Source organism: Alosa pseudoharengus, unplaced genomic scaffold (assembly GCF_046254945.1).
Source record: "Alosa pseudoharengus isolate Yale_2024_CS ecotype anadromous, Long Island Sound unplaced genomic scaffold, YU_APseudo_1.1 YU_APseudo_1.1_scf_4, whole genome shotgun sequence".
Classification (NCBI taxonomy): domain Eukaryota; kingdom Metazoa; phylum Chordata; class Actinopteri; order Clupeiformes; family Clupeidae; genus Alosa; species Alosa pseudoharengus.
This window is the reverse complement of record NW_027468774.1, coordinates 32398884-32459831: the sequence shown is the minus strand read 5'-3', so window position 1 is coordinate 32459831 and position 60948 is coordinate 32398884. Positions and strand designations below refer to the sequence as shown.

General features: G+C 42.0%; 1 protein-coding gene and 1 long non-coding RNA gene across 2 annotated transcripts in view; one reads left to right on the top strand and one right to left on the bottom strand.

The window, feature by feature from the left end:
• Positions 1-492: 492 nt before the first annotated feature.
• mgat3a (beta-1,4-mannosyl-glycoprotein 4-beta-N-acetylglucosaminyltransferase a) lies at positions 493-56425 on the bottom strand. The gene is made up of 3 exons (XM_076265905.1): positions 56239-56425; positions 21170-21443; positions 493-3219 (listed from the first exon to the last, which is right to left on the bottom strand). The coding sequence occupies exons 1-3, from the start codon at positions 56262-56264 to the stop codon at positions 1903-1905; spliced, it is 1617 nt and encodes a 538-aa protein (XP_076122020.1). The 5' UTR covers positions 56265-56425; the 3' UTR covers positions 493-1902.
• Positions 56426-59890: 3465 nt separating this feature from the next.
• LOC143103190 (uncharacterized) overlaps positions 59891-60948 on the top strand; it is a 1590-nt gene continuing 532 nt past the window's right edge. The window contains exons 1-2 of the long non-coding RNA XR_012982745.1: positions 59891-60375; positions 60889-60948. The exon at positions 60889-60948 is cut by the window's right edge and continues 532 nt beyond it. This is a non-coding gene — a long non-coding RNA (uncharacterized LOC143103190). The remainder of the gene's footprint in view (positions 60376-60888) is intronic.

The window sequence follows — 60948 nt, the reverse complement described above, 5'->3', positions numbered from 1 at the left end:
ATAACCTGTATTTGTCTCTACGTCTGTCCATCCCTCTATGTGCTTTGTAGTGCTGTAAACACTGTACACGTCAACGTTCATACACTGCCCTGTTAAAAGGAAATGACAAGTGGGTCATGGCCTTTAATGGCCCCCAACCATAAAATAGCACAGATGAAGCTCACCACTTTGCATTGAAATTATTGCTTTTGCCAGTACCTGCTCACCTGTAAGCATATACACACACATAAGCATTATGCATTCACCAGGCCTACCCATCTACCTTAATAGTTTGCACAATGACATCAAAAGTCAGGACAACCTTGAGCTCCAACCACAGCTCCTTAAGTCCAGTGTTTCTAGTTACCAGAGAAGGCCAGTCCAGCAGTACTTGGCAATAAGGGGCAGTGTGGGAAATGAGCATGGGTATGTGGGGCAGGGGTGAAGATGGGGCTGGGGGTGAGGACGGTGTGTGTGTGTGTGTGTGTGTGTGTGTGGGGGGGGGGGGGGCACCCAATTCCCTTTGTGTGTGTGTGTGTGTGTGTGTGTGTGGGGGGTATTCCCTATAGGCTCCTTCTCCTCACTCACTTAGTCCCTGTATTTCTCTGATTGGGTTTCCCTGATTGGATTTCAAAGCCGTTTCTATCAGACTATCTCTGGTATCATAGCACTACAGGAACACTGTTGTGCTGGGGATTGAGTCAGGGCCAGCATGGCCCTTTGAGGTTGGCTGCTAGCCATGATTCTCAATTGGCTGCCTGAAAAGGCCAAAAAAAATCGGGCACAGTGGCTAGAGGTGAAAGACCACACTGGTGGAATGGTGCAGCTCAGAAAGCTGCCAATTGATCTCCAGATGCTGGGCCAATCGGTTACTAAGAAACAGGTCTCGGATTCAGGCCTCTTTGATTCCAGTCTGGGCCTCCTGGCCCCGAAATTGTCAGAGTTGTCAGGACAGGACCCAAGCGCTTTCAAGCCTCTTTCAGGCAGAAATGCAAGTAAAAGCAAACCTTCGGTGTTGCAACCTTTATTGCGACCACAAACTCACAAACTCACTCTGACGTGACAAAAAACTGACAAAGGACAGAGGAACAGAGGGGTGTAGATATACACAGACTTAACTTAAGAGACTGACAGATGACTGGATGAGACCAAGAAGACAATAAATGGGGAACAGTTGAGAGCAGAAACAGAAGGAAATTAGCAAGGCAGGGAGTACAGAGACTTTCTAATGAGGAGACACAGCACTCAAAAAATCCTGCATAGAAATGCATGGGGTTAGTTTGTAACGCCAATATGGCAGTTGTCTACACATATCCCACCCCTTCCGTGGCAAAAATGTCGACATGTAAATACATTGTGCCAATCATGTGTTGTGTTGTGAATACATCATGCGCATGTGCATTTCTGCCGAAAAAAATGCCTGATAAGTGCCCAAAAAGCGTTACAATATGGCCGCTGAGTGGAGGGACTTGACTAAAAGGACTTTGATACAGACCAAATAAGGGGAGGGGCGGAGACAGTCACATGACAACAGACAGGTAAACAGAGAGCGCATGGGAAACAGCAACAAGCACATGAACACAGATGGCACAAAGGCAGTCAGTCCAGGTAGGATCCTGACAGAAATGGACACAGCGTTCTGGACAACCCCTTGCTGTTGTTGTGGTGTTGTTATTTTCCAGCCTCCATTTTGACTGATTTAGAGTTTAGGCCCTCCAAAAAAAAAGCTAATTACTAAACTACATTCTGCATAATTATGTGGACCAACCTGAGAGAATCCTTTTCACAACAGCATAGGTTGATCCTTCATTGACTAAGCTGCAAACCAATTTAGAAAAATAAAGAATATTGATACAGGCAGTCAAATCATTCCCTAAATTCCAAAGGCACACTGCATAATCTGACTGCCTGCTCAGTCACTCACTATTCAGTGACTGTTAAGGACTGTTCAGTCTTTGTGTAGATGTTCCTAAGCAAGTACTCATACTGGTCATAATTGTCCAAAAAGTATTTGGGAGCATACATGTGTTCTTTGGGGTCTGTGGGTGGGTAGTGTCCCACTGACCCATCGAACCAGCCTCCAGTTCTTATCAACCCGCGGATGTAGCTGAGCTTGCGTTTATCCTCGAAGTCGCCCCACCGCGGGAAGTCACCATTTTGCGCTGAGACAAGCTTGTAGTAGATGCCCTCAGGCTTGAAGCACCAGGAGCAGTGCCAGCCAGCATAGTGAATCGGACTCCCGATCGACCAGGGTACCAAAATACGGCCTGTGTTGTTTTCGTAAGTGCGGAAACCGGGCATGGAGTAGTAATCACGCCGTCGTAAATAGATCCCGTTGCCTTTATAAACATCAAAGAGCATCCTGACAGTGCAGCCGGACAACACATCCAAGGTGCCCAGCTGCTTCCAGAAGAACCCGTAGATGGACTTACGCAGGTGCAGCCCGAACGGTTCTGTCCAGCCATCGAAGAGCTTGAGGAAGACAATGCCTTCCCACACTGGGATCTCGTCTGCGTCGTTGATGATGAAGACGTCGTCCGGCCGCGCGCCACTCATCCGGGACAGGCCATTTTTCGAGAGAAACGTGCGCAGGTAATCATCGGCGATCCAGCCGTTTTGCTTGCCGCCCTTGGGGAAATGGTCCAGGAAGATGTAGAGTATCTTGTGCCGCACGTAGTCAAAGGTTCCGTTCATCAGTTGCTTGAAGAACAGCAGCTTCCGGGGAGTGCCGTATGCAGTGAAGTTGGACTCACAGACCATGAAGAGGTCCACCACATCAACCAGCTCATGGAAGCGGGCGTGGAGCAGATCAATCTCGTGGTTGATGTTGATGGCGTTGATGATTCGACGGGGCACTTCCCGCGGCACCAGTCTGCTCTTGGTGGGCAGGTTCGAATGCTGAACTACAGTTGGGATTCCACAGTGGTCGCCATGCCAACCTTGAAGACATCTGCACTTCACTAACCTCTTAACAGCAGATGAATTCTGTGCGGGGCCGGAGCTCATATTTTTTGATTGGACGCTGAGAAGTGCTCGCTGGTTTGTATTGATTTCCTTGGGTTGGTTCTCTACTAAACTTTCCTTGGTGGATAGTTTTGTTCCTCTCCGGAAGCACTTTCCCCCAGATCTGGTCCTCACAAAGTAACTTGTGGTGTCATCTTGGAGTTGGAAAATGTGAAGGTGAAGCTCACCCATGGGCCCTGGTGGTTTTGGAGGAAATGGTTTATACATCCCCACATCCTGTTAAAAGTAAGAGAGATAAGAGTTCATTCACATGTGACCATTTTCAGCTAAACACAGCCATATGTTTTGTAGGCTGTGCCATAAAGATGACCTTCATGGACTGTCACAGAAATGGAGTCATAAAGATAACTGATTGTGGGATATGGTTAACTATTTACAAAGATCCAACTACTAATCACCATGGCGACCACACCTGTTGTCGTCCCACAGTAACTTATTTCATTTAAAATCAAATTTCCCAGTAACTGTGGTCTCAGTAACACCTGTACATAATCTAAAATTGAAAATAAATAAATAAATAAATAAATATGGTGACCAAATTTGGTTTATGTTTTCGGATAGAGCTGTGACAATAACTAAATGACCGCAACACTTTGTATAAGTATAAGTAGGGGAGAACCGGCACAATTGTAACACTTTTTTATTTTTCCAATTCAAACTCGATTTACACAAAGACGATAGACTTGAGAGCTGTGAAATTTGACCAGAACAGAGTCGTACATGTCTACTCCATGAAAGTTGAAACAGAATTTAAAAAAGATGTTATAGTTTGTCAATAATTTAACTTAACCGCAACATGTACCTTTGTTACAACCTTGACGCAGCCATAAAAAAGTGCGGTACAGTTGTAACAGTATAGCGTCATGAATGTAACAGTGCTAAAATCGTGAATCCTATAACATATTTTAACACAAAACAGTGCTGGGTTAAACAAAGAGCATCTGTTTTCATATAAAATCAAGAAAAAAAGTTTTGTAGCCTTGTACCATGTTTTTTACTTGATATGCAATTAACCATGATTAATAAAACATACACTGGAATTAGTATCAGAAATAATGTGATCCTTATATTTGTTTGCAACATGTTGTTCTTTCTTCAGGCCTGGAGTCTATGAGGGCATATCCTGAAAAGGATTATACAGTATATTGAAATGATGGTAAGACTGTGCAACTATGCAAGCTACAGTAGATGGGGCAAGACAACATCGGCTCCTTTCCCAGTTACCAATGTGGTTAGACAAGGTGAAATATTGTCATCTGTTCTTTTTCATTTGTACATGGACTTAAGACATTAGAAGAGTGTAGAACTGGATGTATGGAGCACAGGCGTATTAATCATCTGATTTATGTCTACATATAGTACTGGCCTACAGAAACTGCTTAGAGTATGCTCAAACTATGGAGTACAATATGAGATCAAATTTTATGCAAAAAAAGTGTTAAAATAGTAGTAACGTAGTAACTAAAACAAAATACCTGGGCCACATCATCGGGGATAATTCCTGTGATGAAGATGACATACAGCGCCAGTATATGGATAAGCAAATATGCTGGCATGCAAATTTTATATGTGCATATAAAAAGGCAAAACATCTCGGACACACAATTCCACACAACTTCTTGTACAGGCCATGGTTATCTCCAAGCTGGACTATTGTAATTCACTGTTAGCTGGCCTACCTGCTTACCAACTGTTTACTGTTAAATTGAACTATTGTACAGTATTGTTGTTATTTGTATGTCCCTTTGGACAAAAGCATCTGCAAAATACCAAAACCATACCCATACTGTAACTCTGGAAACACTGGAACAATGTTCCAATGTTTTCTCAGTTAGCCTTTTAAAATGATATCAGATTAGTAAACACAACGTGCCTTTGGAACATTGGATGAATGGTTGCTGATAATGGGCATCTGTATACTTATGTAGACATTGCATTAAAGATCAGCCATTTTTTCTACAGCAGTCATCTATAACATTAATGATGAAAACAAGGACATTTCTAAGTGACTCCAAACTTTTGAATGGTATACTGTGGGAATGGAAATCACGCAGCAATGAACACAGCTTTTATGACTGCTGCCATAAAGATGACCTTCATGGACTGTCACAGAAATGGAGTCATAAAGATAACTGATTGTGGGATATGGTTAACTATTTACAAAGATCCAACTACTAATCACCATGGCGACCACACCTGTTGTCGTCCCACAGTAACTTATTTCATTTAAAATCAAATTTCCCAGTAACTGTGGTCTCAGTAACACCTGTACATAATCTAAAATTGAAAATAAATAAATAAATAAATAAATATGGTGACCAGATTTGGTTTATGTTTTCGGATAGAGCTGTGACAATAACTAAATGACCGCAACACTATGTATAAGTATAAGTAGGCTACCGTATTTTCCGGACTATAAGTCGCTCCTGAGTATAAGTCGCATTAGTCAAAAAATGCATCATGAACAGGAAAAAAACATATATAAGTCGCACTGGACTATAAGTCGCATTTATTTAGAAATGTATTTCACAAAATCCAAAACCAAAAACAGAGACTATGTAACTGGATTATTGAGGCCAAAAAGATTAATGTTAATGAAGACGAAGGAGTGAAGGCAGCCAAGAGGAGGGCAGGAAGGTCATTGCAAAGCAAAAGATTCACTGAAAGAAAATACCATGTGGTACACCAAAATGTATCTAAAATGTGGAGAATACAATGCAATCAAGCATTTTGGGCGATGTGGAGTCACAGGCTGGCAGCAGATTAAATGCTCACAAGAGAGAAAAAGATGCAGTTTTAGATGTGACTGAAGCAAGCCAGGCGATAGGCCTATAGGCCCGACGGTAATTGTAAAGCAATTTACAAAAGATTCACTGAACAAAAATGCTGATATGATACATGAAAATTTTGCTAAAAATGTGGAGAATGCAATGCAATCAAGCATTTTGGGCGATGTGGAGTCACAAGCTGGCAGCAGATTAAATGCTCACGATAGAGAAAAAGACGGTTTTAAAAGGACGTGACCGAAGCTGAGGCAAGCCAGGCAATAGGCATATAGGCCCGACGGTAATTGTAAAGCAATTTACAAAAGATTCACTGAACAAAAATGCTTATATGGTACATGAAAATTTAGCTAAAAATGTGGAGAATGCAATGCAATCAGCATTTTGGACGATGTGGAGAGACAAGCCGGCAGCAGATTAAATGCTCGAGAGAGAAAAATATGCGGTTTTAAAAGGACGTGCAGACCGAAGCTGCAGCAAGCAGGTGATATTTAGAAATTTATTTCACAAAATCCAAGACTAAGAACAGACAGACTATGTAACTGAACACATTGAGGCCAAAAATATTGAGAATTCTACAGTGAATCTTGAAGACGAAGGAGTGAATAGTGGCAAGAGGCAAGCCGAAGGCTGCTGACAAGTGCCCGATTGCTATTGTAAAGCAATTTACAAAAGATTCACTGAACAAAAATGCTGATGTGGTACATGAAATTTTAGCTAAAAATTTGGAGAATGCAATGCAATCAAGCATTTTGGACGATATAGCGTATTGGCACAAGCTGGCAGCAGAACAAATGCTCGCCGAGAGAGCGAGAGAAAAAAAGATGCACATTTAAAACCAGGGCCTAAATTTCAGCGCGGGATTGCGCATAAATTATTACTAAGTATTGAGCATACTAATAAAAGTCCCGCAATGCTAGCCATCATAATGCGAGAAATTCCCACACATTTTACAGCGCTGTCTGACGTTAATCTAATAATGGAGTGGCCTGAAAGCGGACCAACTCTGACTTCAATTGAACCCCATGCAGAGACACACACACACGCGCGCAGGACCACTTTGGGGGTGCCTCTCTCTCTTTGCTCTCTCTCTCTCTTAGCAGGATTTGTCACCGCTAAAGTCAAATTATTATAGCCTATTACGTGCTTCTACATCAACCGCTATCGACAGGAAAGGAAAACAAACGTTTAGCGATCAGGAACCGCAGAAGCATGACAGCCTATAATATAACGCGAGAGAACATGGATGTGTTCTCCATTTGAGGAACGTTATAATCGACTGCGGACGTGAACAGACAGCTACAGACACTGAACGCATAGTAGGCCTACTTTCACTTTCTGTGCGTATTCACGTGAAAGATAATTAGTAGCAAAACAGCGATCAAATATTACGTGGCAGTGAGATTTGTTTTCAAATGTTTTCATGCATGTCCAGATAACGGGTGAGGAATGTTTAGGGGACAGACTATCGTGATTCCTGAATTTATGGCTGGGCAAAGCACAGCACCTTCATCTGGACCATGGCTTGTAGCCTATTCGAGTCAGCTAGGCCTTCATTTCTTGCGTTTTACTGTGAGACATAGGCCTATACTTTTCGTTTGGAGCAGCATACCGGTAGGCTATCAATGGCATTGGGTCACTATTAAGTTTCATGTATGAAAGAGTGTCGGGATGTCCATCCGATTATTGCGAGATAAGGCATCCGCTTTCATTCATTCATTCATTCATTCATGGAACGTGGGCTGTGCTGCAAGGGAAACCTTATTCCGTATAGCCAAAGAGGTCTAAGATAGCCTAAATTTAGTTATTTTTTAAATTATGCATGATTTACTTTTTTATAAAATTCGTAGGCTGATGCCTGGCAGCAACAATTGTGTTTAAATGTAGGTTAACCTGGGCTGCGTGCTACTGGTAGCTTGAGAGCAATGTGTTGGAGACTCATGGTGTAGGACAATGACTTCGTTGGCAACAATATTAAACCAACCAACAATATAATCTATTAAGAAGAGCTATTTTATGAGTTAAATTGAAACAAAATTGTACTGGCTTTTATTTGTCTGAATCTGAGGCCCAGCTATAAATAGAATCCCGGCAGTAATTTGCAGGATTTAAGTATGCACGTGTGTTTCACGACTTATAGTCCGGAAAATACGGTATAAGTATAATTATATATACTCTTTTGTGAGTGAAATTTGGTCTCTGCATTTATCCAAATCTGTGAATTAGTGAAACACACTCAGCACACAGTGAAAGCACACACTAATCCCGGCACAGTGAGCTGCCTGCTACAACAGCGGCGCTCGGGGAGCAGTGAGGGGTTAGGTGTCTTGCTCAAGGGCACTTCAGCCGTGCCTATTGGTCGGGGTTCGAACCGGCAACCCTCCGGTAACAAGTCCGAAGCGCTAACCAGTAGGCCACGGCTGCCCCCTATGGTCATGTGATGGACTACCATTTGACTCATTGCTATCATCACAGCAATATTTTGTATTTTTTTATTTTAGCTGTTGAACGTCACAAGGTTGCACACATCAATCATTGATTAGTCTTCCTCCCTTGTTCAACCCAAAGACTTCTGGAGAAACAACTTTTCAGTAGCTGGATGGGGAGGAAGACTCTGGAAGATACAGGAAGACCTGTATCTAATTATTGTTTTATCTTGGCTTGATATTTGCAGATACTGGTAAATTGAATACCTACTCCTACAATACAGACTTAAAAACACAAGCATAATGTGAACAGTTGTAGTTATGTTTTAATTGCAGTTGCTTAAGTAAACACACTTCTCTTATGTCCTAATGCCTATATAGTAGACACTAGCTGCTAGCTTGTTGATATTATTATTCAACAATATTGCCAATTTGGGCACATTCTGGCTTTGTGTTACATCAGCCTTCAATGCAGTAGCATAGTCTTTTACATACACATTAATGCACTGAAGCAGTTACTCTTGGTCTAGAATTCACCAAGGTCAGAAAATCCACGGCCTACAAAGGCCTTCTTTCTGATATGACTGGCTGTTTTGCTGAAATAACAACAACTTTTCACCAGAATCACATACCGTTCCTCAACACTGACTGAGACAGCTTTACCCATAGTGGCACATACACATGTGTATCAAGACTTCTAGCAAAAATCTGTGAGAACAAAACTCCAAGAACTCCAAAGAGAGTGTCTCAAATAAGAAATCTTAAATGATTGAAAAGGGCATGACCCCAAATCTTGGACAATTCAGTCACACCTTTTTGGGTCCCAAAAAGAGGACATATCTGGGGGAAAAACAGGATATCTGGTCATCCTGACTTCAAGGTCACTGATGGGCTCTCTGTGTGTGTAAATGCCGGCCATTGAGTATGGCAGCAGATTGTACTGTATCAGTTGTGTCCACAACTGGACTGTATTTGGTTATCAATCTCAAAACGTGTGCAAGCAGATTGTGGCAATGTACTTTTGGTATTGTTTTCACTGCCTTCTGTTTTGTGTTCTTATTCTTTAATGTTTGTTCATTAGCATAACAATACACTACACATTATAGAAACACTTTCTGGAACTAACGTTGAACCATTTTCATCGACAACACTGGTTGGTAGATTTATTCAATTAAATTACTGTCCCAAATTCAAGACATTCCCCCCCTTTACTTGTTGCGTCCTACAAGCCAATTGTGATAGTTAGAAGATAGTTAGTTAGATAGTTAGTTAGATAGAAACACGCCAACTCAGTGAGAGGTGTAGATATTTTGCACAGTTTTATCAAGTGGAGTGGAAGAAAGCACTGCATTTCAGTTAAGCAGCTATTTTTTCTAAACAAAAACAGCCTTGAAAATACTGTGAAATATTCAAGTTCTTATGAGGTATGGGTCACTTCGAACAAATCCCCACAAAACTCTTAAAATAAGGATGGCCTCATTTAAACGTTAATGGTATTTTGATTTCAAATGGTGGTAAAACCAACTATTTATGGTATTCTTGGGATTTCAATATAATTTTTTAACGTATATGAATACTTTTTTGCATGCATATATTTTCTATGAACTACGGGCTGCTGCAGAAGATCAAATAGCATCAGTGCTTGAACTATTGGTTTCTGCCTAGCATCAGCCTAGAAAATGTTTCATTTTCTGTTAGTCTTATTACACTTTCTAACTTGAGAGGAGACAAGTTTTAAATAGGAAAATTACCGGAAATCTTAGTCACTTTTAAGCGTGATGCTAGCAGGCAAGATGCTAATGTTCTAATCTGATTCAATGATCTATGCTAGGTGTTAAAAAGGCCACATAGTGGAGTTCTGTTACCAGACCTTATATGGTATTAAAATGGGTCATGTGACTTGTGTCACGTAGTTACGTTCTTTTCAGTCTAAGCACCACGAGTATGGGGATGGAGTAGCAGCTTAGGAGGTTGTCTTCTAGTTTGTGTGTGCGTCCATTATTCAGAAGGTAACCCTTTGCATTCATAATTGTACCTTTGTTTCATGCTTGTAATGATGATGTTGATTTACTTTAATAATGAAGCTGCATTAAACCGTTTGTAAATCAGCTTAGCTCGCTTTGCTAATGCACAGTATAATGTAAGTTTGCTAAGTTCGTTTGAACTTTATTTTGCTATTATACAGGGCTACTGTATGTCTTTCTTGTATTGAGACAGTACCATGTTATTATGGCTACTACAAAGGTATTATTGTTATGGTTATAAGTGTAGGATAACAGACATACCGTTGTATGTTGGTCAGCTTGAATACACGTGTGAATCACGTTTCTTAGGCACGGTGATATGCCGTCTTTTTTGGCCTCAAGAGGGCGCTTGTACACTGTATAATTTAATATGTATTGGAAACATTACATAGTATGTTAATGGATACGATTTTCTGTGTGCTTAACTTACAGAAGCACACACAATAATTATGCAATGTAAGTGCCTTGTGCTGCCAACAATTTAATACAAGAATAAGAAGAAACTGGCTGTCTGGACCTTCATTCTTTTTTCATTCTAATCGGATGACCCTTAGTGTTCACACCCATCCCGAACTATCTTTTCTACAATTTTTGGTGCCGAAACCCGGGATCGGTGATTACTGAGGAACAAGATGTTTGGAGGCCAAGACCAGCTTGACCCTGAGTCATCGATACACCGCCGCATCATCCGCCCACCGGCTCACCTGGATGAATTTGAAGTTGAATATACTGCTCATCGTCGTCTGTTCGGTGATCAGTTATCAGTGGAAGCAGATGATGCTCAGGATGCGGAGCATGCAACAACGCAAGGCCAGGCCACTGAACCTACACCTGGAGGAGTAGCTGGCAGGGCCAACAGAAATACTGTGTATACTCCCTTAGAATCTGCACCTACTCTTTCAGGTGCAGACGCACACAGCACGATCCGAGCTTTGAGTGAGCAGAACAGGATCCTTATGGAGGCAGTTAAGGCCCTGACCGACAAGATGAAGAATGAGCCAGCAGCTGGTGCTACTCCACGCCAGCATCTTTCATTCACATCTCAAGCAGCATATCAGAGCTTGCCTTCCTATCCAGTGAGGCATAATGCATCTGCCCCCAGCCCACCCTCGCCAGTCTATAGCCCGCTCAATGTCCATCATACGCAGCCACCAAGGTATCAGCATCCTGCCCGTGCCATGTGGTACCAAGGTCCACCACCACCCGCTCCAGTCAATCAGACAGCAGAACCATGTGTGTTTGATTATCTCACAGAGGGTGTGGAACACCTGAACTTACATGCTCCACATCCACCTCCACCACGCCAGCGGCAAGACAGGTCTGGCGCTCATGATGAATGTTCATATAGGCCTGTACAGCACAGCAGGACACATTACTCACCGCAACAGCCACGTTCTCCACCCTCCAGCATTAGTAGCCATTCTCGCTCCCCTTCTCCACCCAAGACAGAGAAAATATACAGAGGCCCTAAGCCATCCATACCACAGTTTACCAGCGATGATCCCCGTCTATTTACAAGACTGAAGCTGGCCCTAGAGAATCTACTACCAGAAGATGCCACAGAGCGTTTTAAATATCAGGTCCTGGTGGACCACTTGAAATTTGAGGATGCTTTGCTAATAGCTGATTCATACTGCAACTCAGACCACCCTTATAGTGACACTATGCGCTCACTGATAGAGCACTATGGTCAGCCCCATAAGTTGTCACTCAGGAGGATAGCTGAGGTAATGGATGGGCCAGATATCCGCACTGGAGATCTCACATCATTCCGCAGATTTGCACTGAGAGTACGTGCCCTGGTGGGAATGCTGGCTCAGATGGGTGATGAGGGAGCAACTGAACTCCATTGTGGCTCTCATGTTGCCAGGCTCCTATCTAAGCTACCACATGATTTGCGCAGCAATTTCAAGAGGCATATCCACCCAAAGAGGCGACCTGTGCCTACATTGTTGGACTTTGCTGACTGGCTTGAATTCGAACTGGACGTACAAGGTACAGAGATCAAGACAGGCCGTGCAGACAGTGGTGAAGCAGCCAGAAAGGGGAACGATAAGAAGGCTCTAAGTCGGCGGTACATACCACCACAGTTTTAACCCTTAGAACCCGATTGACGCAAAGTGCGTCAAAAAACACAGCCTTTCTTCTCTGTTACATTGCTCCGCGACTGTTCATCACAACGAGATAAAATTTTATTTTATGACAGAGAAGAAGTGGGGCTTTCCAAAGAGACTACGCACCTGTCCGACCAAGTATGAAAATTAAAAAAAATCATGAAATTAAATCAAATTTCATCATATTTACAGTCTATACTTCTCTGCGTTCACCTGCGCACCCATTACTCTTGTTCGAATTACTCGCGAACCCGTGATCGCATAGATATGGCAAGCATATCAGATGAAAGAGGAGAAACAGGGCTATCCATTGGTACCATGGATATCGATCTTTCTGGCTTATAAAAACAGACGAAGTGACTGCAAAATATTAACGTCATGTACACAAACCAACGCTGCACACCCATTACTCTCGGAGTACTTACTCACGGACCCGTGATCGGATATATATGCCACGTATGTTAGATGAAAGAGGAGACACAGAGCTATCATTTGATACCAAATACATCCTTCTGGGTTATAAAACAGACGAAGTGACAGCAAAATAACAACTTCATATAGCTGGACTTACCCCACGTTTTTGTCTGTTTTTGTGGCAAAGCATGTTTATAATCCAACGCTATCGTGTGTTTCTCTATGGCAAAACATGTTTGTAATCCGGTTTTGAGATCCTAGCAAATTCCTGCATGGCATCCAATTCAAGGCTCACATTGCATCCCAATTTGTTCAACAAAGAAACACCTTTTTTGCCTTTACTTTGTTCATGGCAATGCAGTAAAAAGTTGAGAATCATCATGATTCCATAGTCACACATGCTAACAGGCAAACTTGGGTCAAGTCAGGTCAGATCAGTTCGTGTCACAGATATGGAGCGCAGAATGGTCATTTTTCATCGCTAAATAAAAAATGGCATTTATTTCCGTAAATCACACACCACATATTTCTGTAAATTGCTCAGCCCCAGAGTATCCCTCCAACATGGCAATTATATTGCCTGTTTCAGGACAGTCTGCCCTACACATACATGAAATGCATGTAGAGCTATGAGCTTGCTGTGGTGAGATACAGGTCAAAATATAAGAATTTTTATAATATGATTTTTATATTTTAATTCTTTAAAAATCAAAATAAAATCAATGCTAGTACTAATACATGAAATGATGGCAGATCTGGATAGCCTAAAAAACAATATATAATATATGTGTGTGGCACTTACAATGACCAGAATAAATCCTTATGAATAAAGGTAGTGAAAATGCCCTAAAAACAGTTTAGGGTTCTAAGGGATTAATGGGAGCCCAATCCCCTCCAAGCACGCCACAGTCCACCAATGCACCCACTGCAAAGTCTCCAGACTCAGTGAAGATCTACTGCCCCTATTGTGAGAATGACTGCCACTATCTCAACCAGTGCAGCAACTTCCAGATGCTAGCAAGTGATCAGAAGACAGCCTGGATTAATTACAGGACCAATTACAGGTGTTGGAGATGCGGTCGTAAACACCAGGCAGCTAAGTGCCGTCTGAAGGCCACATGTCAAACCTGCAAGGGCAAACACCTGTCTGTGCTTCATGATGTTAATGCTAGACCTCAGAGTGAAGGTGAGAAACCACAAGCAGTGGCAAAGCCATCTACAGGAACACTCTACCTAGACAGGCCAGACCACAGTAATACTGTTCTGTTGAAGGTAGTCAAAGTACTCCAGTATAATGGTCCATGCACATTAACAACTTATGCTATTCTGGATGATGGATCTGAAAGGACCATACCAGCCGGAGACAGCCAGAGGACCTCTCACTCAGGACAGTGAAGTATGATGCACAGGTCATAACAGGAGCGAATATCACCTTCACGCTTTCACCCACCTCACAGCCGCAGAGGAAGTTCAAGATAACGGGTGCGTTTACTGCTGAACAGCTAGGGCTTGCCAGTCACAGCCATCCAGTAGCCAAGCTTTGCGATAAGTACCATCACCTTCGAGACCTCCCACTCCAGCCCCTCGACAATGTTCAGCCACTGCTGTTGATAGGATCAGACTACCCCCACTTGATCACACCATTAGAGCCAGTACGGTTGGGACCACCAGGGGGACCAGCTGCCATTAAGACCAGGCTGGGCTGGACACTCCAAGGACCCACGAAACTGCTCCAACACCGCTTGTCTCCACAGCAGTGCTTGTTCACAGCTATGACGTCGCCCTCTATAGAGCTGCGTGAGCACATCGAGAAGCTGTGGCAACTTGACATATTGCCTTATGTAGAGAAAGAGGTGACCCATTTCCAGAAGTGATCAAGAGGCGGTAGAGCTGCTGCAGTCCAGGACAGTCAGAGTGGATGTCGATGGTATCCTCAGATATGCAACACCGCTACTGAGGAAAATAACCAAAATACAGTTAAAGGCTCCCCCTCAAGCGGTTCTGCCACAGTTACGAGGGACTGAAAAGCGCCTGAACAAGAATCCAGAGCTGGCTAAGGTGTATAATGAAGAGATCCGCAAACTGGAGGAGTCTGGCTATGTCACCAGACTGCCAGCCGACATGGTGGACCAGTCCCCTGAGTCATGGTACATACCACATCATCTAGTTTGCCACAACGGGAAACATCGGGTAGTTTTTAACTGCTCCTTCCAGTACCAAGGTTGCAACCTTAACGAGTGTCTGTTGGCAGGGCCTACTCTTGGTGCAAGTCTCCTTGGTGTGTTGCTTCGCTTCAGGGAGCACACGGTTGCCTTTGCTAGTGACATCAAGGGGATGTTCCACCAGGTGCGCCTGCTGCCTGAAGACAAACCCCTCCTCCGGTTCCTTTGGCGAGACACAGTCCGTGAAGCCCCAGTGACCATTTACCAGTGGAATGTTCTTCCGTTTGGCACCACGTGCAGCCCGTGTTGTGCAACATTTGCCCTTCAAAAGCATGTCATTGACCACAGTGACCCACATGAGGATGTTCGCAACGCAGTGGAGCACCATTTTTATGTGGACAACTGGCTGCAGAGCTGTGCCACCATGGAGGACGCCAAGAGTTTGGCTGACAAACTCAGAGTTCTACTGGCAGAGGGGGGCTTCTCTTTGCGACAGTGGGCCAGCAATGACCCACGGGTCATCAGTCATCTACCGGCTGCAGACCGCTCAGCCAACACAGAGCTCTGGCTTTCCCATCAGCAGTCAGATGCCAAGGAGTCAACTCTGGGATTGCAATGGCAGTGTCAGAAAGATATCTTAACCTACAACTGTCGTCAATTGGAGAGTCAGGTACCAACTATGAGGGTCATTTACCGTATCCTGGCTAGTCAGTATGATCCGCTGGGTTACATGATCCCATACACCACCAGGGCAAAGATTCTTGTCCAGAAGCTTTGGGAGAAACCTAGAGATTGGGATGACCCTCATCTGCCAGCCGACATCCTGCAAGCGTGGCAAACATGGGAAAGTGAGTTGAATTACATGGATAGGATCTCCATCCCCAGAAGTTATGTCACAACTGCCTTAGATTTCCCTCATACCTGGAGCGATATCCACATATTCTGCGATGCCTCTGAGCGGGCCTATGGGTCGGTAGGTTACCTTCGTACAGAGGATGCCTCTGGACAAGTACAGGTGGCCTTCCTAGCGGCCCGCTCTAGAGTAGCGCCAAAGTGGCAGTTGTCCATGCCTAGACTTGAGCTTTGTGCATCCCTCACAGGAGCTCAGCTTGCAAGAACGCTCAGAAGAGAGCTCACATTGGACATACGCCAGGTTTACATGTGGACCGATTCAGTCACTGTACCGACCTGGATTACATCGGAATCGTGTCGATATAAAGTTTTTGTCGGCACACGGATTGCTGAAATCCAGGAGCTTACAGACCTCCAGATGTGGCACTATGTTCCCACAGACTCTAATCCAGCTGATGATCTTACCCGTGGTAAAACCCTCCTGCAGCTGTCAGAGCCATCACGCTGGAGTCAAGGCCCAACCTTTTTGTTGCAGCATCCTGACACCTGGCCTGTATCTCCCCAGATCGCATCTAACATTAGTGATGAGGAGGAGAGGAAGCAGGTGTTCTGTGCGCACATGGTGGTGGATAGCAGTGTGCCTGACATCACACAATTCCAGACTTTCCATGACCTTGTTGAGGCCAGAGCACAGGACCTTCATGGGGCGGCCTCACAGCTAGGAGATCCTCCAGCGGAGACCTATAAAGGTGCGGAAATCAGCCTCTTCAAAGATGCTCAGTCAGTCACTTTCGCTGAGGAGATCAAAGCTCTTTCTGCAGGGAAACCAGTGCCATCTACAAGCAGGCTCCTCACCTTGTCACCTGAACTGGATACTGACGGGCTCCTGAGGGTTGGTGGTCGCCTGCGCAGGGGAGAGGCACTGGATCACGAAGTGGTACACCCCGTAGTATGGCCAGTGGGTGTGATAAGCCATACTACTGCAGGAGCAGATGGGAGGATCAGATCGGCGACAGTGCAAGTGAAGGACCGGGCCTACACTAGGCCCGTTTCTAGATTGGTTCGCTTGCCAGCCCTGCCCGAGAACGATAAGACTGACTAACCTTTATTCCCTACAGGTCTGATTAGAGTGTTATGTCCTTTTCTTGTAGACAAATTTACCGGGTAAATTTGGGGGCGGCATTGTTAAAAACAGGAGTTCTGTTACCAGACCTTATATGGTATTAAAATGGGTCATGTGACTTGTCACGTAGTTACGTTCTTTTCAGTCTAAGCACCACGAGTATGGGGATGGAGTAGCAGCTTAGGAGGTTGTCTTCTAGTTTGTGTGTGCGTCCATTATTCAGTAGGTAACCCTTTGCATTCATAATTGTACCTTTGTTTCATGCTTGTAATGATGATGTTGATTTACTTTAACCCTCTAGGCGCCACAGTCGACTATAGTCGACAAGATGCGGTACTGAATAAAACGGCCGATTTAATCAAATAGGGTGTCATATTTCGTTCGACCTCCACTCCACTAGATGGCAGACATGTCATACGTCATCCCCGAGTCGAAAAAAGGGCACTCTTTAAACAAAACTTTCGCGCTACAGCTGCAGTGCATCAGTGCGTGAAATACCGGAGCTAGTGTGCCTGTGAGCCACTTTGTCAGAGCGATATTGTCAACGTCAGCGAGTATTTGCATTAGATTATCGTCTAATGGCATCAAAAAAGTTTACCTGAAATGAAGTGTTGGGTCTTCTATTCGCGGACCCTGATTCTGAAGGGGAATATCTGCCTTCAGAAAATGACGGTGATTCGTTTAGTGAGGCTTCAGATGCGTCCCTGCCTTGCAATGATGCAGCTGGACAAAGTGAGAGTTTACTCCATAGTTTAGCTTACACCAAGCACAAACGTTGAATCGTTTGCCCAATGTCACTGGTGGGAATAATGTTTCACGGGTTCGGAGTGTTCATTGGGAAGTTAGCAGGGTGTTAGTGGTGTGGCGAACGAGGCTGGAGGTAGACTAATGTCCATAGCGTTAGCTTCTGTCTTCTGAACGTGTGCCTCTCCACAATCGCGGCGACAGTAACGTGGTGGAGCCTTTGTCTAATGCCACTGGGTATGTTAGACGAGGTCGAAGTGCTCATAGGACAGTTAGGGGGGAACGTAGTGGCAGTGTGGGGAGTCGCAATGAGAATGACAGTAGGCCTAGTCCGAGCTGCGCAAATTCTCTCCACTCGGCGCGCGCGAGGCAGATCTGGCCATGCTGCTCGCATGGTGGAGGTGGTGACACGCTCTCTCCCTCTCCCACACATTAGGTCATGCATAGTCTATCACAAGATTATGGGAATGCCGGCCCTGTATGGATAGGGATAGGGAGTCATTATCTCTACAGCAAAAGGCCTGCTACATAAAAAAAAAGTCAGCCATTTATTAGTAATGATTTACACTGTTGATTTGCTATCTATTTCCCTGATCATTTACGACATACACTATGTGTTCCTTTTTGTGTGTTCATGTCCTTGTGATGTGTGTGTCAGCTAAGAAAAAAAAAAAAAAACATCAACAAAAACAACAAAAAGAAAAAAAATACTAACATTGCCTCTTGTCTTGTCTCGTCATCTCACTCCTGATCTGTGCCTTGCCGTGGCAAATGAGCTTTTGAACTAAACAGGTCTTGTCTACTTGTGTTTGTGTGTCATCTGAATAATATATATGTGCCCCATACATGGAATCAGAGTGCCTACTGTATGTATTAAATGGAAAATCTCTACAGCAAAAGGCCAGTCTACCGCTACATGCATTTGGTTTGTTTCTGCCATTTATTAGTAATGATTTACAGTTTGTTCACTACTTACTATTTACCTGAGCATTCATTATTGTGCAATATAGCATACAGAAGGTGAGGGACATTTTGGGGGGAAAGAAGTGGTGCATTTTATCATTCAAACATGCGACTTTTCATGAAAATTCTATAATCCAAGATGGCCGCCATCATATGACGTCATAATATCCCAATTAGATATAAACATTTAATCCCTACATAAACTATGGGTCATCCTTAATATTTCTCTAATTTACAGAAAGTCTCTATCTCTTATCACTTTTAAGATATAGCCTTTTGAAATGAAGATGTCAAAATCGAACGTTTCGAAAAAAAACTCTGGCGCCTAAAGGGTTAATAATGAAGCTGCATTAAACCGTTTGTAAATCAGCTTAGCTCCCTTTGCTAATGCACAGTATAATGTAAGTTTGCTAAGTTCGTTTGAACTTTATTTCGCTATTATACAGGGCTACTGTATGTCTTTGTTGTATTGAGACAGTACCATGTTATTATGGCTACTACAAAGGTCTTATTGTTATGGTTATAAGTGTAGGATAACAGACATACCGTTGTATGTTGGTCAGCTTGAATACACGTGTGAATCACGTTTCTTAGGCACGGTGATATGCCGTCTTTTTTTGGCCTCAAGAGGGCGCTTGTACACTGTATAATTTAATTGGAAACATTACATAGTATGTTAATGGATACGATTTTCTGTGTGCTTAACTTACAGAAGCACACACAATAATTATGCAATGTAAGTGCCTTGTGCTGCCAACAATTTAATACAAGAATAAGAAGAAACTGGCTGTCTGGACCTTCATTCTTTTTTCATTCTAATCGGATGACCCTTAGTGTTCACACCCATCACGAACTATCTTTTCTACACTAGGCTGGAGCTAAAAGTGGTATCGTCTGACTGAGAGAACGGCTGGATGAACTGGAGAAAGGTAAAAATCAATTGTTTAACTCAAGGGGAGGTGGAAAATGAGTGTAATTCCCCAAATTGAGGTATATCCCTTTAAGTGGGCCAGGTCTAACAGATGCTTAAAATAATTTGTCCCATCAGCTGTTGGCTCTCTTAACAAGTTATAAGTCAACTTGCATTTGCTTATCATTGATATGTTTACATTCAGATTTGCTTATCATTGATATGTTTACATTCAGACTCTTCCACAAGGGTATGTGATTTTACAGTTTGTATGTGTATTATGTCGTTATTTAATTATTATCTCATGTTTTATGTTGATTGAGTGTACTTGTGCTGATTACTGGCTGTAGGGTTGGGCACCGGTTCTAATATGGCACCGGTGCCGACGCAAACGGAAGTAACTGCATCGAATAACAACGTGGATTTCGGTGCCTCATTTCGGTGCTTAAATAGCGTTTTTTTTATTTTTTTTTTATACGAGGCATCACTGCATGTCATGCGCCATCTCTAATGTCTTGCTCTGATAGCAACACATCCAGACACAGTTAGCTAACATAAACACTGGATGTATAAACCAGAGGGGTGCACCACATAGGCCAGTGGACAGTGTTTGACAGCTTGCGTGAGTGAGCCCAAGTAGCATGCTTTAACGCGATATCGCGAGCTCCTGTCAAAATCTAGCAGTGGGCCTGCCTAACTACACACAAGCAAAAGGCTATGAAACAACAGTAGCCTATATGTTACACAATATCCTTGCTAATGCGCTAACTGGCATTTATTTGAAATGTTATCAGCAAAGTTGTAAGATGAAAACTTTATTTCACGGTGTGTTCTAAACAACATAATGGCATGATATTAATCTTTCATGTGCTTTCATGAGGCCCATATAGCATCACAATGAAAATGAAGATCATGTTAAAAGTTCGCTGGCAAAAACATAAGGTTAGGCTGATGTCACTGAGCTGTCAAAGAGGCTACAAAACCATCTCCGTAGTTATCGCTAATTAAACTCAACTGACTGGTGTTAGCGCATAGCCATAGTTGCTGTTAAAATGCCTAGGCTAGCGCTGGGAATCTAAACACTTCAACACCGACATGTTCAAAACTATTGCGTGTTATGGGTTAAGACATGACATTTCTTGAAGCATTTGGGAACACACTGAATTAACTCTTAGTCCCTGTTCCCTGTTAGATTAGCTTGCTTGCAAATGCCGTTGTCCATGACCTGGCAGTTCTATGGCAAGTGGTTTTAACATACCTTATGGCAAACCGCCTACACTGGGTAAACTTGAAAGCAGAGCTTACCATTGTGTGTGCATGCATGGCAAGCTGTTTTAACATTTAAATGTATTATTCGTAGGAGCAATGAGATATTGATAGTAAATTGAATATAACAGTTCAATTTCATGTTCAAATTTGTCTTATCAATAAAAAAGCAATTCATGCTTTAGACCATTTTAATTTAAAACATTTTAAAAAGAAAGTACCGGTTCAGGCACCGTTTCGGCACCGTTTTAAAAGTATCGATTGAACACCGGTATCGGATAAAACCCAAACGATACCCAACCCTAACTGGCTGTGAACCAAATTGCCCCTAAGGGACATTAAAGACTATCCAATCCAATCCAATCCAATCCAGTGTGTTTCTCACCTCCTTTTCTGTGTCATTCTTCACAGCATTCGGCCTCCACACCATAAAGCCCTGACCTTGACCCCAAAATTTAGAGATACTCGATCTTCCTGCTACCTTGTCCTCCCAAATGAAGTTGCCCAGAGCAGCCAAGTACTTCAAGCCCGCCTGGGAGTCGGACAGTTCTTTGAACAGAGGGATGTGGTTAAGGGTCTTGTTGTAGAAATGGAAGAAGGAAACCACGCACAGCCCGGCAGAGAGGAGCAGCAGAACCTTGATGCGTCGTATTTTCATCCTGCACACATCAAAGAAAATGACCATAATGGTTTTGACTCACACACACTTCTTCACCATTGAGTTGACTTCTAAACTTACTATTTAGAGGGAAAAAACAAGATGAACATATAACAATGAAATGGTCATTCACGGCAACATGGTACCATCATAAAATTGCATCTAAAATTGCATTACTGTGATGTTTCCTGCTAGGCATCCCTTGTTGTGGTAACAAAACACGTTTCCTCTAAAACATTTTGGATTTTTCTGTCCTGTAACTGGGATGTCTAAGTGAACAAAACACAGAACTTTAGTGCCAAATTAGTTAGATAAAAAAGTACAGATGTGCAAAATGTTTAAACCAACATGTATGAATTTGTTTCATGTTAAAATTGGTGCTACCACACTGGAGTAGCTGCAGGTAATGGCCAATGCATCAGCTAAACGTGCATTTTTGCCTCTCAATAGACTCAAAATGTCATTTAAAGTTCTGTGCAACATAAACAGGGTCCTTACATAACAAAACAATGCGTTTTCAACTCATTAATTGTACCATTAGAAACCATTCAAGTTTGTACTGTGACATACCTCTTTTTCCATAGTCACTTCCAAGAAAGCCCAAAAGAGTGTAGTCGAGCTTATGCCGGCTTCGCAACGAAAACTTGAAGTTTATTTCCCCTCAAAAATTGGTAATTGAGCACTCTAGTGGTTATGACCATATTAATGTAACTACATAGCCTGGGTGCCATTCCGAACTTAGTCCCGCCCACAACTGAGGTCGGGAAGTTCGGTTTGGCATTGCTTCATTGTGGTGGAAGTATGCTCGCCCTATATCAGGCGGACCAATCAAATCAGACTTTACGATGATGGACAGGTGAGCAACAGCGCCTGGTCTATCACGTCCTCTGAACACGCTTAGATTAGGTTTATGTTTGAAACAAAAACGCTGTGGCTAGAAGGATACATGGCTTTTAAGACCCCATATTGAAAATTCATATTATTTTATGAGGTTGTATCACTGAAAACGATTATTTCTGAAAACTTGGCCAAAGTTGAGATGTGGGAAAACTTGTGGTTTCACTTTCATATAGGGAAAACAGCACTGTTGCATTGCGACATGTTCCCTCATTCGTTTGAAATCTCTGATTGACCACCTGTTCGAGGGATTTGCGACAGCCTTTCCCAGCTGTTTAACATGTTTGTAGCATATCACTGTTCAACCGAATTATTTTTAAAAACGGAGGGGATATAGGAGAAGAAGGATGGTTTGTGTGTTTTCTTCCTACAGTACACCTCACGGTAAGATATTTTGTTGCTCTGATTGGTTACGTCTACCCAATTGAGTGCAGAGGCATTCCCCCCCCTGTATCGGTTGTAACACGCCCCATTATTACGTCCCAATGGAGCAGTATCAGACTCATATTCTGACTAGAATTGAGTATGACTACGTCAGGCTTGTTAGAAAGGCCACTGACAGTGACAGAAAGCCCTGCGCATGCGCACGACGTGCAAGTTCATATGTTCGCGGGTGATTCAGCAAGTGGCAGACCTCCGAAGTGGTTCCTAGCCTTTAAGTCTTCGTAGTTATTAGCCTAGCAGTTTAGAACCTTATAATTTACTTACCTTCATTCCTAATAGTGTAAGTTTATTCCTTTGCTCTTTGACAACATTCCATGTTGTAGAAAGTTCGTTTGTTATAGAATCCTGTTGGTTAGCTCATAGCCATGTGTAAATGGAGATGATGCCTATATCTGTTTAATCGAATTGTATTCGAAATCTAACATTAATAATTTGTAACCAAATGCTTCCAATTTGTATAGTAGATGGGTAATCCAATTCGTATGTTAATGAAGTGGCTGTTATCTTCGTGAAGCATTTCTTTGTAAGCATGATGTTGCCCATTAGCACCTTAAGTGCACGACTAGCAATGTGCATTTAATCCTGCATACGTAAATTACTTGTGTTTGACCTGTAGAGGGCAGTATGGTAACAGAGTATTGACTGAGAATTGTTGAGTTGAGGAAATATTTAGTACATTATACAGAGATGTGATATGTATGCATATTTGTGTAAAGTAAGTGATTTGTGTTATTTATGTTACACAAGATGTTTGTGTAATTTATGCCAACCAAGTTATTATTTCTATCTTTCCTTTTAGACCACAATTTCTACTTCATAATTCAACTTAAATAACTTACAAGATAAAACCACGTGCCACAACGTGTGTGAAGTGCCTCAGATCTATGTGCCTGTCTGACCCCTGTGTATCACTGTGCTGCCTGAATCCTTGCATTAAACCAACTAATTGCATTCTAGTCTCAAGAGGTGTTCTTACCAACACGCCAAAGCGACACTACTACACACGGACCTCACCTATACAGTCCACCAAGCTATCGCCAGTTTCTTCATTGGTCCTTCGAGCCGGATTAGTGGTGCTTCTTTGGATTCCCTACCTGTTCCTGCAGAATGCATCATCATTCAGCTGGTAACCTTTCATTACCTCCTGTACGCCCTAAGCGCCAGTATCGTCAGCCTGCCTTTCTGAGAGATTATGACGTCCAGCTTGCTGGCCGACGGCGAATAGTGCAATCAGAAGGAACTAATGCAGCACAGTATACACAGGGGCGAGAAGATACACAACAGAAGACAATGGATGGAGCCAGGAGGACCACACCACGTTCATCTCGCTCTACCAGCCCTATTAGTCAGAATGATGACATGACGGTCGATGAGTGGAATGCTATTGAGAAGCAACAGGCAGCTGAGGTGAGACAGCATGCACCTCAGGCTGGAGCACAGCGGGACCATAGGCCTTCTTGGCCTCTTCTTAGACATCAGGACGGCTATGAGACTCAAGGGGCAGAAGCAATACAGTATAGTAGACCTTATGGGATGTCATCTTATGAGCAGTCAGCACCAAGTCTTTATCCTGACGCCATTCCATCCTTCCACCATCTTCCCTTCACCTCTGCCAACACTCTAGCACCAAGGTCTAACCCGCCACTTCCTTCACAGCCCAGTTTTAAACCAACTCCTCAGGGAGAAAGCACACCTGCATCCAGGCTACACTCAAGGGGCCACCCACAGCCTTTTTATCAGCAATGGGATGTAAGTCCAGAGGCAGCACAAAGAGACCATCATGATCCTGTTGAACCGACGACAGTGGATAAGAGAGAGCAGTTCATTATGGACTCCATCAATAGGATGATGAGTGAGCTACAGGTGATCAAAGATCAAACAAAGGCAAAATTGCCTAAGAACACACATGCACCTCCTCCACTATCAAGTCAACAGCTTTATGATAATCACTTACCTTCATCACATGATTATGGAAGACATTACCATATGCCTGCCTCCAACAGCCATCTTTATGCCGATGGGTATCCATACCAGCCTGCATCCAGCATGAATCCACCAAGACCTTCAGACCCACACCGATCAACCAACCTCACTTCAACACGCACATCACTGAATCCTTATTCGCACTATAGGCCAACTACATCTGCCCAAGATGGCTCTGTCCAGCAGCCACTAGCATTCCTGAGAGAGAAAACCTACCGAGGACCTATACCAACTATTCCTGACTTTTCTAAAAGAGATCCTAGTGAGTTCACCCACCTTAAGATTGCCTTGGACAACCTCCTACCTCCTGATGCCACAGAACTGTTTCGATATCAGGTTCTTCTGGATCATCTCAAGTTAGGAGGAGGCTCGTCAAATTGCAGACGCCTATTTGAACTCACCTACACCCTATGCAGATACCATGGCTGCTTTGACGTCCTCAGAAGCTGGCCCTAAAGAAAATCGCCACTGTGATGAGTGCTCCAGATATCCGACAGGGAGACTCACAGGCGTTCCAGAAGTTTTCCCTACAAGTGCGTGCCTTAGTGGGGATGTTGCAGACGCTAGGTCATGAAGGCGCAGTGGAGCTTGAATGTGGGTCCCATGTGGAGCGTCTGTTAAGTAAGCTCCCCTCAGATCTACGCTCAGAATTCCGCAGATGTATGTGCCGCCGACCTGGTACTGGGTACAACCTCACAGACTTCTCAGAGTGGCTAGAATATGAGGCGTGGTGTCAAGACAGTGAAGGTCAAGCTAGCATTAAAGAGTCCAAGCCAGATGGTAAGCGAAAGGTAGATCCAAAGCGTGACTCCAAATCCTCTCGTCCGGCCACAGTTCTCCACGGCGCCGAGGATATAGCGCCAGCAGCAAAGAAACCTGACCGCACAGGCAACAAGAAATCGCAAGCCTACTGCCCATATTGTGACAGCAAGGAGCACTTCTTAAGCCAGTGTGAGACCTTAAAGTCCTTCGATAAAAATCAGATCATAGAGTGGATTAAGACCAACCGACGCTGCTGGAGATGTGGAAGAGGGTACCCTGCAGCAGAGTGTAACCTTAAGAAGCCCTGTAGTAAGTGTCAAGGTAAACATCTCCAGATACTGCATGATGTCAACGTCAAATCTGCGAAGGAGGAATCATGTCTTGTTAGCTCTGCTACAGAGACCCTTTACCTGGACCGACAAGTGGAGTGTAGTCGCGTCCTCCTGAAAGTAGTTCGAGTCCTTCTTCATCATGAGAACAAGACACTTGACACCTACACAGTGCTAGATGATGGCTCAGAACGTACCATGCTCCTGCCTGCTGCAGCACACAAGCTAGGGCTACAAAGATCTCCGGAAGTGTTGACCCTGAGGACCATTCGCCAGGATGTGCAGACACTGGATGACATGTCTGTTACCTTCCAAGTCTCACCCCCTACTCAGCCAAACAGAGCCTTTGTGATTAGTGATGCCTTCACATCAAAGCGCCTCAGCCTTGCTGATCAGACTTACCCTGTGACCAGCCTCAGGTCAAAGTTCAAGCACCTCCGTCACATTCCTCTCCAGCCATTCGACCGAGTGAATCCTTTGCTGCTGATAGGAGCAGATAACCCCTCACCTGATAAATCCCATCGAGCCTGTTCGTCTTGGACCTCCAGGTGGCCCTGCAGCAATTAAGACCAGGCTCGGTTGGACGCTTCAAGGTCCAGCTAGGCTCACAGAGCTACAGTTATCATCCCAGCAGTGCTTGTTTACTTCACTCAGCCCACTGGAAGTAGAGTTGCGGAGGAATGTGGAAAAGCTTTGGCAGCTCGATGTTTTGCCAGCTAGAGGTGAGAAGCAGGTGACACGCTCCCGAGAAGACCAACAGGCCATTGATCTCCTCGATTCCAAGACCACCAGAGTAGAGGTTAATGGCGTGCTAAGATATGCTACCCCTCTGCTTCGGCGAAAGAATTCTCCTACCCTCCAAGCTCCCATTGAGGCTGTGATGCCAAGGCTAAGAGGCCTGGAGAAACGCCTATTGAGAGACATGGAGAGTGCAGCCACCTATGAAGCAGAAATAAAGAAATAGGTATGTTTCACCAAGTGCTGTTACTGCCTGAAGATAAGCCCGTTCTGCGTTTCATCTGGCGCCACATGCGAAGAGAAGAGACACCTGAGGTCTACGAGTGGCAAGTGCTGCCATTCGGGACCACCTGTAGCCCGTGCTGTGCTACCTATGCGCTACAGCAGCATGCCTTCAACCACAGCAGTCCCAACAGCATGGAGCGGTTCTCCGTAGAGAGGTGCTTTTATGTTGACAATTGTTTGCAGAGCCTGCCATCTGCCAGAGAAGCCAAGCAACTGATTGACGATCTCAGGAGCCTCCTTGCCTCTGGGGGATTCGAAGTCCGACAGTGGGCTAGTAACCAGCCTGAGGTCATAAACCACCTACCTGCTGAGGCCAGGTCTGACAAACTGGAGCTGTGGCTGGCACACGACAAGGGCGAAGCACCTGAGTCAACGCTAGGTCTAATCTGGCATTGTGGTGCCGATACCTTCAGCTACAAGCACAGATCAGTAACCTATGATCAGACCACCATGCGCAACATCTACCGTGTGTTAGCCAGTCAGTATGACCCACTTGGGTTCATACTTCCTTACACTACACGGGCGAAGATACTGGTTCAGCGGCTGTGGGACCAGCAAAGGGATTGGGATGATCCGAATCTCCCTGAAGACCTGCTGACAGCCTGGCAAAGTTGGGAACGTGAGCTTGAACACCTACCTCATGTGCAGCTACCGAGATGTTACACACCAGCAGACATGGATCATCCAGACACCCAGAGAGACATTCACATATTTTGTGATGCATCCGAGAAGGCCTATGGGGCCGTCACCTACCTGAGGTCTGAAGATTCCCGAGGCATGATTCATGTTGCATTTCTCCTTGCTCGCTCACGAGTTTCACCTCGGAAACAGCTTTCAATTCCCAGGCTGGAGCTTTGTGCTGCAGTGACCGGGGCACAGTTGGCGAAGCTGTTGAAAAGTGAGCTCACCTTTGAGATCCGCCACTTTGTCCTTTGGAGCGATTCAACAACGGTCCTGACGTGGCTCCACTCAGAGTCATGCCGCTTCAAAGTTTTCGTAGGTACCAGAGTGGCGGAAATACAAGAGCTTACTGACCTCAAAGCCTGGCGATACATTGAGTCCTCTCAGAATCCAGCCGATGACCTCACCAGGGGCAAAACCCTGCAAGAGCTGGTGAACCCCAACAGATGGAGTGAAGGACCAGACTTCCTAAAGTTCCTGATGAATGGCCGACTCTTTCTCTATCCAATGGTTCAGTGTCAGAGGATACCACAGAGTTCAAACGTTCTACCTTCTGTGGGCTGAACACTTCCCCTGAAACAACAGGAACAGACAGGCCTACCTTTAAGACCTGGAAAGACCTGGTGGAATCTCTCGCGCAAGAGCTTCATGGGGCGGCTGGCCTGTCTGGACCAATTCCTGCCAGTACGTATCAAGCTGCAGAAATGCTGGCATTCCAGAAGGCCCAGCAACACAGTTTTGCAAGTGACTACGAGCTCCTCAAGGCAGGTAAACCTGTAGCATCCAGTAGCCGTCTTCTTTGCCTGTCACCTGAGTTTGACTCAACCCATCTGGTCATCAGAGTAGGAGGACGACTCCGCAGAGTGGAGGGACTGGATCCAGAAACTGTCCATCCCATTGTGCTTGATCCAGGACACCCTTCTACGAAGTTGCTCATTCAGGAGTATGACTCGAAACTTTGCCATCCTGGACCTGATCGAGTATTCGCTGAGTTGAGGCGCAGAGTGTGGATCTTGAGGGGCCGCGAGGCAGTAAAGAGTCACCAACGTAAGTGTCTGGAATGTTGTCGATGGAGATCGAAGCCAGCAGTCCAGAAGATGGCCGACCTGCCACCACCTTGGCTCAGGTTGTTTAAACCTGCATTCTACTCCTGTGGCATCGACTGCTTTGGCCCGCTTGTGGTAAAACTGGGACGAAGAACAGAGAAAAGGTGGGGGATACTTTTTAAGTGTCTCACCACAAGAGCTGTACATATAGATGTTTTAACCTCAATTGACCTTGACTCCTTCCTGATGGCTCTACGGAGGTTTATAGCCCGGCGTGGCAAGCCAGCCGGGTTATACTCGGACCAAGGAACCAACTTCAGAGGAGGAGAGAAAGAGTTGAAGGAGGCCTTCTCCAACATAAGCCCTGAGGTCCATACAGAGATGTGATATGTATGCATATTTGTGTAAAGTATGTGATTTGTGTTATTTATGTTACACAAGATGTTTGTGTAATTTATGCCAACCAAGTTATTATTTCTATCTTTCCTTTTAGACCACAATTTCTACTTCATAATTCAACTTAAATAACTTACAAGATAAAACCACGTGCCACAACGTGTGTGAAGTGCCTCAGATCTATGTGCCTGTCTGACCCCTGTGTATCACTGTGCTGCCTGAATCCTTGCATTAAACCAACTAATTGCATTCTATTCTCAAGAGGTGTTCTTACCGACACGCCAAAGCGACACTACTACACACGGACCTCACCTATACAGTCCACCAAGCTATCGCCAGTTTCTTCAAGGCTAGTAACTACATGGAAACAGTCCAAATGATGCTTGAGCTTGCACAGCAATAACGTTACTGAAAGCTAGCACACACACTGAAGTATTGTGGATATTCAGTTGTTGCAGGAAAAGGTAAACAGAGCAGAGTGCAGATGTGACAGTACAACCTTTGAATTTAAACAGTAACTGGACCAAATATGAGTACTTTTTTGTAAAAGTCACAACAATAACAATAAAATCCTCAGACCAGACAGCCTGTCTGAGGAAGGGCTTTACCGAAATGTCACATCAAATAAATATTTGCTTGCGAGCTATGTCTGGTGTACGGACTTCATTATTACAGTGCATGAAAATGCACTGTACTGTTCTTCCTAGGCTTCTTATTACAGTGCATGAAAATGCACTGTACTGTTCTTCCAAATCTTTTTATTACAGTGCATGAAAATGCACTGTACTGTTCTTCCTAGGCTTCTTATTACAGTGCATGAAAATGCACTGTACTGTTCTTCCTAGTCATCTTCTTATTAGAGTGCATGAAAATGCACTCTACTGTTATCCGATTTATTACAGTGCATGAAAATGCACTGTACTGTTCTTCCTAGGCTTCTTATTACAGTGCATGAAAATGCACTGTACTGTTCTTCCAAGGCTTTTTCTTCTTCTGCTTCTTCTTCTTCTAACGCATTTAATGCAGCTTCAACCGTTTAACGTAGAAACTTCATTCAAACTGCGTTGCGTAGGTCTTACTTAGGACATGGGTGCTATGTTTTTTTCATCTTTGTAACTTTTATACTTTTTAAACTATTAATTAAAAACTACTCAAAATTTCCCCATAGACTTAACATTATGATTATGACATCACAATACGGCCGTTAAGCAATTAGAATCCTATGGCAGGTGTTCGGGCCACCTGCATCAACTGCCAATCTCAGGCTTTAAGCATACAAACTGGCCCTATAGACTTCTCCAGAATATATCCCGCCTCCTAACTTCCGTATCCATCCAACTTCCGGGCGTGGATTGTCTATGGGAAATAACATGGCGTTTTGAAAGATCGTACCTGTTAAACTCTGTAGGTGACAAAGTAGAAAAAGCTGCTGGGCAGATTGGCCTACACACTTCTGCCATCTAGTTTCCACTGGATTTTTTGATTTTCGGTGCCGTTTAAGTAGCATAGTCTATAGTATACTACTTAAACGGCACCGACAATCAAAAAATCCAGTGGAAACTATATGGCAGAAGTGTGTAGGCCAATCTGCCCACCAGCTTTTTCAACTTCGCTACCTACAGATGTTTTACCGGTATGATATTTCGAAACGCCATGTTATTTCCCATAGACAATCCACGCCCGGAAGTTGGATGGATACGGAAGTTACGGAGGCGGGACTTATTCTGGAGAGGTCAATTAAGACTACACATCCTGTTCAACTGCTTCCTCTGCCAAAAACTGTTTCAAAATAAAAGTCCTCACTACAATATTTCACTGTTAAACAATTTAACCCTTTAAGCTACTGAACTTTTTAACTGTTCAGCCATTGTAACTGTTACTTGTCATCAACTATGACTACTACCCACTGTAGCTAGTTAGCATGGTTAGCATGTTAGCATTGCTAACATTGTTAGCATTTTTAGCAAAACTGCTAAAAATGATTAGCTAAGTTAGCTAAGTAACATGGTTAGCATAGTTAGCATGCTAATATGTTAGCATGCTACTTAGCATTTTTAGCAAAACTGCTAAAAATGATTAGCTAAGTTAGCTAAGTAACATGGTTAGCATAGTTAGCATGCTAACATGCTAGTTAGCAAAGTTAGCATAACTGCTAAAAATGATTAGCTAAGTAAGCTAAGTCACATGGTTAGTATAGTTAGCATGTTACCATGCTAGTTAGCATAGTTAGCATAACTACTAGCATTTTCATGCACTATATTTCCTTCAGGAAATGCTTTTCTAGTTACAGTGCATGAAAATGCACTGTACTGTTCTTCCTAGGCTTCTTATTCTTCTTCTTCTAACGCACTTAATGCAGCTTCAACCGTTTAACGTAGAAACTTCATTCAAACTATGTTACGTAGGTCTTACTTAGGACATGGGTGCTTTGTATTTTTCAGCTTTGTAACTTTTATACTTTTTAAACTATTAATTAAAAACTGTTCAAAATTTCCCCATAGACTTAACATGGACTGATGACATCACAATAGAGCCGTTAAGCAATTAGAATCCTATGGCAGGTGTTCGGGCCAGCTGCATCAACTGCCAGTCTCAGGCTTTAAGCATACAAACTGGCCCTATTAAGACTACACATCCTGTTCAACTGCTTCCTCTGTCAAAAACTGTTTCAAAATAAAAGTCCTCACTACAATATTTCACTGTTAAACAATTTAACCCTTTAAACTACTGAACTTTTTAACTGTTTAGCCATTGTAACTGTTACTTGTCATCAACTATGACTCCTACCCACTGTAGCTAGTTAGCATGGTTAACATAGTTAGCATGCTAGCATGTTAGCATGCTAGTTAGCATTTTTAGCAAAACTGCTAAAAATGATTAGCTAAGTTAGCTAAGTCACATGGTTAGCATAGTTAGCATGTTAGCATGCTATGTAACATTTTTAGCAAAACTACTAAAAATGATTAGCTAAGTTAGCTAAGTCACATGGTTAATATAGTTAGCATGCTAGCATGTTAACATGCTAGTTAGCATAGTTAGCATAACTACTAAAAATGATTAGCTAAGTAACATGGTTAACATAGTTAGCATGCTAACATGCTAGTTAACATAGTTAACATAACTGCTAAAAATGATTAGCGAAGTTAGCTAAGTCACATGGTTAACATAGTTAGCATGTTAGCATGCTAAACTATCCACCTATTTAACTGCCTAGTCGCTTTGGACAAAGGCGTCTGCTAAATCCATATCCATAACCATTCCAACTATATTAAACCTCATCTACCTAGCAACCACTATAGTTTGTTTTTACTCTGTATGATATTTTACATCATATTTTTTGCATTTTCATGCACTGTATTTCCTTCAGGAAATGCTTTTCTAGTTATTATTTAACATCTTCCTCCGCCATTGGAGTCTATGGCAGCCCATAGAACCGTCTGGTGAAAAGTTGTGAAATTTGGCACACTGATTGAGGACAGTCTCATGATTAATTTCACCAAGTTTCATACCGGCACCTTGAGGGCTCTAGCGCCACCAACAGGCCAAAGTTGGACGTGCGTTCACGCACGTAACCTTTGACCCGTTGACCCGATTGTCAAAAATTATGTATCGTTAGAATCCTTGGACCAAGCCGAGTTCAACGCACCCTATGAGGTCATTTTCCGCCATGATGGATTTTCCGCCATTTTGGATTTTATCAAAAACATTAAAACGTCTTCTCAGGTCACAAATTTTGTCCAATCGACACCAAACTTCACACACATCATCTACTGAACAAGCTACATTAAGGTATTACTTTTTGTCTTCGGAAATAAAACCGTTAGCCAATCGAAATTTGCGGCGAAGCGAACACAGGAAGTGAACTCATATCTCAGCAACCCTTTCATGTATCATAACCAAACATAGTATATAGACTCCTGACCCCATCAGGAGAACGCTCAAAAAAATTGGTAACCTTTGACCTCTAGGGGGCGCTGCAATTAAGACACATGCCTTTTGGCCTGTAGCTGCTGTTGTGCTTAGAATTAAAATGCACTAGTAGTGTCTGGTAATACTGTGGAAGGCCCTTAGGTAGACAGAGGACAACTTGTGACATGATAGTATATTTTTACTACCATATTTCTCTTAAGTCTCAATCAGGAAGATGCAAGATCAGGATCCAGGCTTTATTCCTTTCAATGAGGGGCCAGCGGCCCTCAAGGGAGAGAAGTACATGTTTGTTTCACCCCATCATGGATTTCACCAGATTCTCAGTATTCTCTGACTTCTCAGAAACAGTCTACCAACTTTATGTTACAAACAAAAGAAGGAGTGACCTCTAGGTCCAACCCAGTTTGAATATGCAATAGAAAGGGAGGATGAGGAATAGGCCTTCATCAGGTCTGGTCAGCTTCTATTGTCTTTTAATTAAAACTACCCCCTTTCCTGGGAAGTTCCTCAGAGGCCTGGACACATGCTGTTCTACAAACATTAACATTTCACACCTGGTGATAGGCAAAAGGCCTAGACTGGCTTTCATTGAATTCAAGGATAAACAAAGGATGCTTGCATACAGACCAAAGACACACACAGGGTACATATGGGTACAAAAATCACAGATGACCATAAGAAGTACGCAGTATGTACATTTACAGAAATGAGGCTGATTCACAACACTTTCAGACATCAACGTAATTGATTCAGCCGCCATATTGGATTTAATCAAAAACTCAAAAAAGTTTTCGCAGGTCACAAATTTCAGCTGATCATCACCAAAATTGGCAGAGACCATATTCAGACTATGCCTGATTAATGCATTGCTTTTTGGAACAATTGACAGAAGCGTTCGCCTGTAACAGCCAATCGAAATTTGCGGCGAAGCCGCCAAACAGGAAGTGAGATCATATCTCAGCAACGCTTTCATGTATCAAAACCAAACTTAGTACATGTTCCTCAGAAATTTGGTGACCTTTGACCTCTAGGGGGCTCTGTAATTCGCAAAAATGCATTTTGGCCTGTAGTTGCTGATGTGTATTATTCTGCAATGGAAATCAATGGCAGCCCATAGAACTGTCTGCTAAAAATTTGTACATTTTGGCACACTGATTGGGGAGAGTCCAATAATTAATTTCACAAAGTTTTATGCCGGCACCTCGAGCGCTCTAGCGCCACCAACAGGCTAAAGTTGGACGTGTGTTCACGGACGTAAATTTTGACCCGTTAACCCGATTGTCAAAATGAGGTATCGTTGGAAACCTTGGACGAAGCCAAGTTCAACGCATCCTGTATATTTTGACCTCTATGTTTAAATCACAGCAAGTGTGATCATATCTCAATCAATCTTTTATTTTTGATGTAAAACTGATGACAGCAAGTTCCATCCAGTTCATTCTAACGCGTGCATGCAAGGGTGGGGCGGGGTGGGACGGGCAGGGGCGATTGCGGTGGTGGGCTGGCTGGGGGAGGGGGCGTCGACACTCAGCCCTGGTTCAGCCCCACAAAATCAGTTATGTTTTGATGTGAAACTTGAACTTGTAACTCAGCCAATCTTGATGTTTGTTTGGCATGGAACTTGCTGTGACTGCTTAATGCTATATGTCAGATGCAACAGCATTGACTTACATGGTAAATCTGGACTGCTGGACTGCCTGCTTGGCCCCCTCATTGCTGCTTGCAGATATATTATTACATTTGGATTCATTAGTATTACTATCATTGTTCATGACATGGTTATGTGCATGGTTAAATGTTGGTGTTGTCTTCTTCTTTAGCGTTGAATTTCGAAATACTGGCAACTTCTTCCTTGACTTCAAATGATACTCTACAATGTTAAAGGCATCTTAGTTATATGAAAAAATAGTAAAAGAAACAACTAGATACACAAAAACTAAAAGTTGTGTAGATTACAGAAAAAAGAAGTTGCTGAATAGACTAATGTCATCAGATGTGCTCATCACTCCCAGATGTCTTTGTGAAGGCACTACAATGTCCAGTGTCTCTTCTGATTGCTTTTTAATACCTCTGCACACTGCCCACTAAAGAGTTATACATGTACCATGCATCTTGTATCCAACAGTTGCACAGTACAAGTTACATATCTAGAAGCAAACCATATTAAGTAAGGAAAACAACAGTACAGAGAGATACGAAGGCTAAAAGCCTGTTTCAGACCGGCTTCAGATGTAACCTGTATGGCCTGAGCTCAACCCGTTGGCTGCCTGCCAGACCAATGACCCAAAGGACAATACATCTTATACAGTTCTCTCTGACGCACACAACACAAAGAAAATAATAATTCAAAGACATTCTGACAGGCAACTAACAACCTGGGAACTTTGCTTGAAACAAACCACTAAATTGAAGTGATCCATTTACACTGAGAAGGGGTGTGTCGATATGCCCCGGTAAATTGTAACACAGATCATACCCACATTGGTAAAGCATTCTAATCCTTCACATTGAACATAGCATGGTGTCATTGAATCAATGAATTGATTTATCAATCATTACCTCACATCACACAATAATCTCACAAGAATGAAAATCATTCTGATTAGGCTACAAGCCAAACAACCCCACTCCTTCCACACACACACACACACACACACACGGAGAGAAAGAGAGAGAGAAAGAAAGAAAGAGAGACCAAGATGGACATGAATGTCCTCAATATTCCAACATGGCAGAGAATAGAGGTAGCTGGTAATTGTGTTAAAGAATTGTGCCTAGACAGCGATTCAGTACGCTGACAATGAAACAGGGAGAGGCAGGAGATATACCGAAGGTAACAGAAACAGATTAGCCACAGATGTTTGAGTGTGAAGTGGTGTGTGAGGCTGTGTTTTCTGCACGAGGATCAGTCGACCAAAAACACAACGCTGTCTCATCCAGCACTGCCTGTTGCTAAGCCGAAGGGGGCATGAGTGTGGGCCCAGGCTGAGCTGCAGCTGGGGTTATCAGTGTGGAAAATCAGCACACATCTGCAGTCCTCCATGGCCTCTGCCCCCCCTTTCTTCCTCTTACTCTCTCACTTCTTTTCTCTTCCCTCTCTGTCACATTATCTCCACCCCCAACCACAATATGCTTTAATAGGCATGAGACTCAAATTGGGTTGTCAAGTTAGAACACACAAATGCGTATATAACACATATACACACAAATACATGCACTTAAAAACACATATAATATGCACAAGTAGGTTGTCGGTTTTAGTGGGTTAGGGTGATAAATTCAGGAAACCTCCTGAATTTATCACCCTAACCCACTAAAACCGAGAACTACATCAGTTGAACCGTAACGCCTGTTTCCTGCAGTTATTTTCACCACACACCCTACATGTCACTCATCTTGCACTGAATCATCATCCTGAGGGGTATTCACAAAGGCAGAATTAAGACATCCAAGATAAGTGATAAAGCGAGGTTTGACATAGAGTTGTCTGGTAACACCTTGGAGTGTTATGAGTACATGACAATAAACAACTTGAACTTGACTCTGAGAGCTGTAAACAGTATTTTTTTTGTTGAGATTTTGAAGTGATAAAGCGAGGTTTGACATAGCGTTGTCTGGTCATCCTAGCTCAACTCGTTTCACTAATGCCAATCCAGGATAAGTAGGAGCGACTATGTCAAGCCAGGTGTAAGTAATTCAGGATGTGCGTGTTCTCGTTTCTGCTCCAAAGTGCAATTTTAAAAAATGCAGAAAATAGCGTTATTCACACAAAGTGACCAACTGCTTTTGATACACTAACAATGAAGTATAAAGTTTATAAAGTTTAAAGTTTAAAGGGACACCATGCAAGCCTGATGTTTTTTCTCTACGAAACTCCCCCTCGCTCGGTCTGAAGCTCTTTTCCTTTTCTTTGCATCTTCCATCAAGGGTTTTCGCTGCTTCTTCGCCGGCTCTGCCATTATACACACGTTTGCAACAATCGCTAGCGTTTCGTTAGCCTCCCTCTGTGCTGTGGATGCAGGATGGAAACTGAAACTGCTTCGGTCGCCGGGTACGATACACTGAACTTGCAAGCGGGATATTCTTCCTACAGGCAGTAGGGGCGGGCGAGAGAGTCTTCATTCGCCCTGTAATGAGTCATTTAACCATATACCGACTTACGAAGATGAGTAATTAACACGAAAACGTTGCCTGGTGTCCCTTTAAAGTATAAAGTTTTTTTGAATGGGGAAACACAGCTATTTCTGTAAAACAGCGAGAGTAGGCATGGTGGACCAACTGAATGCAAATCTACGTATGCACCCACGTGTGAATGCTTCCTTATCCGTCATTAAGAAATTGCCACTGCAAAGATGCACATAGTGTGACTTTGTATATAGTCAGGGGGAAAACTTGCAAAAACTAGTTGAACCCCTTAAAAAAAATTGTATTTGAGGTTTTTGCATTTTTGGCATCCTTAGGGCATGTAGTCAACATTTCTTGATGATAACATCAAATTTAGGCGGTGGCAAATTTTTTATTGGCATATTTCCAAAATGGCTGCCGCTGGAGACGCTGAAAACCAAAAAAAATCATATTTCAGGGTCTAATAGATCAATTTTGATGGTTTTGATATCAAACTAGGTTTTCTGGGGTGGTTAGTTAATTTATGAGGTAACTGAAAAGGTCAGAGGTTAGGTTCATATTTTAATTGTCAGGGTGATGGTCAATTTGGGTCCAAAATCCAATAAAAAGCCATTATAGTAGAGGTGGGTAAGATTTGTATGCAGTTCATTTAGCGGAGAATATCTCAACTGTTATAGACTAATATGACCCCACTGAACAACATGGGATGTGTGCCAAAATCTCTACCCGGGACGAAAGTCCTGAAAATGACCACAACAGATGACACTATTATCACACTACAGGTGAATGGGACTTTTTTCCCCCTTTATAGATATCCCCATACATACGTCTTTGTGTGCCTATTATACCACATAACAATTGTTCTGGCTCATCCGCAACTCAGGAGTGAAAAGATCAATATTACCACTTCATGATATCTGCATAGCGCTCACACATTGTCTCCCAGCACTACATGTGCTGACTGGGTGTGATACAATCAACAAAATGTAAACCAAACTTGCAGCTCTGAACACTGTCCACAAACCAGATAACTCTTTTCTGGTTCTCAATGTCAACTGTTCACAGCTAACAGAGTGCAACACAAATGGCAAAAAACATTCTTGGTCAAATGTCTCAAACCATCAACGGACATGGAGACATTTGACGACCTGCGCATTGCTGCGTTCAATAGTAATGCCCTTAAGATGGACTTTGAGAGGGCCGCTTGCACCTCAACTAATGCAAGAAAACATATACAAAGAGCCTATTCAACAGCAGCTTTGGGTCCAAACACCATTTACAGACACACCACCTTGATCTTAAGTGCAGATGCTTATGGTTTTGTAAGAAAGGGGAGTTTATTAGTCCCTGAGATTGTAATCTCAAAACCTGAAGGTTTACCAGATCCCTGCTCGTGTGGCAAGTGTGCACACAAGAATGGGTGTCCCTGTCGGGTAGCTGGTATCCGTTGTTGCAAGTACTGCAAATGCATCACCATCCCCATACCTAGACTCTGTTGTGAAAGTTTTACCTTGCAACACAGGGAATAAACCTGTTGTTTTGTATTTTTCACTTTAACGTTCCAATGATAATAGCAAGGTTGGATATAAACGTAGTTTTTGCCCCCAGGCAACATTGCGGAATGAAAATCAACATTTTACAGATATGAAGTTATAATAATACAAATTATCATAGGAAATCATCAAAATCACTGTTATGTACCAGTTAAAAACTCCAAATCTCCCCAAACATTCTCCGGTACGGTATACACACACAACCACACACACATATCCATGAGTTTGCACACTTACACCCATGCATACTCATGTATACGTACTGATGCACACTCATGCAAGTTTCATGCAAGTTACCTACACCTGACTTGGGGCTACAGGGTACAGGGTAGCAAGTCTGCAGCTTCACCGCAACATCAAAAAGCCATGGATGTAGGTATGATTGTCAGGGCACATACTCAACCATAGTGATGGCATTCTATAAAACTTCATGAAGCACACTCATGCACTTCACATATACAGGTGCTTCCCTACTGAGAATATTTGGTATGGCCATATGCAAGTCCGTTATGCTTCAATGTTGCCTCAGGGCAACATGCGTTTTTTTGTAATTTCCTATGACACCTACATTGAGGAAATGGCGTAAATCCAGAGATGGAAATGATCTTAGTAACTACCAGTCTTTGCTGTCATCCTTTTCATCCACTGTTACACTTGCAAAAAAGGCATTCTATCAAAGCAAGATTGAGAGCGCCACTGACAGTAGAAAACTTTTTTCTACTTTCAAATCTCTTCTCAATCCTCCACCACCACCATCAACTACTTCACTGTCAGCAAATGACTTTGCAACATTTTTCACTGAAAAAGTTGCTAAAATAAGTGCTGTTTGATGCTCCTATAAGGAGGGCTTTGCCTTGTGTTAGTATGACCGCATCATTTGACTCTTTCTCTCCTCTTGATGAGGAAGCAGTCTCTCAATTGCTTCAGCGATGTCGTCCAACAACATGCCCATTAGATCCTGTCCCGTCCACTCTTCTACAGTCTATCTCACCCGCTGTTCTACCAGCAGTCACACATGTATTTAATGCTTCACTCAGTTCTGGAATAGTTCCTTATTCTTTTAAACAGGCTAGGGTTACACCTCTGCTAAAGAAAAGTACACTTAATCCAACTGAGGTGAAGAACTACAGACCTGTCTCCCTTCTTCCTTTCTTGTCAAAGGTTTTGGAGAAAGTGGTCTTCAAGCAAGTTTGTGACTTTCTTCATCAGAATAATCTACTAGACCCTATGCAGTCTGGTTTCAAGAGTGGCCATTCTACTGAAACTGCTCTTCTGTCTGTGACTGAAGCATTGAGAGTAGCTCAGTCCTCTGCTCAGTCATCAGTATTAATTCTACTAGATTTATCTGCAGCCTTTGATACTGTTAACCATGACATTCTCCTATCTATACTATCTGAACTGGGAATTTTTGGAAAAGCTCTTGACTGGTTTGAATCTTACCTTAAAGGGCGTTCTTTCAACGTTTCTTGGCAGGGACAGGTATCTAAGTCTCATGACCTCACCACAGGTGTGCCTCAGGGATCAGTATTAGGACCCTTGCTTTTCTCTATTTACACCACTTCCTTAGGTGATACCATTCACTCCCATGGATTTGACTATCACTGTTATGCAGACGACACTCAACTTTACCTGTCTTTCCCACTTGATGACTCTAGTGTTTCCCACCGGATTTCTGCATGCCTTAAGGATATTTCAGCCTGGATGAAAGATCGGCACCTTCAGCTTAATCTCTCAAAAACAGAGTTTTTGGTGTTTCCAGCTAAAACAGCTATTCCCCAACAGATTAACATCCAGCTTGACTCAACTTCACTGACCCCAACTAGATCGGCACGAAACTTGGGCGTTGTAATTGATGACCGACTTAACTTCTCTGAGCATATAGCTTCTATTGCAAAATCATGTCGGTTTATGCTTTACAACATTAGGAAGATCAGACCTTATCTGACACAAGATTCCACACAACTTCTTGTTCAGACCATGGTCATCTCTAAGCTGGACTATTGTAATTCACTATTAGCTGGCTTACCCGCTTGTGTAACAAGATCATTACAGCTGATTTTCAAATGCTTGAGCACGCCTGGTCTTCAATCAGCCAAAGAGGACACATGTAACTCCTCTCCTAGTTACTCTCCATTGGCTCCCTATAGTAGCCAGAATTAAATTTAAATCTCTCACTTTGGCCTGTAGGACACTAACTAGATCTGCTCCTAGTTATTTTAATTCAATAATCAAGCCTTACATCCCCAACCACCCACTGCGGTCTTCTGGTGAGCGTATGTTGTGTCGACCAGTCATGAAAACTGGGTCTAATTCCAGACTCTTTTCTTCAGTGGTTCCATGTTGGTGGAATGAACTGCCCAGTGCTCTCCGTTCCTGTGGTAGTTTTGGGTCGTTTAAGAGGGGTCTAAAGACATTCCTATTCAACATATACTTAGTTGTTTAAGCGCTTATGTGTTATGGTTTATATAATGTTGTTTTATTTTTAATTGGGCTGTTAATTAATTTGACATTATTGTTTATTATTGATATTCTCCTTAATGTAGTCTTAGCATGTCATTGTTTTTATATTATTGATTGAATTGACATTATTGTTTTATTATTGCCTTTCCCCTTTTTTACATTGCTTTTTTATTAGGCTATTGATTGAATTGATATTATTGTGTACTACAACTATTCTCCTTACTATATTTGACCTACATTTTAATCTGTTCCCTGTTCAATTTTAAATATTATTATGTTGTTTTGTATTTATGTGTCGCTTTGGACAAAGGCGTCTGCTAAATCCATAACCACAACCATAACATTGATATGTTATGAAAAGTTGTTGATAATACACCGGTAAATTAATATATAATTGAATATTTCATAGAAAATGCTTGGGGTCATTTTTCACCCCACGTATGGAAAGTGTGGTACTGATACAAAAAATGCAATTACTTAAAAATATACCAATTAGATACAAATCCAAATGGCCTCATGTCAAAGACAACCTATTTGAGGAATATATGGAAGATTAAACAATAACAATTTAAACTGACCAAGATATTGCAAAAAAACAATCGCTGGAATCATTTTTGATTACTTATGCATCCCTTGTTTGTATACAATTCATTTTCCATTCAATACAGCACAAAACACAATTAAAAATATCAAACCAGAATTATAGCTGCACTTTACCGACATTGAGGATTAAAAACATTACACTCCGGATGACATCTCAATATCTTATCTGAAACTAATATCTGCTACCAGACGAAAGAAGACATTACACTGACTAACTTGCTTCAGAAGACAGCTGGACGAAAGTCCCGACCAAAGAATCACTTGTAAGCTAACTTAGAATAACAATGTCTACAACAAACAACATTTCATACAGAAAAGCTGAAAAACGAGACCATGAGTTTGATAAAAAAAGAAAAAAATGATTACCTTTATTGAGGCAATAGGACAGGCCTATGTACTGTATGTACAGATTCATGTTGCCTGTCTAAAAAAGTGTATTACTGTCACAGGTGCTACTAGTGAAGGGAATCGTGTAATTTTAGGAACGGTTCATATAGATTTTTGCAACTGGTGATTTTTTACTTGCTAGGACCCCACTGAATACAAAACAACCTGTTTCCATTTTTTTTCTTCAATTTCAGTGCCAAAATTCAAGATGGCGGACAATATGCAGAAAAATAATATAAAGGCTTAAAGTGGTCAACTTTTTGATAAATATACCCTAATAAGGTAGACAAGTGAGATACAGACTATTTTCAAAAGATGTATTGTATCATTTGCCAAGAAATTTGGAGAAAAAAATGGAAAAAAAAAATCTTGTTTCATTATTGAAGAGTTCAACAAAACATTGTCATTGTCACTCAAGTATTTATCCTCACTCTCACTATCTTTTTAATATTGGTGCACATCTCCTCAGAGCCTTCACACCTGCAAAGTTGTGTGAATGGTAAGTTGTTACTCTTGCAAGAACACCTTCTACTGCATTGGCTGGTAAGACAACAGCACTTCACAAGCTCCACAACAGCCTCTAGTGCTGGTGGAAGTTTTGACAGAACAGGAGCCCATTACCCATCAATAATTTGCCTCCATCCCAGTGATAGTGAGTCAAGAATCTTTTAAGTTGAGATATAGTCCTCTGTCATCTAAAATAAAATGGTAATTATCTAACATATGGTAATTTATCGGATTTTTACTCAAAATGACCTTGCCGCTGACCTTAAGAATGTAACTCTGACCTTGAAATGACCTTTATTTGACCTCTGACCTTTTCAGTTACCTCATAAATGAACTAACCACCCCAGAAAACCTATAGTTTGATATCAAAACCATCAAAATGTATCTATTAGACCATGAAATATGATTTTTTTGGTTTTCAGCGTCTCCAGCGGCGGCCATTTTGGAAATATGCCAATAAAAAATTTGCCACCGCCTAAATTTGATGTTATCATCAAGAAATGTTGACTACATGCCCTAAGGATGCCAAAAATGCAAAAACCTCAAATACTATTTTTTTTAAGGGGTTCAACTACATTTCCTCCTGACTAAATCTTTTCTATCGGCTTTAGGCCTATAGCCGAATTTGTTGAAAACACCTTCGAAAAATTGCCCCTTTATTTCCAGTCAAGTAGCAAATAACAAGTAGGCCTGTGATCATAATTAAGGCTATCACAATTAAAATAATAATCATATGGTAGTAGGCAGACTATCTGTTTTGATTCGCGAGCAAATACATTTACCAAAGAGTATATAAATGGAATAAAGCTCCTTAAAAATTCACACGGAGGTCTGATTTGAATGACAGCTAGCTGAACCAATAAGACAACATAATTACCATTAGAATTAACCAGGCAGGTGCAGAGAATAAATCCCCATGGTAACTTATCTCTTGTGTGAAACCAAGTCAAGGCTAAATTTATCCAGGATAAACAAAAAATCCCAGCTTAATCCCTTATCTAGGTTTTGTGAAATACCCCTCTGATCTCAATATTCTGATCACAACAACTCTGGACAAATGACTAAGTCAGCATCAGTCAGAGGCTTTATTCGTTGTTTTGTTTTGTTAAACAAATACATGTATCATAAATACATAAATATAATACATTTTTTGTTTGTCTTGATGTAACTAATCAACTCAGTAATTTTCATGGTGATATGTTAAGGTTAATTTTTCTCCCCTATTTGCGTGAGAAAAATGCTGTAAAGGCGCATGAATAGGGTATATTTAGGTCTTTTTCTAAACTTTCCCCTATTGGGATTCTTCGGGGCTTTTTTTCCCTTACTCAGGACATATTGAGGATACAAAATCAGTTAGGTTTGCTTGTGTTGCAATTTGTTCAACCCTTTCTCCTAAAATGACTGGACTATTAGGCCTATCTATCCTCTGTAATGTAGCTGGCTAGACTTTGCCACACACAAGTGGGGGCAGAATTGGAAATGTGTCATAGAGTCATATATTGGTTTGGTTAAAAAGTCACAGGTTAGGTTATTGGTTATTAATGTAATGATGCTATTCATAAATAATGAGCTGTAAAGTAACTCAGACTTTTAAAAACAGTTTTTTTAAAGGATATCGGCTAATTATCGTTATTGTCAAAATCACAAAATATATCGAGATATTATTTTTTGTCCATATCACCCACCCCTATATTGAAGCACAATTTCTGTTAATTAAGCTATTTTAAGCTATTAACACTTGTAGTAGCCAATCTATTCACCAAGTTTGCCAAACTGAAAATGCATTCTCTGCTTTACACTCTGAGTTTGTGATTTAATAACGTTTAGCAAAACTGTACATGTACACATTGGTGTCTACTTTTTACATTGTTTTGCCATTTGTTTCCCCACATGACACATGTTAAAACAATTTTAGATAATACAATTACTCAGCAATCAGAGCTTGAGCATATAAATAAGCCACAGGTAACTAAGCATTAAGGTATGGGTACAATGTAGGACAGTGTTGGACAGTTTGGAGTTAAGGAATTATTGGAGATAAAGGAGGGTAAGGGATGAGGAGGTGAAGGAGTAGAGAAGGAGAAGGAAGAGAACCAGGAGGTGTAGAAGTGGAGGCAGAGAAGGAGAAGGCATTTGAGGCACAATGAGGCATGTAATCCTCTAGGCTATTGACTATTATTTTAAGATGACAATCTTTTTGTATTAGTAAAAGCAGTCTAAAGTAGAGCATCACACTTTATCAAACGTTAATAATTATAAATAAATAATTAATGGGAGCTGTATCATATGAGTCATTTTTATATTTCTCTCTCCAATTTTGTAAAATTATTACCTAAGCAATCAGGAAAAAAAACTGTTATGTTTATAAAAGGCCAGTGATGCTTGTTATTGTACAAACAGCAGTTAGTTTTTATTTGTTTATTTGCTAGTGGTTTGTTAGAGATTAGGTGCTGAGTTGTTTGGCTGTATGCCCCTGACAGTGTTAATTTTGTCACCTATTTTTAATTTAGTCTTAGTCTTGTGACGAAATGTCCTTTTTAGTCTTTGTCATATTTAGTCATTCAAATATCATTTTTGTTAGTCAAGTTTTAGTCGACTAAAAGTCTCGTCATTTTAGTCTAGTTTTAGTCAAAAGAAAACTAAAGGTATCTTAGTCTTAGTCAGTTTTAGTCAAAACATTTTAGTCGTTTTTTTTTATAACAAATAATTTCTGATTACCATTTCAGTGAAATAGTGTTTCACATATCTCAATTTTCTAATATTGTGTGTCCACAGGGATACTCGTATGTTAGAACTCATTCTGATTTTTTGTCAGTCAGTATGTTTACATGCACAGGTAAGTCGAGCTACAGTTATAGCTCGGCTGGAATTTGACCATATAGTAAAAGATTTGAATGGACCACTGTCATGATCTTCGTAGACCAGTGTTTCTCAAAGTGTGGTCCGCACTGGTGGTTTGCAAGCTATCCCAAGTGGTCCGCAAGCAGACGTGGTAAAATATAATATAGATGAGTTGTTTGCAATATTGAACCAACTTGTACTGTATGTAAATTAGGGATGGCACGGTTTTTGAAAAATGCTCCGAACCGTGCGGATGGCATGTCACGGTTCGGAGTGTGTGTTCGTCGTACGGTCCTACGGTTCAAGCTAGTTATGGCATGCGCAATTGATTCCCATGTGACAATGTGTTTCCCTTTCGCGCGAGAGTAAGAGTATAGTTTTGAGTGCTGCGCGCGACTAGAGTCTTTAGAAATGGCAAGTGCGAGAGACAAAGACTGCCCGGAGTTGCAGGATGCGCCAGCCTCTTATAGGTCTGGTGTGTGGGAACATTTCGGATTTGAGGTTACCTATGATGATAGAGGAGTTAAGACGACAGAAAAGACTGCGACTGTGTGCAAACATTGTGCAACACGTGTTCAGTATGCTCTTGGCAACACTTCGAACATGCTAGGTCAGCGGTTCCCAAACTTTTTTCCCCGCGGACCACCTTCTACATCCTGACTCGGCTCGCGAACCCCCACCATCCAACACATAAAAAAGTAACTCATTCTATTGACGCATTCCAGGCATCGTTGTTTAATTAGCCGCACTACATGATAACATAATAAAAATGTGCAACTGGTCTATGAGCTCTCACGTTAAAAAAAACAGTGTGGAGAACCACATTAGAATGGTTAGGTAGCATCTCACTGCAGACCACGCACTGTGGCTTTGGGCAGTCTGTCTCCCAATCCACGTGAAGCCTAGGGCTATATGCCTCATCATACTTTAGTTTTTTTCGCGCAGTCTTTTCTGTCTCGTTCTTTCTTTTATCCCCCTGCGCTCCATCTCCACTTTGATTAGTCTGCCCCCCATCCCATTCCATCGTTCCCTGTTTCTCTCGCTTCTCCTCTTCGATCGCTTTAATTAGGCCTTTTGGACAGTGTCCCTGTTTTTAGCCAGTTTTCCATGTTTACGCAGCCTTCTACCTAGCCTTATTTCAACGAAACTAACGCGCCAGATATTCTGGCTGCCCGCAGGAAATCACGTGTAGCCTATTGTGTGTAGCTTATTGAAAACATACCCTATTATAGAGTTTAAAAAATGATTTCCTTTAATTTCACGTTTCCATATCTTTATAACCCCATTAGAAATGATGTATTATTTATGAATTAATTATAGTATTAATTAATTAATAATTTTTAACTCCTTTCCGCCATTGCCCTTTTCATCTCGCGTACCCCCTAGTGGCAGATCGCGTACCACCTGGCTTAAAGTTTCCTCAGACAATAATGTGCTTTATGTGAAGTCAAATTCAGTTTGTGCATTATTACATGATAACTATTCTTTAAATACTCTAGCCTAATTGTGGATGATTAAGCTATATGCTGAAATATGTTTCTGGAGTGTTAAAGATTAAAAGAAAAAATAACAACAAGAACCGTACCGAACCGAAAACCGTGACCCTAAACCGTGATACGAACCGAACCGTAGATTTTGTGAACCGTGCCACCCCTAATGTAAATCCAAACAGTTCTGCAACATTGTCTATGTAAGATATGCCAGTTAAATCATATGAATCCTCTGACACAATAAGCAAAGTGCAAAGACAATAAGCAAGGTGGTACAGTGAGTAGGCCTATTGTGTAGGCTAATATACTGTTGAAGTAGGTCTAATCTGTTTTTTTTTTTTTTAGCTAGGTGGTCCGTGCGTTTCTTTTTTATTGGTTAGTTAAGTGGTCCATCGTCTGAAAAAGTTTGAGAAACACTGTCGTAGACCCCAATATTAATGTTTTACTCTGCCATGCTAGATGGCGATATGCGCAACACTTTCCCCAAACTCTCCATCTCAGCAGAGAATGTGATCTTAGCTAAGTTGCTAGCGAACTTTCCATATTAGCTTACTTGCTAGCAAACTTTGCATCATCAGTGTAACTAGTTAAATAGTTGACATTCCTTGCATTGTGGCATAAATCTTTAGTTAGCTTGCTAACTCTGACAGAAATCTCCGGTGTTATTGTTCCATGTAGTTTTGTGTTGCAGCCACAGGGTTGCAGCAACAGCACAGTCGCACAGTAGACTAGCCTACAGGAAAGCTGCTGCGCATAAACTCATTTGGAATATTTTGAAAACGTAACAGCTAGATATTCTGTCTTCTCATTTTGTAGACGAAATGAAGAGAGATTTTAGCTTAGTTTTTATTTCATGCAAAACATTTTAGTCTCGTCCTTTTTCGTCAACAATAATGAATCTTAAGATAGTCTTAGTCAGTGTGTCAGGACATTAGTGCAGTCTTGTCATCGTCTCGTCTTAGTCATGAAAAAAAAGTTTGTTGACGAACATATTTCCTCTCGTCTCGTCTGACGAAATTAACACTATTGGACAAAAAGTATTAACAGTGTCACATTTTCAAAAGACAAAACACACTGATACTGTCAACCCTCACCATACACACTAGGGCTTTGACTTTTGCCCAAAAATCATATTAGTTTGTTTATTAATATTAAAATTCGAATAATTCAAATGTGTATTAATAATATTTTAACCATTAAATGTCTTCAGTAGGACCGATATTGGTATCAAACTTAAGTTCTATATGTTCTGTCCACCAGAGGGCAGTGTAACAGTCAATGTCAATAGACTACGTGCACGAAAGGCTGAGTATTTATGCGTTTGTCAAAATTTTTATTATTGAGCGTAGGGCTGGGCAATAAAACGATAGCGATATGTATCGCAATAGACATGTAAAACGATATCAATAAAAAATACGTTCGATAGAACATTCATAATTAAAAGCAACACACACCTCCTGCCTTACGTTGTCCATAAATAAAATAGGCTAAATATATCTTGCATTGTTTGTAGTATGTCAAACTCTACCAGAGTAGGCGATAGAAGTAGGCCTACCTCAACACAGACTCTCCTTGCCCCGTGGATTCTCTCTCTCTCTCTCTCTCTCTCAACAGGCACATCCCTCCTCAGCATGCATGTAATCCAAACATTAATCGTACAAGACGACTGGCTAAATTGCTATTAAATCCGGTTAGCATCATTAGCACGCTGCACGAATTTGTTCAAAACTGTTGCATTCAAATTGACTGCTAAGTTCTAATCATCTCAATCCCAATGCAAATGGAAAAGTATTTTCCAAGACTCAAACGGGCATGTCCCAAGGAGAAAAAGTATTCATTTGAAACTTAAACACACGTGGGGAAACTGAACAGTCTAACCAGTAGACTATGATAAACTAGCAAATTAAGCTAACGTTACTTTGTTTACAATATTTCCAGGCTTCAACCAGTGCTGCTTTTCATTCAGACTTATCTGCACATTTATTTATTTGAGTGTTTTTAATGATTGTGTTGCCATTTCTTTTCCCTGTTTGCTTTGATCGATAACTGAGGTGATTAAAATCAGAGGAAGGTTAAGTTTAAAATAAAAATGTCTATGTGGGAGCTGAGCTCACTAAGCGCAAACCAGCCAGGATGCTAACGTCACCTAGAGGAGCCCAGATGACCAATAATAGCCTTGCTAATGAGCTCGCGATTTCACTTCACCAGGCGTGAAAAAAACCTCGGAATCTGAATTGAAAACAACGTTTAGGCTACAACCAAATACATTTACAAAAAAATATTTCCATAGGCTACAGGTTCGAATATTAAGAGATCCCTAAAATTCGTTCCAATATCTTTAATTTTTAAAATAATCGAATATTCGAATAACGAAGTTCGGAGTCAAAGCCCTAATACACACATAACATTCTCTCTTTTCTCTCTCTGCCACACACACACACACACACACACACACACACACACACACACACACACACACACACATCCAGCCCAGGCCTAAGGAACAACAGGGCCCTTTTCTCTAATTCTCTCCCACTCCCAATTCTCAAATGTCAACTTTTATTCTGATTCCCTGACCATACAATAGGCCTCTTCTGTGAAATAGAGGACACATACTCTTTCTCTCTCTCTCTTCAACACACACACACACACACTCAAGATATGGCCACACACAACCAACAACAGGAACTTTCTTTCTCTCTCTCTCTCTCCGTCTCTCTCTCTCTCACACACACACACAGAGTTGTTTTACCCTGTCCTCTGATTCCACTATATAGTACTTCACAGAAGAAGAGACCTGTTCCACAGTGACCACAAGTTGTGTACAGCTGTAATAAAGTACAATAAGAAGGCACCTGCTATGGATAACCATCTAAGGAAGAAACACCAGCTGCCAACAGCTAGCACTAACAAGTCGATTAGTCGACAACTATGAAAAACTAGTAAAAATCAGATACACCCACCCACACACACACACAAACACACTGAGGTGTATGGAGGGGGAGGGTGGGGTTTTGTTTTCACTGTGTATATCTGAAATACACAATAAACTATGCAAACAAGGGTGTTTGTGCCCCTAAGCTCCCTCATCTTCTTCCACTTTGGAAGGGCCCTTTCCTCTTTGTAAAGTCCTCCCTCTTCTCCACTTTGGAAGGCCCTACCTCTCCTAACCTTCTACCCCTCTCCTCAGCATAAACTACTTGTTCCTTTCTCTCCTTTTTCCCCTGTTGGATTTTTATAACAGAGTTCTACATACCTAGTCATGATTGGTATTTGAATACTAATTAATGCTTCCTAAATTCTGCCCTACCTAAAATGTAGGTTCATGAGTTCACGTTCCAAATTTGCAAAAGACACGCAAGCAACCTAAAAGCGTGTCTTGGCGAGATCTTGGGAGTGCTTTGAAGGGATTGTTCAGGAGCCTACTGTGCTGGCAGGAATCAAGCAGGATCCATGTGTCCACCCCTATGCTATTCCTAACTTATCATCGAAAACATAGCCTGAAAAAAGCACACTTACCCCAATAATGTTTGAATGACTGAATAAAAATCTAAGGCTATTTATCCTACAGAGAAGTTGGGACTGCTTGCTAAGGGCTGCTTACATCTCGTGACAGTGTGTCTTCAGCTGTGCTTTCGATGCGCCTTTCGCTATAGACCAGGTTTTTCTTGGTCAGTGGCGTAATGACTTTTAGAGGGTGTAAGATAGGGATTTTTGGATCATGCACCAGACCACACCTTCTGCCACACCCATGGGCACAAGGCTTAAAAAAGTGAAGTGCATGGCGAAACATTCGAGCAAAATAAGAATAAGCTTTGCGTCGGGATAAGAATAAGCTATGCGCTGTGGTTTTTGATGTCAAAATAGAGTTCTAACAGTTGCCTGGTAGTGCCAGCCGGTATGCTCTGCACACAGATTGTCTGTTCTTGTGAACAAGTTTCATCCATAGATTTTCTTTCAGGGGGAGATAGGAATCAGTCTGTCAGAACTTTCACAATATTTTTCAGTTCTAGACTTAAAAGATGCTCTGTGATCATACAGTATGCCATTTCAAGACCATAACAATTTCATCATCTCCTCACCACCACTAGCTGCCCATGTCTCTGTAGGCAGCCCAGGCTCCGAAAACTGGAAAAAGCAAAGTTGCGGGCAGCCTGTCCCTCAAACAAAAACGAAACCATGCATGAAGCTTCTCTGGGAATACGGAACGGAGGGATGAGCTTAAAATATGGTTAATAAAGAAATGTAAATATAAACATATACAGTAGACAAACGCGACTTCCTGCACAATCGCTGGCTGTAGCCTATGAAAGGTCAAAGTAACAAAAATTAAATGACAAAGTAAAATGTCATGTAAGTCAAATCACCAAGTATCAAATTTAAATCTATCAACGGTCATTAAATGTAATCTAATTTGAAGTTTAAATCAATGTCATTTGAATTTTGAATTACGTTAAACTTGAAATCAATTGAATAAGAAGTCGAATTAATTTGAGGTCATATATTACATTTACATTTCCCTGTTGTTTCATTTTGTATGAGACTTAATATTTCAGCCTCATGCAATTCCGTGAGCCACCATTTAATTTGAACGCTTTTACTTTGGACTTTGGTGTTTAGGTTGTACTGTCACCTGTCAATCATGCTCTGTCCCCCGCCCCCCCTCCACTGAATCTGAGTCGATTTATCAGGGCTTTGAAGCCAGTCGATGTGAAAACGTAGCGCTGTCACTCCCCGATGTGAGTCGTTACCCGATGTGAGTCACGCATGCTCAGATTGATAGGTTTTACGGCATAACGCCAAGGGATCCGACTGAAATCTATAAAATAATTAACTTTTCTGTTTAAAAAACGTTTTAGCTATCTAAGATTGTTTGATTGCTAACTTCAGCAAACGCCATTCAAGTGACAGCCTTTGTTGTGCTTGATTGCTTACTTAGCCTAGCAGCTACTTGCTTACTTGCCAGCAGTGAACAAACTTCATTATGTAGGTCAATTTTTATTGATATTACAGAAGTCTCTCGCTAGCAGGCTACTTCAGCCTCTAATCTAGAACTGACATCAGCAAGTTTGTGGCAAATCGAAGTTTTTTGATGATGAAAAGTCTTACCTCACTATCCAAAATGTTCGCCATGGCTACCACGCATAGAAATAAACAGTTCATGGCTATGTACCGTAGGGATTAGCATACGTTGTTATGGTAACAAAAGAAAACAAAACAAAAAAAACCGGGAAACTATTACGAAAGACCTGATAAATCGACTCAGATTCAGTGGAGGGGGGGGGGGGACAGAGCATGATTGACAGGTGACAGTACAACCTTAAAGTGCGTATGTCAGGTTAAAAAACATTTTTGACAAATGAAGTGACATGAAGCAAGATAGTAGTGAGTAGTGATTTTTCTTGAAAAATCAACTATAAATACAATAGAACAATATTTACAGTTATTTTAATAATTTATGAACATTCCAGGAAACATTCCAGACACAATGATGACCTCATAAGAGGGAGTCCAGCAAAGTTGGTCAATTAAAACACATGGGATAAGGGATCATACAGTAGTTTTTTTTACACTGGTGAGGCCAAAATCATGACTTCATTCCAGTATGTCATGCTAGAGTCTACTACCTGCCTGACGTAAAAATATCCTGATACCTTTTTATCTTTACTGGCAACCATTATTGATCTTAAAATGTGATGAAGAGGATATGGGTAAGTAGCAATGCTTGAAAATGCCAGTTGTGTCACTTGCCATCACATATAGGCCATTATATAGCCTAAACTAAGTAGAATCAGTAAGCAACTCATTAGTCTATGTTCCGCCAACCATGGGCATACATATGCTTTTCTTTAGAGACCTGACTATGAAACCATCAGTGTATATGTGCTACCACTCATTTGCTCTTTATACATCTGCTTATCAACTAATGTTAGCTATAGACAGACTAATAATTTGCTTACTGATTGTACTTAAAGGGGTGGTTCAGGATTTTGGACATAAGACCTCATTTCCAAGTAAGCAAGTGTGATATTTATCAGTGGAGACCGTTTTCAACACGTTTCATCCAGTCCTTGTAATTGCAGAGTTCGCAGGTGCTAGGCTAGCGCAAATCAACGGTATGTGCTAGCCTGCCACTAAAGACAGTCACTCCAAAGTACACCCGAGGCAAATTCCAGACAATCGATGTAAATGTCTGTGTTGATAGAATAGTGTAAGAAATACAACTACCCTCGCATCGCGTTGCAATAGTTATACTTTGGTCCCTGAAGTTGGTAGTAGTCATTTTGCATCTCAGCAGCGGACTGATATTACCAAGGCTACTACTAAGTATCCCCATTGGAGTGCACTTTACTGTTTACTTTTCGGCGCAGTACTACTAACCGGAGCAAGTATAATTCCGTCGTGGTAAGAAACTAGTCCCTCAAAATGTAATGCGATCGTTGAAATGCAAGGATAGAATAACGTTAGAAATAACAGTATCAATACAGACATTTACATCGATAGTCTGGCGTTATAATTTATTTGCCTCGGGTGTACTGTGGAGTGGGTAAGACTGTTTTTAGTGGCAGGCTAGCACATACCGTTGACTTGCGCTAGCCTAGCACCTGCGAACTCTGCAATTAGAAGGACTGGATGAAACGTGTTGAAAACGGTCTCCACTGATAAATATCACACTTGCTTACTTGGAAAATCCTGAACCACCCCTTTAACTTGTTGTATATGGAAGCCTATGTGATGGCAAATGACACAACTGCCATTTTGAAGCCATGATGCATACTAAGGGCCCGTCCCAATACCTCCCCTACCCCTAGATTTTTGCCCTAACCCTCGTTTTTGCGCGTGCATGTGTAGGGCTAGGGTGTTCCATTACTTTAGGGAGCAAGGGGAAGTGCTATTTTCCCCTTAAAATCAACCCTCAAAATATAGCCAGGACCGATGCAGGCTTAAAACGAAGTGGGAGATGAAATTACCCAGGATACCGTGTGAGCTTACCCAGCCGGACACATTTTTCATATATTTTCGCAAATAAGCATATTAAAATTTCGAACTTTGTTGGAATATGTTAGTTTGATGCACATCTGATGGACTGTTGAGTTTTGAACACTAATGTTAGAAAATATCTCACGAAGCTATCTGACGATGTTCATGATATCAGCTGAGTGCTTTGAGAGAGTCTGCCCGTAGATAAACCAGCACAGCCCACACAACGATGACCGCTGGAACGGGCATGTTCCTGAATGAAAATAGTAGCAGGCTACTACCGGTAGACACGTCGGCGCTGCGCGTGACATAGGTGAGTATTCGCTACGCTACTTTGCATGTAGTGGTGTCCCAATTCATAGGGAAAGATCTTCACCTCCACTTCCCTTGTCGAGGGGGCTTTAATGTTGAGGGCAATCAAAACCAAGTGAAAGTTTTAAGGGGGGAGAAATGGGACGGACCCTAATAGTGATCCGATCCTACTCACACCCCTAATCAATTTCTCACTGATGATTTGATGGCCATGATTTACCAAAATTTTGTAGCCTATTCGTCTTTACTTTGTCCCTGCCAGTCAGGCTCATGCTTATGAACCACTGGTATGTCATAGAGAGCATTTTTGGCCTTATCAGTGTAAAAGAAAATGCAGTTAAAACCCATTCTCCCCTATGCTACAACTTTGCTGGACTCCCTCTTATGAGGTCCTCACTGTGTCCGGAATGTTCATAAATTCAGTTATAAAAATAACTGTAAATATTGTTCTATTGTATTTAAAGTTGATTTTTCAAGAAAGATCACTAGCCTACTCACTACTATCTTGCTTCATGTCCCTTCATTTGTCAAAAATATTTTTTAACCTGACATACGCACTTTAACACTAAAGTCCAAAGTAAAAGCGTTCAAATTAAATGGTGGCGCACGGAATTGCATGAGGCTGAAATATTAAGTCTCATTCAAAATGAAAACAACAGGGAAATGTAAATGTAATGTAGGCCTATGACTTCAATTAATTCAACTTCTTATTCAATTGATTTCAAGTTTAACGTAATTCAAAATTCAAATGACATTGATTTAAACTTTAAATTAGATTACATTTAATGACCGTTGATAGATTTAAATTTGATACTTGGTGATTTGACTTACATGACATTTTACTTTGTAATTTACTTTTTATTTCATTTTTGTTACTTTGACCTTTCATAGTAGCCTACCTCAAACTACTAGGCTGTAAGTTGTGGTAAAATATCGTAATGGCTGTTAGAAAAGGAGGAGACTAAGACAAGTTAGGTGTAGGCGTAGCCTATTTATTTTAACCACTTAACCCCAATATGATTCCATTTAAAAAACCGTTTCCCATGCTAATGTGCCGCTGGCCTTGCGCTTTTTCAGCGGATCTAAATTTCTGGAATCTGCCTTTTCAGATGATCTCTGGTAGCCTATCAGCGCACACTACATGCACTCGGCCATCTACTGTAGTTTGCCAGCGGACTGTCAGTGCAAAGTCTTTACAGGTGCATATAAGGGCAGCCACTTTCCAGTCACCTGACTGAACGGGTAGCGTAGTTTTAATAGTATGCCTACGGTATATGGCAACAGAACGATTTTTGTAATGTTTTGCACTGCACATTAGCCTGTGTGACCCCGGATGTAGGCTACCTGTTCGTCTGAGTTCACCAGGCTAAATGCACATATTATAAGTGAGGTTAAGTGACAAAACGTATACCCATGCGGCCGGCAAAGCCCTAGTATTCAGTTCATCACTTTATCTTCATTCAACTGTCAATAACAAACGCGGAATCATCATGGCTACCGATTTGTGACTGGTAGCCTATAGTCTTTAAATTATTATTTATTTATTTATTATCAATTTGAGATTTTAGGCTATGAGTGTGGTAGATCTTGCTCCGATTACAACTAAACATTTTCGAAGCAAAGAGAGTGGAACTAATATATGAACATTTTTGGCATAAAGTCACTGTAAAAGAGGAAGAGAGATAAGAAAAAGTAGGCTACCTACACGCGTGTGTGTAGGCTACTGCGCGCGCGCCAGTGTGAAAGGGAGATAGATATATTCTGGATCTTTTGTTGTCAGATCCCAGGAGTTTAAAACGGCAATGTCCAGTGTAATGTTTTATAGGCTACTACACTAACTACATTGAATTGTCCCACGAATTAAAAGGGCCGCTTATTTGAGCTATTTGTTAGGCTAGCCTACATGAGCGTCTGTTCTTGTAAAATGATGCAGCCTATGGATGCAAGTTACTTGTAGTTAAAATGACAGATTTGTGGGTCTAGTCGGGTTTGGATCAATGTTTAACGAATAAAACTAGTGAAAAGCGCAGACAAAAAGTGACCTACCTGCCACACAAGTGTAGCCTCACCATGATGACACTAAAGACACATGCCAGAGTGATAACTCCCAGCACTCCTCCGTCAGAACTTCAGTTCGGTTCAGTTAAATCCCATTCTTGATAACATTTTACACTCTACCATAAGGCATAGTAGCAGTGGCAAAGTAGTGGTCCGTTCCTTAAACAGTTGCCAATGGTCGTTTCTTGGTGTTAGGGGGAGGAACAGTATATTTCAATGAACACCCTCCTCCGAGTCCATCATAAGGCGCAATGACAGGTAGCCCCCCCCCCATCTACACCACCTAGTGTAGCCTAATGTGTAGGACCTTATCTTATCATGTCGACATATAGAATTCCGACTTGGTATCTCAGAATTCTGTCTTATTTGAGAATTTTGTCCTAGAATTTCATAATAGCCTAGGCCAGGGATTCCCAAACTGTGGTACGCGTACCCCCGGTGGTACGCGAGCTGCCACTAGGGGGTACGCGAGATGAAAAGGGCAATGGCGGAAAGGAGTTAAAAATGATTAATTCGTTAAATTAATTATTAAAGCGATCGAAGAGGAGAAGCGAGAGAAACAGAGCAGGACACAATGGAATGGGATGGGGGGCAGACTAATGAAAGTGGAGATGGAGCGCAGGGGGATAAAAGAAAGAACGAGACAGAAAAGACTGCGTGAAGAAAACGAAAGTATGATGAGGCATATAGCCCTAGGCTTCACGTGGATTGGGAGACAGACTGCTCAAAGCCACAGTGCGTGGTCTGCAGTGAGATGCTACCTAACCATTCTAATGTGGTTCTCCACACTGTTTTTTTTAACGTGAGAGCTCATAGACCAGTTGCACATTTTGATTATGTTATCATGTAGGGCGGCTAATTAAACAACGATGCCTGGAATGCGTCAATAGAATAAGTTACTTTTTTATGTGTTGGATGGTGGGGGTACGCGAGCCGAATCAGGATGTAGAAGGTGGTCCGCGGGGAAAAAAGTTTGGGAACCGCTGGCCTAGGCTACTTTCCCAAGACGTGGAGACAGGCTTCCATATTTGTGAATGACGGTGTGCCTTTGTATTTGTGTTTACATGGGTCTGTGTGTGTAAGGGATATTGAGACAAAGATTTTCTTTCTTTCTTTAAAATAAATAAATTGGAATACTAACAAAATGGATCTGCAGAGCATAGCTGTTTATAGGAAACATCTGCATAATGACAATACTATACGTTTTGCTTGTATTAATGTAGAGTCCATGTGACTTTAGACTAAAAAAAAAAAAAAATAGTACCCTATGTCAAGAAAAACCTCCGCTGTAGCCACACACACATTTCAAGGAATTATAAAGGATTCTGTATAAAAGCATCCATGAATTAGCCTGGGTGCCAGCCGAACTTAGTCCGCCCACAACATTTGAGGTCGGGAAGTTTGGTCTGGCATTGCTCCATTGTGGAGCAACTATGCTCGCCCCAAATCTGGCGGACCAATCAAGTCGGGCTTTACGATGATGGTCAGGTGAGCAACAGTGCCTCGCCTATCTACACCACCTAGTGCTATTTACACTACCTAGTGTAGCCTAATGTGTAGGACCTTATCTTATAATGTCGACATATAGAATAACGACTTGGTATCTCAGAATTCTGTCTTATTTGAGAATTTTGTTGTAGAATTTCATAATAGCCTAGGCTACTATGTGGCCGATTTTTTTCCCAAGACGTGGAGACAGGCCTCCATATTTGTGAATGACGGTGTGCCTTTGTATTTGTGTTTACATGAGTCTGTGTGTGTAAGGGAGATTGAGACAAAGATTTTCTTTCTTTCTTTAAAATAAATAAATGGGAATACTAACAAAATGGATCTGCAGAGCATAGCTGTTTATAGGAAACATCTGCATAATGACAATACTATACTTTTTGCTTGTATTAATGTAGAGTCCATGTGACTTTAGACTAAAAAAGAAAAAAAAATAGTACCCTATGTCAAGAAAAACCTCCGCTGTAGCCACACACACATTTCAAGGAATTATAAAGGATTCTGTATAAAAGCATCCATGAATTAGCCTGGGTGCCAGCCGAACTTAGTCCGCCCACAACATTTGAGGTCGGGAAGTTCGGTCTGGCATTGCTCCATTGTGGAGCAACTATGCTCGCCCCAAATCTGGCGGACCAATCAAGTCGGGCTTTACGATGATGGTCAGGTGAGCAACAGTGCCTCGTCTATCACGTCATCTGAGCATGCTTAGGTTGATTATGTTTGCAATAAAAACGCTGTGGCTAGGAGACAGATGGCTTTTAAGAGCCCATATGGAAAATGCATATTATTTCAATGAGGTTTTATCACTGAAAACGATTATTTCTGAAAACTTTGGCCAAAGTTGAGATGTGGGAAAACGCATGGTTTCACTTTCATCAAGGGAAAACAGTGTGTTGCATTGTGGCATGTTGTTCCCTCGTTCGTTTGAAATCTCTGATGACCACCTGTTCAACGGATTTGCGACTGCCTTTCTCAGCTGTTTCTAACATGTTTGTAGCATATCAGTGTTCAACAGAATTATTTTTAAAAACGGAGGGCTATGAGTTTTTTCCTAATAGCCTACCCTACTACGTATCTCTTAGATTTCGCTAATGAGTGTTGTAGGAGATATTGACGGCACAATACATTTTACAAAAGACCAGAAAACAGGTCTCTGACTTCCTTTCACAAAAACAACCTTCTGGATCCAAATCAGTCTGGGTTCAAAAGCGGCCACTCTACTGAAACGGCTCTGCTGTCTGTAACAGCCGTGGCCCACTGGTTAGCACTCTGGACTTGTAACCGGAGGGTTGCCGGTTCGAGCCTCGACCAGTGGGCCGCGGCTGAAGTGCCCTTGAGCAAGGCACCTAACCCCTCACTGCTCCCCGAGCGCCGCCGTTGAAGCAGGCAACTCACTGCGCTGGGATTAGTGTGTGCTTCACCTCACTGTGTGCTGTTTGTGTTTCACTAATTAACCGATTGGGTTAAATGCAGAGACCAAATTTCCATCACAGGATCAAAAAAGTATATATACTTATACTTAACAGAAGTCTTAAAAGAAGCCAGGGCGACCGCTCGGTCATCAGTACTCATTCTGCTTGACTTATCGGCTGCCTTTGACACGGTTAATCACCGCATCCTTCTCTCTATACTCGCTAACATGGGAATCTCCGGTTCTGCTCTCTCCTGGTTTGAATCCTACCTAACAGGACGCTCATTTAACGTATCATGGCCTGGTCAGCTATCTACACCTCACCACCACAGGGGTCCCCCAGGGCTCAGTGCTGGGCCCCCTTCTCTTTGCTATCTACACCACCTCCTTGGGACAGATTATCCGTTCGCATGGCTTCTCATACCACTGCTATGCAGACGACACACAGCTCTATCTGTCCTTTCCACCTGATGACCCCTTGGTTTCAGCATGGATCTCGGATTGCCTCTCAGACATAGCTACATGGATGAAGGCACACCACCTCCAGCTGAAGACTGAACTGCTGGTCCTCCCAGCTAAACCTACACCACGACATCAACATCAAATTTGACTCCCTGTCTGTTTCACCTTAGCCTGACGTAGTCATACTCAATTCTAGTCAGAATTTGAGTCTGATACTGCTCCATAGAGCTGTGATTATGGGGCGTGTTTCAAACGAACCAGGAAAAAAAATGCCTCTGCACTCAATTGGATAGACCTACAACCAATCAGAGCAACGGAGTGTGTGACGTATGTTAAGCGACGCATAGTTGATGTCAACAGAACTCAACTGCACGCTAGAAGAAGAAAATGTGAGCGATTTTCGCAGGTGTAAAAATAATGTAAGGATACACGGAGTTCTTCAACACACGAACCTCATTTTTGAGAGAAACAGTAAAGGTGAATGCATATACGATCAAGTTATCCGTTTAGGATTACAACTCCACAACACTGCAAACAAATCGCATCGCATTTGTCGGTCCTGTCAGAACTTTATAACACGGTTGGAACGCGACATGCCCGTGTTTAAAAAATGGACAGAAGACGAAGGAGACCAGCCTGAAGAACCGTGTTCATCTGAGGCATCAGAGACGCCCCGGACTCTGAAGAAGTTCTGCCCCAATCCGTCAACTCCAACCGGTACAAAAACGCGAAGAAGCATTACAGAGGTAAGCTTGTTAATACATTTCTACTTCTTATGATATGACTATGAGAATAACCTCGATTGCCACGTTTCACATGAGTTAATAGTGAGTCGTGATTATTGTCCAATGTGATAAACACTGTGCATTCCCACACTCCTCATTTCCGTGAAATCTATCTATGATTAAATCATCTAGTCATATTTTGACATGCCTAGTATTCTGGAAGCCAGCCCGAATTTCAGTGTAGTGTGAGCAAATGTTACCAGGATAAACTTGTACCTGATGTGTAAGTTGGCCTCTGTCACTTTGTCAATATGTAGAAACTTCATTTTGTAATGGACTAGCATGTTATCCAACCCCCACTTCTGTGCTCTGCACCTCTGTGGGGGGTGGGCAGTGCTTCTCTGACCTGCTCAGCAATTGCATCTGGTGTCACCATATTTAACAGTCTGTATTTTCCAATGTATTGTCAATGCACGTTATACTTATTAGGCTATACTGTAATTCTTCACACTGATGTGTTCACTTATATTTCAGGTTGTCACCCATTTTCCATCCACTTGACCTCCACCTGGAACACCTAAACAATTTTCTCAA

Excerpts from the sequence above, each read along its gene's own strand:
- mgat3a (XM_076265905.1), bottom strand. The coding sequence starts at position 56,264 with ATGGTGAGGCTACACTTGTGTGGCAG. Across the intron at positions 21,444-56,238 it reads AGGCTACACTTGTGTGGCAG|GATGAAAATACGACGCATCA; the intron begins GTAGGTCACTTT and ends TGATGTGTGCAG. Across the intron at positions 3,220-21,169 it reads AGAATGACACAGAAAAGGAG|GATGTGGGGATGTATAAACC; the intron begins GTGAGAAACACA and ends TACTTTTAACAG.